The following is a 56,758-nucleotide window of genomic DNA, read 5'->3' as shown; positions in this document are numbered from 1 at the left end:
CATACAAAAAAAAGTGGTCTTGTTACAGGTAACTTGATCTGGCTGACAGAGTAAATCGAGCCATCTGAGAAAACAGATAATAACTATTGTATTAACCAGATTTTAAATTAATTAATTTGAAATATTTTCATTAATAAATAAATACATAATTCTGCTGATTTTATTGGTGTTCATGAACTATTACAACTAATTTGTAATTTACCAGGTATCTAGGATTAAGAAAAAGACATGGAAGTCTTAAATTGAATGAATCTGTCATTCTTTTGTATTTGTTTTTCACTCTCAGTGTAGACTCTCAACTGTATGGTTCGCATAAAAGCAAACTTTTTAGCCTACAAACCTAACATAAACACTAACATATCACTTAATGTTCTGAATATCCATATAATCGCCAATGACATAGAAAACTAACATGTCACATATGTACAGAAAATGCTATTTAAAATGGCAAAACAAAAGTAATGCTTCTACGACTCTGCGTCGTTCACAAGGAAGTAACCAAAAACTAGGTCTACTATCTTATGACCATGGAGCCCCTAGGCCTATCTGTTTTGATTTTGAATTGTCAGTTATTCAGTGTTAGGATGCAATACTTATTTCAATACCAAATATTTGACTTAAAGAGGATGGACCACTGGTTGAACCCTCAAGGCTCTGGCTTATTTTGCCCCACAGCCACCATTTTGGGAAAAGTGCTTAGTCTAGCAACCTATAGCTCATTCACACACATTTCTACACACTGCCAGTTCTTCAACATATCTGATATAACTTTTTATACTGATATAAATAACTTTGGTTATATCAAAACACACTTTGACCAAAAAATAAATAAATATAGGGTCACATGACAAAAATTGATACAGGTGGTGGGTCATTTTACCCCACTCCACCTACTCTTGGAACAATATCAGTGAAAAATCCCACTGTATGTCATTACTGTTGCATCTCAGTATATCTGTTTAAAATATAGTATAGGCTAGGTTAGCCTTACGACACTAAGCCTTAGTATTCGCAAGATTTACGCATATTTGGACAACATTGCACAAAGCATTACTCGGCCGCTCTGTGGCCAACACAGATCAACACACAAAACAAGTTGTAACTTTCGCAGTAAATTAAATCAGTGTCCGTTTATGCGTAACGTAGATGTATCATTCCACTAAACAATAGGCTATGCATATCAATATGTAAACCGTGCCAAACATTAGTGCCCTTCTATTGAGCCTGATGTGAACATTTAAATTAATCCTTTCAATAACAAATCACTTAAATGCATACAGGTGACAGATTAATCACATACTATGTTGTGTTAAGAATAACTGATACGCGGATAAGTCTGATTCAGTCTGTCTCTTCGCCCATTAGTCCCAGCCATTTTCTTTAAAACAATGACTGGCTGATGTGGACGCCACGTCAACACATTTCGAACAGATACGCACTCTCTGCATTCACACATAGGTTAAAAGGCTGGTGCAGTAGTCTAAATTCCGGCTTAGGCTATTGTAGTTTCATCGTAACCACCTTTGTTGACGTGGGCTGATTTTTCAGCTGCAATATTGTATCTCATTAAACACCACACTGTTGGCTACAGTACCACACTACAATACATGTATTAACCCAATCTTGGTAACGGTGTAACCACTCCACTCATGGACTTCGAAAACACCCATGGTATGCTAATGGACTACACACCACGCTTTTAAGGCCTATGGTTTTCAAAATCCTCCATTTTGAGCTCCGTCCGTGACAGAAAGCGCCACAGCACCGCCATGGAGGTTGTGGGGAGTTGCCCAAATCCGGTGTAGTGGAAGGTGTGCTCTTAATCTGTTCAAATGGACCTTTTAAAGTTCCCCCGATCTTGTACACCCCACCCCCTTAACGGACGGTAAACTAACCATGCTGACCCACTGAACCGCAACTGGCCTATAGGCTTTAGCGCAGCGGTAAATATACTTGCTAGAGGGGCCTGTATGTGAACTTCCAGCTTGGGGCTACGCACATCATGGCGACCAAGCCCAGCACCAATTCTGGTCGATGTAGAAGCCCAGCACATATTCTGGTAGATGTAGAAGCCCAGCACATATTCTGGTAGATGTAGAAGCCCAGCACATTCTGGTAGATGTGGTAGATAGACCCTTTGTATAATTCCAAAAATAATCAATGCAATTGGAATTGGTGTGCTACCTTTCTAGGCTACAGACCTCGCCAGTGGCATGTAGAAGTCGAACAATTAATTTACGTCCGTTTAAATAATAAAATAAAACGTTTAGACCTGGGACAATTGGTCTGTGCGTAACCCAATATGGCCCATATCCCCTCGTCGATTATGTCCTCGTTTTAGGTCTACTTTAACAGCACAATCGTGTAGCCTGCACTAGGCCACATTAAGTAGCGAAAGGGACCCCAAGTTGGTAAAAACGCACCTCTAAGTTTTACTTGTGTGTAGGCTACTATAGCCTAGGCTACAGCCTACTAATGCAACACAAGTCAGGTCATACAGGTTTCGAGTACTGCCCTCATTTTCCAGAATGCCTATTCTAACAGATCGCATGCTAATGTAAATAAAACCAGAATCTACTATCCCATGATTTTCGCCTCTCATATCACGCTTGCAGACAAACTGAAAAAGCATAGCTTCTGACAACTGTGCACTACTTATGTTTATTGCTCATCCACAACAGAACGTGAAAACGCATTGCACATAGCAAGCCTCATTTCTCCAGCACACCCATCCGCTGGGCTGCTCAGAGAGGAGGGACGGCCCTTTCGAGCTACTCCGAGACCACGTGGTTTCCTCTTTGCAAACAAAAAATTAGTAAATTCGAGTCGGTTTAGAGGCGGTGCCATCACTAGTCAGAAGGATCTGTGACAGTGCAGGGTACAGCTCGAGGTTGAGGGGCAGAGAGAGGAAAGAATTTCTCCCGATCCCGCCATACTTCTACCACTATTCCACCATAACCACCATCAAATTCATTCAAATTGATACCATTTCTACACTGCGAGAAATTCGCCTGGGTTGGCAACATTCAAGGTTTCTCCAATTCTCTACTGGACTTTATCAGACTAGCATTAGTCCACTATTAGCAGAACTTTTCTCATTTTGTTTTTTGGATATTGTTTTGAATTCTAAAATTGCGTTTCTACGTACAGCTCGATACCGTCTACAAGTGCTTTGTATAGTGCAGTCGCCTTATAGCCTATCGTTTCTTGTGATATAATTTAGAGCGTTTCGGTCAAGTTTTTTTGTTTGTTTGTTTTGATTTCTTAATTTCACTGGAGAGCCTGATACTGTCACCATGAACAAGCTTTATATTGGAAATCTGAATGAAAACGTGACTGCAGAGGACTTGGTCAAAACCTTTGATGAATACAAGATTCCATACTCTGGACAGTTTCTCATGAAAACTGGCTACGCGTTTGTTGATTGCCCGGACGACCAATGGGCTATGAAAGCCATTGAAACATTTTCTGGTAAGTTAATTGGATCTTATGAAACCTTCTGTCAACCTTTGCCTTTTTATAAAATGATTCACTTGTGACTCTACCTACTATGTGAATTATAGGCTATAGAGGACTCTCAATGCCCACTCCCTTGACGTCTCATGTCCCGAATCCAAATTCTACTTCTAAAAGACAGATGGAGAAATACAAGCATATAATCCATATCGATAATTGTAATTAATTGAAACGAGGTCTCTAAGGTAATGTGCTTCCACAAGATATTAAACTTTTGAACGAGAAGGAACTCGACGAGAGGGGCTATGCACCGATGTAGCAACGACTTTCTTCTACCATGATCAGTTTTAAATGTCTTTACAGCCAAACATTCTACACTGGAGCACATTATGAGGAAAATGGCATTGGTGTTCAAATGCATACACTACATTTTGGCCTCTTTTGAACACTGTTTCATTGTAGCTCAAACGCTGAAGCCACTTGGAAGCTTTGCTTGGTTCAACATTCTGTAAGCTCGCTTCAGCTATAGAATCAAATCGCACCCCTCCCCCTTTTGGCTAATAGGACACTATAGTCAAGATAAAATACTACGTTATTCATGTATGTTTAACGAACACACAATACAACCAATAGTTACCCGGCACGAAGAAACAACCACACGCCATTTGTGTGATGGAATAATACATTTGTCGAACATGGGTCACATTTAGGCCCTCTTGGCTAAAATGTATCTTGGCGATTTTCAACATATGTAGCATGTGATGTGCTCTATAGCGCGAAGGTCGCCATGCTTTTGTGTGTAACATATATCATTACAAGAAGTTCCAGGCACTTACCCTCTGTTACTACGAAATGTTAAATCATGTCTCAAAAATGGCAACGTGCTACCATCTGATTGTGAATTAAAATAAGCTTTTTTTGAAAATATGGGGTATGGTATACGTGTACGACGAGTTATGTCAATGTTATCCCCAAGTTATGTGCCGTATAAGTATCTAGAAGTTGATGGAGTAAATGAAATAAAGCAATTGTTGAATAACTATTTACCATTACTGTAGGCCTGTCTGTAACTTTTCACCCATTTGCTCTCTGTTAGCCCTTAATGTAGCCTACCTTGTTTGAACCCCTACGATACAATTTGTTACAATAATAGCAAATAACAATGTATTCGATATTACGCCCTAAACGATCTTTGAGAGGGGCATATGAAGTTTTCGCTGCACACCAGTCTATGAGGTTTGGGGCTATCACAAATCGAATCAAGACGATAGTGGCATACATTTGGTCAAAAACATTTGTTTTTTCTTCAGGTAAAGTGGAACTCCACGGCAAACGCATTGAGGTCGAGCATTCTGTCCCCAAGAAGCAAAGGTATTTAGCTTTTTTTTTTTTAATAAGCCTAACAGTTGGATTGCTGCATCTCTTTACGTGGGCTACTCAGAAGAACCTGGTTGTTTGGTGGGGCGAGTGTTGAAAAGAGCTTGCTGTTTCTTAAAGTGATCCTGATATGTAGGTTGTTGTTGATGTACACAATTTGAAACCTCACACTCGCCATGTAGCCTATAGCCTGTCGTAAAATAAGTAGTCCGTTTAACAGACAAAGATAAGATTCAGGTTATTCATCTACGTAAATAACGTACTAATGCATTGATACAAATAGTCCTTTTTATATTCCTAGATGTCAATCATATTGTATATGGTGATGTGATTTGGAGTATCGGCTATTTGTATGTTCATGAGACATGGGAAGCTGATATGACACAGTTTTCAGAATAATGGTTGCAACGTCATCATTCTACCAGCACATGCTCACTTCTCGCAAGGCCTTGCCACCATGTAGGCCTGGGTGTTGGTTAACGTGTAACTTTATAGTTTCATTGGAATACGTTTACCAACCCTAACGGTATATAGCCTACATGCATTTGTAACGGAAACGTTTTAATCAAGCCAACTCGTTGTTAGGTCGTCTCATCACTAAAATGGCTTTGATTGTTTAGTTTTTTTTTCATCTGCTGGCAAGATTTTTTTTCACTGTCGACTTGGTAGGCCTCACAGGCTATTGTCCATAGTGTAGCCTACATTTCAGATCTAACTTGAAGTATATCTGTAGAATTGACGGTTGTTCTGTTAGTTCTAGTCAGGATCTACCTGTGTAATGGCGAGGTCGTGGTTAAGATTAACAAAGGCTTCCATGTCCATGAAATACCACAGGCATGAAGATGTTAAGAGCGCATGCGATTATTAATTAAATAATTATGTTGATTTGTTAAATGCCGGTTCTTCGTGCAATATGGTTGCAAATTAAAGAATAGTAAAAATGGGAAGCGTTGCGAGACCCATACAGTAGCGGTGTGGCTCTTCGTTCTTAATATTCAAAATATCAGGAGTAAAAATGGTGGTTTCGCCCCCCCGCCCCGAACAACTCTCTTTTACTGTCAGCTTTTGCTGTTGAAAATAATCCCATCATTTCGAGTGCCATTGGCTATAAGGACACAAACAAACTCGTATTGTGGGTATTTTAATGAAAATATAAATGGCGTGTATCGTAACATGGAATGCAAGTGGTGGGACGGTGTAGGTAGGCTTCGAGAATTATTGTATTAAAGTAAACAATATTACATATCAAGTTTTGTTAAGTTTTTAAATAAGACATGCCCCTAGTCATCTATATGATTTTCTAAAAGGATGTTGCACATAAATGTTTGCGAATTAGCGCAACTAGGGCGCAGTCTCAATTCATAGTTTAGCTGTAGTTGTATGGCGCATGCAAGGATTCATAATATTATCACAGATATGGGACACTTGCTGTTCTGAGACATACTAACAAGAAAACTATTAATCTGGTGGTGTCATATAACTAAAATGCAACAGTAGTTGTAGGGCAGGAAATATAATTGTAAATAAACTGTTCCAGGCATTTGAGTTACGTGTTTGTGAATTAAAAACAGCATCACGTATAAATGCTTTACACCATACATAGTAACCTTTGCATGGAAGCTACATTTGTTATAGCTGCCATAGACACGTGGTCGCTCCCATTGCAAGAAGTCGACTAACGTCACTGCTTTGGAAAATGGCGTAGGCCTCCACTGTAACCTACACGGATGTAGAGCACAGGGGCATAACATTGATCACAGAAAACGTTGTTGATTTTAAGAATCTCGGAAAATCGACGTTTGATGTATTTGTATAACATGCTTAGAATGACACGTAGTTTGCAAGATGAGCAGATAATTGGGAATATGAATCCTTAGTAATACGCCCGTCGTCCGTTACATATTATTTTGAAAAATAGCCTACAGCAGATTCTATATATTTTAAACGTCATGGGTATTTCATGTAAGATGTGTGATCGCACAGGTTAATACGCTTCGCATTTTCACTGTCCAGACCAATAGTTCAAATATGTAAAATAGTTAGTTTTCTGTTTAACTCTAGCGTACAATAATTTCAATAAGCCTACTTGCACCAATTCGGTGGTGTGTCTAAATTTGTCGACATACCTTTGCTTTCTTATTCGGTGTCTCACTCGTGCGCTTGATGCACATTTCGGTTTTTTTAAAGGCATGTGCGCACATGCATGCATATGATATGGCTCACATAGGCCTATATGAACAACCCTTGTAATATTTTTCTCTTACGCAGATGAATAGAACATGTCTACCAAGAGTTAAAACGTAGGCCTAGTGGTTATGCACAGGAGTTGAACTGGGTTTTAGTTGATGTAGAACTTATGATTCTTGTTTTATGAGGAACATGGAGGGGGGTGGGGTGGGGTTGTGTATGCTCCATGCAGTTAGGTCAGGTTCTGGTGTGACAGACTTCCTTATCATTCCAGGGAATTTGGGGCAGGGGGAGAAGAGAGTGTGTGTGTGTGTGTGTGTGTGTGTGTGTGTGTGTGTGTGTGTGTGTGTGTGTGTGTGTGTGTGTGTGTGGTTGGTTGGTTGGTGAAGGAGACCTGGGTTTTGTGAGATGGTGGGTGCAGCTAAGTACTGTTTTCCAGTACTTTCTCGTACATAGTGGGGAATGACCTGCACCCCCCCCCCCTCCCCCCCCCTTACTTAAAAAAAGGAAAGAAAAATGGATGAAAAAAAGTTTCACATTACAGTACTGAATGTCTCTGTAACCCAATCACTACATTCTGAAAGCAAACTGTTGCCCAATCATTGTACTTGCTCACCAGAGTCCCACCTTGCATGGGCCTGTTGGAATAAGCTTAATGTGTCCGCAAACAGAATCAATATTAGGATCTTACCACTGATTTTAGCATCAGAGCACAATGAAATCATTAGGTTGATGATGCAATGAAGGTCTGCTTGCTAACTTCCAAGTTTAGCTGAGGATCATCCTGACCGAATCCTAATAGGTTGTTTTAGCTTTCACACGGTTCAGGTCCAGCTTATCCTTGCTGCCACTTTCAAAACAAACATTGGCATGAGACGTTGTCTGGGGAAACTGGTAATTTACTAAACAGACTATATCACGATAGAAAATGAGGGGAAGTTTCGAGTGAGAAAACTGGCAGAAATAGTTGAATTGTTAAGTTATATTGTAGATCATAGTATCATCATAAAAGTACGATGAATTAAAGGAGACTTTTTGTTCCTTCCCCTTCTCACAGCTGTTCAATGTTGATGGCTAAAATGTATAGCCAATGTTCTACCAGTGATTTTTGTAAAGTTTGACTATGATCATATTAATGGATTTGTGGTGATAGTTTCGGTGGTGCATGTTTGTTGTGTTTCTGAGATTATTCTGTATAAAGGACAGTGGTGCACTAAAGAATGTTCCAGAAATTAAGTGGCTAAAATGAATCTGTAATTCATAGACAATGTGACATGTAATTCATATACAACTCAAGATAAGTATGTGTACTAAATACTTAAATTATTACAACAGATTTTTGTCTTGCCAGGTAAAGGAGATTTTTAAACAGTAACACAGTTGTTTAATGCAAAAGTGTAGATGGTACAAGTTTGGTGCTTTTATGTGATGTCATGTAGTGATGCTGATGCCATCTTAACAACAACCCCTTTTCACTGATGGTGATGCAGACATTTGAATTAGACAAACAAAACCTTTTGTTGATCAGAAAAGCTGTCTGCTACCACAATATGTGGTGCTAAATCCAGCCATTTTTACTTGGCAGAACCAACCCCCTCAACCAAAAAGTTTCACCAGCGGCCAATGGTCTTAAGTAGCAAAGTCCTCTCCTATTGTGCACACTCTTGTGTGCTTTCTCCCTGGCCCACCTTATATAACCATGTGTGTGGGGAGTATGAGAAACGTCAACTTGTGCTGGGGAAGAGGGGGAAGTGAAGTCCCCGTCTGTAAAAAAAGAATAACTGCTTTCTGTCATATTTGTGAATAAATGCAAGTTAGTAATGAAAGGTGGTCAGGATATGCATGACAATTCCCTATAAAGTATGTTTCTAATTTTTAAAGAACCTAATTTCAGTAGAAGTGAAGCATTGTTCATAGTTTACTCATTTGCTTGGTGTGTGTGTGTGTGTGTGTGTGTGTGTGTGTGTGTCAAATAGAAAGAGAGCAATTCTTTGATTAAAACAATGGTCTCAACCAACCTCAATCCAACAGATCAGGGTATGAGATGAAGTTTGTCTGTAGGGTTGTAATGGTCCTAGCAACGATGTCAAATGGTTGTATGTCTCAGTGCTTTTTTTTTTACCAAATACCCAGAATAGCCATCTGTGCCCCCAAACCTGATTACATTCATTACTGTAATTGTTTATTTAGTAAAACTCTTCAGTAATTGCAAGCATTTATCCCCTAACCACCCATTACAATTTGCTTTTCCTAAAGATACTGATAGCAAGCTGCGATATTTAAATGAATGAGATGGAAATATCTACTACGTGAATTGTGATTCTGTGATGTATGCATGCAAAATACAGTCACAGGTAAATGTGGCACAGAAAAGCACAGCTTTAGTTTGAAGAGATTGTTGTTTATTCATTAAGGTTAGGAAAAATGAACTCGACTAGTAAACAATAAAAACATGAAGGCTTTGTATGCCCGTGCAGTGTAAACTTGATTGTATGCAGTTAGTACATGCAATGCTAGGATGAACGATTTCAAAACTTCTGCATTTTGAATTCCAGGTCAGTAAAAGGAACTGCTTTATGTTCAAAATGTCCAAACACTAAGAGGTCTGTCAAAGATTGAGGATATTTTTTTATGTAGTGCTTTATCCAGTAAAGGCTTTGACACTGTGGGTTTTAAACACATTTTTAAAAGCATTGGTATTTAGTTGAAGAAGCATGGAGTGGTCGCATGCATTGACTTTGAGCTCTACAGGCACCTTCCCTGCTGCTTCCACTACTTCTCTCCCTTTCTCCCTCCCTATTTCTGTCCTTCTCTCTCGCTCTCCCTCGTTTCCTCCCTCCCTCTCTGTATTCTCAGCTCACGGCCGTAGTACTACGGAAGGCAGGGGGTGGAGTGGGGGGAAGGGCCGGCAAGCACAAGGGGGTGCGACCAATCAGGAAGGGGGAGCACCTGTGAGTCGTTCCGCAAGAAGCCGTTGACGACACAGCGAGAGGCGGTCGCACGCGCTTGCAAACACAATGTGGGGGAGAGAGAAGGAGAGATAGAGGGGGGAAGAGAGAGAGAGAGAGAGAGAGGGAGCGAGATAGAGAGAAGGATTGAGGGAGGGATGGGGGCTCGTCCTTCTCGTGATTACGGCACACATTCACATGTGACTGCCACTCGGCTTAAAAAAAAAAAAAAGATGGCTGGACGTATGTATGCTTCTGATTTTTCTTTTTTCAGTTCCTTTTTTTCCTTTCTCATTCTGCCTACCTCTCACCTTGTCTTTGTCCTACAGTCGTTCTCTTTCTCTCTTCCGTTTGAGGTGTGTGTGTGTGAGTGTGGGGGGGGGGGGGGTGGAGATGAGATGAGATGTAGATGTAGGAGGCTGTTGGATGGATCTACTTTCTTGTGGACTTGTGTCTCTCTTTCTGCCATCATAACACTATAACCAGAACAGGATAAATATTTGAAAGATGAAGGGAGAGAGAGAGCGCTTTGGGAGAGAACTTGGGGATTTCTCTGCATGTGTGGCCGGATCTGTAGAGGGGTGGGGATGGTTGAGGGGAAGGGAGGAGGGGGAGTGGGGGTGAGAAATGTATGCCTTCTCTTGAAGACCACTCCCCCCTCTATAGACTAGTGCTTCACCAGCATGCACCCCTCCCCCCATTTAGAACCATCTGTCCTGTTTTAAAGGAGCTGAGTCTCTCTACCTCAGTTTTCTTCCCCGCTCACGCTCTCTCGAATTTTGGTGAGTTGCCTCTGACTAGCCCTCGTCACCATTTTCCAACCTCCCACCCCATCCAAGCCAAAACACTTTGCTCACTCACGCTCCTGCATGGTCACGGTTACACACACACACACACACACACACACACACACACACACACACACACACACACACACAGTCACTTAGATGTGCCCACCGCAGAGAGCACTTTGATACAAATGTGAAGGCTTTGACCCGGAAGAAGCCATAGAATGAGGGGAAAAAAGGAGAATTGGTTGCAAATGTGACGAGGGGGGTAAAAAAAAAAGGGGAAGGGTTGGTACATGAGAAAGTGTATGTGGAGAGGGATACCAGCCATTACATTTTGAATTCAAACTCTTTTGTTGACTGGTTGGTGTTGAGTTAATGTAGACGAGTAGTGATTCCCATTACGTAGAAAGGTCAAATTGCCACAACCTGGCAGTGACACAGAGAAGTAAACCAACTACCAACCCGCCCCGCCCCCCCTCCTGCCCCTATACACACACATACATACACACACACACCCTGTTAGCCTGTCCAACTCCCATCCCCCACTCACTCCAGTGGGAGCACACCAACTCATGCTATAGTCCATACGCTATTGTAGCATTCGGAAGAGGCGGCGCTTGTGGAATGTGTGCAAGGAATGATTGCAGGCGTTTGGTTGAGGACGAAGGGGCGCGGTTGGAGCCTCCTATGGCGGCCGTGGCGGTGGTGGTGTTTTTAGGCGGAGGTTGGTGTTGAGAGGGAGAGGAGGGTCCATTTTGAGGCACCTCCACAGTACACAGTGAACATTAAATCAGACCGGCGAAGCACCCTGTTAGTGAAGGTGGTTCTAGAAGCAGTTTGGCTCCATACTGATTAAGTCAGTTTGTGAGGAAGAAGGGAGGACCATGCTTCCTCTGGCTGTTTTTTTTCTCCCCTCCTCCTGCAGTGATTCTGAGAATGCATTTGTCATTTAATTAACATGGATATATGAGCTATGTGGGGAAAATGCCTGTTCTTTAAGAACTGTTGATTTACCAAACATCTTTTCTACTGTGCTGGCCAACAGGGAAAACTTTCTTTTCTTTGTTTTCATAATTTTCTTTATATTGATTTAACACATTACACACTGACAAGTGTTTTATTAATGCATTGGTAATTTTAGATTCTGTGGTCCTTGGCATAAGCAGCTTAGACAGCTTGATACCTGTGACTAATAAATGGAAAATGCTTTTTTCAAATCCGGTACTTTGTCATATGATGTACGATTAAATCTTAAATGGAAGGCCATACGTCTGAGAGAGTGTTATCTTTATTTGGCTTTTTTTTTTTTTTTTTTAAGCGAAGGCTGTGGCCCTCTCACCTCTAACCCTTTCATTATGTGCCTCCTGAACCGGCCCCCATCATAGGCTCTGCCCCAGCCGAAGGCCACAGTAAACACTACCAAAGGAACAAGAGAAAAGGAGGGGGGACAGGGAGAGGGGGAGAGATAGAGAAGGAGAGAAAGGGGAAGGATCAGGGAGGTAGGGGAATAACTTGTAGGGGGTGGTGCCTCTTAAACCTAAATTCTTTACATATTTGTATCCGTTTTTCAAATGAGGGGAATTGGCAGCAGAAATGGCCACATGTCCTGTGCTGTCCAATCAGGTTGAGGTGTCGGAAAGGGACAAGAGGTTGAATAAGCACACAGGTGGCAGATAAAGATGTTTTGCTGTTGTTAAGCAGCACCACTAATGAACTATCAAAAAAAAATGTAACCAGGAAATAGCTCTGCGTGAGCTATGCGTCTGGTACATATGGTTTCAGTTCTACTTAATATGTACTCGTTTTTTTGCGCATTAATCAAAACAAGTTTGGTGACTAGAACTTTTGCTTTGACCTATGGCACACTTTCCATATGTCCATGAAGAATCCCAATGGATATATGTTGCTTTTCAGACAGTAATGCATAGACCAAAAAGATGTGTTGTAAAACTGTTTAAGTTAAATGTAAGTAATAGGATTACTAAGAATATGGAAACAAATACGAATATAGTAAGTTTGTACATACTTCAAATTGATTCTTGTATGTAGCTGTATGTTCTAGAAGTCTGGATGTGGGGTGGAGTGTAGATTGAAACTGCTGGTGTTGGTTTCTGTTTTTTTTTTTTTAGAACTTAGAAACCAAGTAGTTAAAAATGATCAATTTGTGACCTATAGTGGCTGTGAAATAATTGCCAAATTAAACATTAAATGCAAACCTCCTAAAATTGCATATTTGAAAGCTTATCCTTGATCGATCGTAATAGTTAATGACTAATTCATGCTAATCATAAAGACAAACAAAACAAACAACATGAAATCAAACAAATGGAAAAATTTGAAATGGAAATCCCATCTCTAAACTGAATGCCTAAATGCACTGTAATCCCACCACTAAACTGAATGTCCACAATTGATAACTGCATCTGTGACTGATGGCATTTAAGCAAAAGGGCAATGGCAGAAGAACTGTGTGGTGGCATAGGTTAATGCAAAATAAAGTAATGGCTTGGGTCTGGTCTCTGGTTAAATAATGATTTGCGTAGCACAGGATTGGTTTCATAAAAGTAATGAAAATGTAAAGCAAGCAAGCTTATATAGTTTTAAATAGTTCTTTTAATTTGGAGCATTTATGCAGCAGAAAACCGTGCTTGTTCTGGACATCTTGCCGCAGGACAACAAATTCAATGCAGGAACATATTCTGTGAACCTTTTTAAAGTATACTATATGAATAGACACAGGTTCATAAGTTCTGCATGTTGCAGTACTCTTGATTTGATTTAACTCTTTTGATTACATTCATAAACACAGTTGGTGCCATTTTAATAAAATGTAATTGTTTATAAATGTACAAACAAGCAGAAATGCTTTGTGGGTTTTGGGCTTTATTTGCTCCTACAGATGAGTCCTATTTCCTGCAATTATGTGTTAAGTTAAGTCAAATGTATGAAGTGATGGGCTTTTGGACACTTTGAGCCATGGTATTACCATCACCCTTGTGCCATTTCCCTGTGTACAATTTGCCTCTGACACTTTCATCTTTCTCTCTCTCTCTGACTCTAAATCAGTTAAAATGGAGTCCCTAGGTCACAAGACTTGCCAAACAGGCATGTGCTGGTATTGCGCGCGCCCCCCCCCCCCCCCCTCTTTCTTTAACTTTGTAACTTGCACACACTTACACTCGCACACACTCATACGTATGTACAGAGCCAAAGTGAATGGAAGGGGTATCCGAGAGTAGAAGAGGTGGGGCCCAGCGCTCTCTCTCACATAAACCCACATGTGGTCATGCGTTCTCCAGGCAGGCATTTCACCTCACCATCACACAGCATGGCAAAGACTGACCCAAGTGCATATGCATGTGAATGTGCTGGTCACATCTTGTGGATATGGCCATTTACTGAATGGGGTTGGCTGACAATTAGACAACATTAGCTCAAGTGGATTCCCTTGACAGTCAGTTCAGCAAAGCACTTCACTACGTTTGGCATTTTGGGCATGGCATTCCACTTTCAGCACTTTCATGATTTCTTCACCAACTCCTTAATACAATGATTACTGTGGTTTTTAATTAAAGAGAAGCATGAACACTTTTGTCTAGAGACACAGGTAACACGGTCTATCTTTAAACATTTAGCGCTTGTTCACACAATTAAATACAATCTTCAGTTATTTCCAATCTATGCACTGTTAAACCGTCTATCAAGGGTATACTACATCCAGTGTTTACAGAACTTGCTGGAACCTAATGGAAACTTCAGGCAAAACAAATTATCTTTTGTTCACAGGGTTAATTTTTTCACAGCAGATTCAACATATTTGTGTTATCCTTTCTATAAATACACCTTGCAAAGAGCTATTGGCTAAATGTTTGATCCCTGATTCATGTCTACTCTGCCACGTAGATCTCTGATGCCAAAATCAAAGTCCATAGTTTGCATTTATTCATTTTAGAACACCTTTGTACAAAGCTTATAACACAGCTGATCAAGGACATAAATGGAGCCATGGAGTTTCAATTGCACCAGATAAAATCGTCATCGAGTTAGAAGGAAACGAATGACATGTAGAGGACATGAACATAAGTGACAGAAGAGGCAAGGAAAGAAGTGCCTATGTGTCATGACGCTTTAATGGAGTTGTTGTTCCAAACATGGAAAGTTTTAACTGTTTTAAGGGAGACAAAAGAGGAGAACCATGCAGCTTTGCTGCTGCTGTGGCGATTCGGCATGTACTGGTGCCCATTTCCACTTTTGGGGGACATTGTTTAGAAGCAGCCAGCCCTGAGAACCCATACAAAGTCAGCCACATGTGTCACACCCATAGAAGGGTGAACACCACCCACCCGCACCTTTTTCCCCCCTGAACGTAGACAACTCAGAGCTTGAATGCAACTCCTTGTGAGAGACTGGAAGATGCTAGTTGCTCCTTTACAGAAGATGTCCTCATGAGTGTCCTTCAGATTTGGCTCACTTTTTAATGTTGTGGAAAGGCAAAATGTGTAGGGGTGTTTTCAGAGTACCTTTTGTTTTGATGATCTTTAAGTGGGATCTTGTAGATTTTGAGGAGCCATTGAGTGCATGTTTGAGGGTGTCTGTAAATCATTGCTAATACTCTTAAAAGAATATTTGATTCAATTGTGCAAATCTATGATTTGAGAAAGCTCTGTAAGGAAACTTTACACATGGGCCATCACTCCTGAGTGAGTCTTCACCTGACTTTTGTCAGCTGTGCTACACCACCCGTATCGACTTCAACGATGTATTTAAAAGTTGCTTATTACGGGTTATTTTGGTTGTTATGGTGTTCAAGTTAAAAAAATTTGATTTGATTATACACTGTAATGTGTAGTTTTCCAAATTATTTAAGGATAAGACAAATAGGACACATTTATAGTCTGTTTGTTTCAATATCTGATTATTATAATTTTTTTCTTCGTAAACATTGGTTTTGCAGTGCGCAAGTGTGTTTTGGTAGGATTTGCCACCGTGATGTACCACAAAACATCAACAAGGTCTCTACATCAGTTTGATTAGCAACTGTAGTGCATAAATATTTTAAAACACTTGGAATATTCCATGATTTTTACAAGACATCTATCAATAAATGTGTTTCCTGATCAACTGATTCAATTTAATTACATACAGTTTTAGCCTGTGAATATTGCACAGTAGCCTACAGTTGTAATAAAATCATTTTGAATAGCTGGACATTTTATAGTTATGAGTGTTAAAATCATGCTTAGATTTTTGTCTAAATGTTTCTTCATTGAACGTGAAGTGAGTTCCTGCAATGTAAAAGTATTTTCCAGTGTCAGATAATAATCATGGGTCACAACATGGCCAGTCTACCACAAATGTGGTGAGACTCTTCAGTCATCTAAGAAAAAGATCGTTACTGTTTAAACGTGGTTTAAAGGCACTTTTACATTATGCTTTACAAAGATATGGTGAAAATGCAACCGTTGAAAGAATTGGTGTTTAGAAATACTTCAGCCAAATCAAAACAGTAATTTTTAGATGTGGAGCTTGCCATCGTATTGTACTGATTCTGCAACATATTGTTATATTGCCATCGTAGCCTACTGATATGATGTTTGCTCAAGAACAGCAACGTGTAAAGTCCATTCTCTCTGTCGTGACGTCTCCCAGCAATGTCTTTCACTCGGGGCTGTGCTGTCTTGTCCACATTTTGTTCACATTAGTTGATGTCTTTAATGTTGGTTTAATTAGTTTTCTTCGTTCGTTTATATTTTTGTCTTTTCAATGCTTTTCATTATTAAGCTCGCAAAACTACAATATAAAAAGCTGTTTTAATGGAAAACGTCGTTGTTGGTTTATTTGGATATCGATGAAAGATAGCTTCGTCAGTCTTGAGAATGATGTTGTTGAACAATTAGGCTAAATGTATTAAACGCTTTAGAGCTGATAAATTGGTTCTGGTTCCTTTACACGAGCAGAGCCATGGTGCATAGTAGGCTACTAACTATTATTGACTAACCCTGAAATGCAGGACTTCTCATGGGTGAAACCGCGATCTAATCGTGCGTTTACTTTAAGGGTTGATGCCTCAGGAGGACATAAAGGAATATTGTATGACGTTTGGGAAAGCTTGAGGAATACTTGCAGCACGGAATGATTAAGTCCATCCACCAATTTGCGCGAAATGTGACTGAATTCCACCTGTCCGCGTCTCAATCCAATTATTATTTTGGTCTAGGGCATGTTGAACACAGGTGTATTAGGCTATTATCATAGTGCACTGACACTTTTCAGCGTGCTCTCATTTTTTCCCCCCGATGTGCTTGTATGGTCGAGCCTCCATCTCTGTTCACTGTATCCACCCCCTCTGTCTCTTTGCGGTGGGCGGTGCTGCAGCTCCGCGCACCGCCTCTTTCACGATGCTGTAGTACTCTCGAGTAGTTTACTGACTTTATGAATGAAGGCAGGCATCCCCCTTGACGCCAGCGAGGGGCTGTAACGAGCGCCGCTCGAGCTGTGGGGGAGGTGTGCGCGAGAAGCCGCTGCATAGTTGGAGCTGCACACGAAAAGATTTCTCATATGCCAATTGGTATTTTAAAAGCATCAGTCAAAAAGACCGATACAAAGCGCTATGCACTCTGTGTTACAATCACAGCATTCTGGCATTTGGAGTGAAGAAATCACTGTAGTTGTCTAGATAACATGTTTATTCTCTGATGTTGGTATTAATGTGCGTTTACGATGGAGATTACGAATAACCTGCTTTATTAATCAATCATCTTACCTTAATTAATCAAGGAAAGCTCGTTGCTTTGAAACATAAGATAATTTCTTTGACTCTCACTCACACCATTATCCTAGTCTGGCATGAAATGGCAGAGGGGCGTGGATAGTAGGATAACTTTTGACCATTCTTTTTATCCACCGAACTGTTATCAAACAATAGTTATTGCACACATCTTATGTAAACTCATATTAATCCACTGTAATACTGGACGTTCCCCTGGGTTTCATCTGACTGTTATATGGTATTTGGGCGTTGTCAAATGAAGATGGCTACCTTTTCGCTTGCTCGCATGGTTGAGGTCGACTCTTGCATAGGCTTCTATGATGTAGCCTGCATGAATATCCGCCTGATTAGGGGAGATCAGATCATTTGAAATGACATGCATTAGGACGAGGACAGGTTTCATTTGCCTCATTCAAATTGGTGACTACGGTAAAAGGAAATAAACGTTGTGTCCGGCAGTTTTCCTATGGATCGCTCTAATAGTGATTTGCAATAACCTTATGTTGGTCAGATGAAAGCCATGACAGAAGCAAGTTGTCAGTCAAAGAATAAGAGTCATAAACGAGAGTGTGTGTCTTAGGCCTTGTCCATCTAAGTACCTATATCGTCTAATCCCTTGCTCTACATCAAACAAATACAAACGTATCCAATTCTTGATATAATTGGGTATGTAATCAATTAACAATTTTAAGATGAAGTCCGCGGTTATAGCAAAAGGTTGTTGCTATTTGAGCTCAACAGCCAGTCAAACTACACCCCTCCCTTGGCCTGCCTGCTTTACAAGCAAAGTGTTGATTGGCTAGAATTGTTTATGGCTCCGGCTGAGCCATTATGTTTCTCATTTACAGAGCCAGGACTGTGTACGAACACCGTTTTTTTTTTAAGCGCAGAGCCAGCTAGAGTACTGTGATGAGCAATTCGTTGAATTCGACTAAAAGTGTATTGATAATCGCGGATCTACCTTAATGGTTGACTGTGGTGTGATTATATGACTGTCTATCTATTTATTGATTACGTTTCATTAGTAATTTAAACGACGTATCATACATGTAAATAATAAAATCAGGCATTGTTTAGGCCTACATAAATACAAATGAAAATGAAAAAAAGCCTGCATGTTACCCCACCTCGGCGCATCCCTGTCAGTTTTCTCCTATTACCTCTAAGTTGAGCATAACGCTACCGATTGCGAGGGACATTTTTAGTAGAATGTAAATGTTCTAGATTGGGAAATATCGTACCATGGGTTGAAGTCGCCTACTTTTATATCTGATCTGTCCTTCCATGCAGAAAGCTGTTCTGATGTAATATAGGGCAGGGGTGCTCTGCACTCTCTTTTAGAACACCACTGCAGGGCCCAGCAGTTAACAAAATGGCGCGCGCCTGTGTGTGTGTGTGTGTGTGTGTGCGATGCTCAAAGCTCTTAGAATTCTGACCCAAGATGTGACTTTAAACACCTAGGCATAAATCAATGAACGATCCATGTTGCAGTCTACATGTAAACATAAATTAATGAAATTCACTCCAGATTTGATGAAAACACTTATTTGTAGTCACACGTTCTGTTAGTCGCCAAAATGTGAAAAATCAATCTCGCACCTTGATTTTTGTATTTTATTTAGTAAAAGTTCAGTTTATACAAGAGTGATTTATTTTTTTACAATAGTTACAATTTCGTTTGTCATGTATTCGCCGTCTACAGGCTTTAATTGCCAATGATTCAGGCTCAAGCTGGCAACGGAGTATTACTCACAAAATGGAGGCTTGCTCGGCTTCCATCTTCTCGTTGCAGTGGAGTGCAGGTCATATTTGAGTGAAGCGCGAACTTTGACCCAGACTGAAGACACATCCCCTTTATATACCACTAAATGGATTCCAGAGTTGTTGTTCTCACCCTGGCCTGCCTACCATTACCACCCACGACACCGACTCCACCCGAGCAGAATACGCCCACAAAAAAAACACACGAAAGGTTAGACTATAGCCTAGTTGGAGCATATGTAATAACGGTAAAACTGTGCGTATACCATCACCCGAGAACACTGTGTGAAACAAATAGTTATAATTTAAAAATGAATAAAAATACACGTCTTTGGTCCGTCATGGCGGAGTATGTCACCTACACTGCACGTTTTAAAAATCGTTCTGGACATGAGTGTTTGCATAATTGAAATTAATTTTTATTTTTTAATTAGAAATTGTTATATCAGCCAGATTTACTCAACACATTTGCTGGGTTTGGCTTAGGAATATTAAACGTCGTCTCAGTGTGTTGTATGGCACATATTTGCAATCACTGCAGTTGCAAGTTGCATGTCTAGGTACATGTTTGGCAGTTATGGATATTTAGTAACATAACGTGTTTCTATATTAACTACATATATTATTACACTGTGCATGATCCAACATGAACTTTACCATGTAACTTCTGTGTCTTACATTGTCTGTTCAGGGTATGTCTATTCTGTTTGTGCACAAGCATGCAACTTTGATCATAAATGGTCTTTTAAATTGAAAGTACGGAGTGGGGGTGGGTTGAAGAGGCCATTTTCCATAAACATGGAGGCCTGGTCCTGAACTAAAACCTCAAAACCTTTGAAATGTCTGATTGTCTTAGTCTGACCTCCAGTGCTGGCCCTATATGGCCTCTGGCTCCTTTTAGACTTTGTTTCCAGATCATTCCCAGTCCTCGCTGAGGTCAAGGGTCGAGTTAAAGGTTGGGAACTGTTCATCGCGGCCTTGAAGAGAACGGAGGGAAAGACTTTGCACCCTAACTTATTTTTTTCGTCTTTAGTGTTGTGGAATTTCGCAGGGGGTAGAGGGAGGGAGAGTGTGTGAGAGAGAGAGAGAGAGATAGAGAGGGAGATGAGGGGGAAGGGGTGCTTTTGAGCTCCAAACATGATGGAACCTTTTTTTTTCTCTCTTTTCTTTCCTTCATCTATTATTTTTCGTTCTTTCTCTCTCTCTCTCTCTCGCCCTCTTTCCTTCTCTCTCTCCATGCTGAACCCCACAGGGTAACCGCTGGGTCAGAAGACTAGCCTTCCTCCATTAAGCAGCCCACTCTCCGGAGTCCTGGGACGTGCATAAGAAATGTGGCCCCTAGAACACACTCAGTTATTAACCACATTACCACCTTCAGGCCAAATGCGGGCAAGCTAGTGTGTGCCAGGGCTAGTTTTTTTTTTGTTGTCGTCACTTCCGGAGCTTGATCATGCCACCCTTGGACCAAATAGGGTTAGCTGGTGTATGAGGCGGTGTCAAGGTGAAAGGCGGGGTTAGCGGTGTCTGGTAAGAGAGGTTCAGCACCAGGATAACAAGTAACTATCAAATAAACCACACGCTACCAGCAATATATATATATAAAAAAATGGAGAATAATTGGAGCTGGTCAGCACATGAAAAATGGGTTCTTTTTTTATATTTGGGCTGATAAAAATGTACCATGGTAACTTGACCAAGTAGGGTGCAACTGCAACAACCAACATGATTTTTGAATATGCCTCTTTAACAGTTAAAAATTTCGACACTACCAGTGTGAGCATCAACTACCAAACCAACTATCATATTTGACATCACATAAATCTCCATATTTCATTACAAAAAACACCTGCACAATACGTATGGGTGTTACATTACTGTTCAGATCGGATGATCATTGAAGCCAATTTATTGCATGGCATGATTAGCATGTTATGCTAGCCGACAGTGTGCTTTAAACATACGCTTTATAACTGAGACTGTAATATTAGGTTGCTATTGTGCTGTTAGATGGCTCATGTTAAAGCCATGTCATGAGTTTATTGTGGTATGGATTGCCAAATTAACTCCTATTCCAGTACATGATGACAGTTTTAAGCAATAGAGAAACCTGTCAAGTCTATTTACGATATGAAGAATAAGCTTTATTAAAGTGTTTACTGTACATTCCACCGATCAAAGATCAACAACATCAAACAAAACAGCCCCTTCGGTTTCCATTATATTCTTTTTCTTAACTTTATTCTGCTGTAGGTCGTAGGTGCCTGGCATCCAGACTTTACAGCATGATTCCTCAACCTGAGCTTCCTGCTGGGCTAGATGGGTGAAGTTTACACCGAGACCGCATGTAATAGGCGGGTGTTTAGGGAAATACTGCGGGGCTAGCGGCCCAACAGTAGAAATGCAATTTTTTGTTTTTTGTTTGTTCTTGTGACTTGAGACCCCTAATCCATTAGCCCTAGCCATAGCTTGCACTGGCCCGATAGTAGAAACACTACTTTGGAGCCTCAAGCCGGCTCTGTGAAGATGAGGGTACTGCTAAATATCTTGCATCCCTGCGATTTTGAATTTGGCATTGCTAGCTTTTGCGAAGGTAAGAGTGGGTTGCTAGACATTCTTCTTTCTTTCTTTAATTACTCTACCCACTTATGGAGAGCCCCATGAAGTGGGGATCGAGGTCACTCACGTGGTGAACAATCATTTGTTTTCTCATAAATCAGTTGAAAAAACCAGCACAGCTTCAGGTTAAACTGGCCTGGGTATTTCTTTTAGTGATATGTGTGTCTGCATTCTTGATCACTATTTTGATAGGAAATGCAAGTTTTCCAACATGGACCACAGGTTATTTTTAGTTTTGCTGGTATTGTTGCACTTATTGCAGTGTTGATGAAAGCATTTTGACACACGAGCTGTCCTTTGATCAGCATTTTTTGGACTAAGGGCTTGGTAGGCCTACAACTCGCTGCGTGTCACATGCCTGTTAGCCAAGACCAGGATAAAAGGACACACACACACACACACTGTATGCACACTCTCTGTTACTCACTCATGCTCTCTCTCCCTCCCTCTCTCTTGTTCGCTTTCTCTCTCTCTCTCTCTCTCTCTCTCTACCTCCCCCTCCTTTCCCTCACACACATACACACTTATATATAAACTAGTATACAGTCAGTCCCCAAATTTCATACATGTGTCCACACGCACGCTGTTTCACTCACACACACAATCGCCACTCTCTTTTGTTCACCCACAAGCCTTCCCATCCCCTTATTCACTATTCTTTCCATCAGCCCCCCCCCCCCCCCTGCATTTGCTGTGTTTCTCAGTGAAGGCTGTCTGGCTATTTTAAGCATCGGGCTCAGTATTACATTCATGGAGAGCTTCATGGTGTCCATTCAGGAAACCCATGGAAAGCCACACTGGCCAGGCTGGGATGGTGCAGCACCACCCTCACCCTCTTCCTTACCCTCTACCACATCCTCACCCTCTACCACACCTCCAGGACAGGGACTCCGCAGGGGCTCGAGGAGAAGTGTTATGATCTACCTTTGCACTTTTGCACCAACAATTAATTTTTCATTCTGATTCTCATGCTTGCTGGTGCTTAGATAGCTTCCATTAAATATTTACCCTCACTTCTCTCCAGTACTTACAGCCCATACAGTTGCACTGCACAACACAGTTTGTCACTGATTTCGCTCACTCTCACGCTCTCCCTCGATCTCCCTCACGCTTTCTCGCTCTCATGTGACCGTTCAAAGTCTTCTCCGGTACCTCTCTCTTAGTAACTATTAAGATCATTTTTAGAATGCACACAAATAAGGGGTGTCTAAGGTTTAGGCTGCTTTCTACTTTATGTGCTAAGTATTTATTTTAAATTTAGATTATAGATGTTCTTGTTGCAGTGAAGCATTGAAGTGGTTTATTCATGTTGCTATAACATGTTGATAAGCAAATTGTAGCCTTGAGGAGTTTTTTTGATGTTGCACATGTTGCATTGATGTGTATTGTCATTGAACTAATCCAAAGTGATTAAAAATGGAGACGATAGCTATTTTATCTCTACCATTTTGATTCTGCGAGGCCCTTCTGCACTGCTCATTACTTAATAACGGCTGGATGGTGTTGGCACTGTGCAGCAATACCTGGGCAGCTAAAGTTTGACTGCGATCGCGGAGAAGCTCTAGGCAGAACAGCAGGTTCTGTGTTTGCACGCCTCAGCACAGTCGCAGAAGTGTATAGTTTTGATCATCTGTGTGTGTTGTAACAGTGGGATTCCTCTCCATTTAGTATTAGTGATGATTAGGATCAGGGTTGGTTTTCCTGTAAACATAAAAAATCAAATAAAAACTTTCATACTATTCTATGGTCTGGCAGTACAGTAATGGCCAGCTTCAGGATTAATGTTGCCCCTCTGTTTCAAGGTTGTCAGCTTTAGGGAAACATAGAATGACTTAACCTTGGCTGTGTGTGTGTGTATCAGTGGATATCAGGAGAGGGGTGACTGGGTGAGCTTGGTTGTTACCTTCATTTCTGTAAAAGTCAGCAGACATTGCATTTTGCAGCAGTGATGTGTTTGGTTATAAGTTTGCACAGGTTACTGACATTTACCTAACTATGTAACAGGGAGAGTTTTTAAAACATTTAAAAAAAATCTTCTGTGGCATTAAGTCACAGTTGGTAGTTTGATTAGATGCTATTAAATGTCTAAAATTGATCTTAAATAAAGAATGGTTGACATGGCAGGACCTTAGAAAAATATGCCCAAAAGCTTGTGTGTGGTGTCAGAGTAGCCCGTGTTCAGTGGCATGTCTGAAGAGTCTGGTCAGTTCCTTCCCCTTCCCTCACTCCTCAGTCCTCTGATTTTACTCCACTCATCACTACTGGGTGTGTCTGTCTGGATGCCTTGAGTTACGGCCAGAGCTGAGCAAAGTGGGTCCTCCATGTGTCTGTATCTTATCTAAGTCTGTCTGTCTGTGTCTGTCTGTCTGTCTGTCTGTCGTTACTCTGGACTCATGAGCTGGACAGTGAACCATTGCATTAAAACAAACTGCTTTCTGTCACTTCCACTGCACTGGCCATGAGGCTGGTTCGGTGGAACCTTCACGTAAGCTTTAAGCAGCTGAGAACTTACAACCACTGCCCCCATAACAGAGAGAGAGCGAGACTGCCAGAGAGGGAGAGAAGGAATGAGCATGGCGGGGTTGGGAGGGGGTGGGCGTGGGGTGGTGTTGGTAAAGGGAATGTCCCCCTCCACCCACACCCACCCCCCCAAGCCCTGCGCTGGGCGGGCAGCTGACCTGCAGGCTGCCACTGCTGCAGACGCTCCCTCACTCTCTGTGGGCCTTTTTTTTTTAGCCCTGGAATGGTTTTACCAAGAGGGAGACCAGCTTCCTTTTGTTAGCCCTGCCCGACAGCCGAAGGAGTTCAGGATTCTCGGTTAGGCTGGAAGAGAATTGTTTTTGCACAGCAAATGCCCTGTTGGAGTGCCCCACGTTTATTAGGTCTAAAAATAGAACTGAAAAACTCACGAGCATTCTTGTTAATTGAGCCCCTTTTAGCTGTTCTTGACACGCAGAACTTGTTTTTAGCTTGCATGAAATAAACAATAAAAAGAGCGATTGTGTGAAGAATCCCTCAGATCTAATTAATGTCAGCTAATAAGATCAGCTAAATAACTCATCAGTTAAAATGTTAAATACTCAGTTTCAATGAAGCAAGCAGGCCAAATATTGACTAATATACTGTGTTATTGGCCAATTAAAGCATCAGTGAGTTTCATAACTAGTCATGAAATTGGTCTTGACTTCCATAAACCTGACCTTGAAGAAGTCATCACATGGTTTTAATTTGTGACCTAGCCTTCAGAGTGGGTTGTACGTCTGCCCCCCTGAAAGGCTGTGAGTGTTCGAAGATGGCATGGTCACACCTAAAAAATACATCTTAATATTAATCCATTTGGATTTGTCTTCATTTCCATATTTCAAAATGAACATGTAGATTTCTCCTTTCTAAAGGTACATTGCACATTCTCGAATGCATGGGGCTTTCAATGTTGCGGTCATTATGGTGGTTTTCCTATTGTTGCTGTTTGCTAGTGTTAGAAAATATTCAAAAGTCATTTACTACAAGATGCGAGGAGCTATTGTTCTTTATGATGACCCTACTTTGGTATGAAGTGACAAAAAGGGCCACATCACAGTATCTAATTTAATAACTTCTCAAAATCATTTTGCTAATTAACAAAATCCTAAGCACAAACATGGGTGAGTCAGCGCAATGCTCCCACGCCAAGCGATTGCTTTATTGACAAACTTTGCTTGTTGCTCTTCAATGAAATAGGGGCCCACTGTGTTCTAAGGTGCCATCATAATGATAATAATTGATTATTACTTAATTACTGTTGATGAATTATGTATGTGTTACATGACTGATTGCAAAGCCATTGGCTTATCATATTCAGTAGAAAGAACAGTATTGTGTACAGCAGTGATATCAGCAGTCATATGTCTCTCATATGTCATATGTCTGTACAGGTTGTTTTGTCACTTGACACTTCATTTTAAAAACAGAGCATAGTTCAGCCTTTTATTTTTTATCTGCTTGCATGCTCGTAGAACCTGTTTAGGTGGAAATATAATCCAAATCTTAGTGTGTGTCAAATTAATTGTAGATCACACAACTGGTTGTGAGCTCTGAAGTTTTTTTTTAGGTGTGTGTGTGTGTGTGTTTGTGTGTGTGTGTGTGTGTGTGTGTGTGTGTGTGCGTGTGACTAAATCAATAACCTTTTAATGAAGGTTCACCTACAAGTGCTGCTGTATTTTACCCAACTGTTTTCATTACTTGTGTTCTATGTTCATTTAACTTATTGACTGATGTTGGATCCTTAATTTCCTTACATTTAACCCAGTATTGTTTAAAATAGATTTTCCCTTGAGTGCCTTGAAAGCCACTATTTCAGATATGTACTGTTGCATTCTGGGCAGCGGGGTGATTTGTCTCTGAAGTTCCCTGTGAAGTGGGTTTGTTTCTGGAGTCACGTGTCAGCCTTGGGTACGTTATGGGAGGAGATCTCGGCCGCCCAACCCATGTGCACTTTACCGGCCAAGGCAGTTGGCAGTGCAAACTGTGTGTCTGTGCATGTGGGTAAGGGTTGCAACTAACGACTTTTATGCTAACCAATTAATCTGATGTTTATTTCTCTCTTTTTTTTTTCAATGAATTGATTTAGTTGATTTATTTCAAAATAAAATACTGTATAATTTATATATTTCAAGATGTGCTGTTAATGCATTAACATGATGTTTTTTTTATTAAACTTAACTTACTAAACTTAACAAAATCATACCACATTATATTCAGTGTATTAATACCATAACTGATGCATTTATTCAAAGGAATTTAAAAATGATGATTTCTAAACAGCTGTTTGGTTTAGTTCAACATTTGATCGACTTCTCTGCATCTCATTCACATAATTTTACTTTTGTCCCAGTGTGACCACATCAATGGCTCCAGTGCCCTGGGCTCATGGACGTGCACACAACCACACCACTGCTGCAAAAAAATAATCCTAGGGGAAACATTGGGGATACTTGCTGAAACATACAGTTTAATTAAACAAACTGCCCAACCAAATTTCACATCATTGCACATGTTGTTTTGAAGTGAGGAATAGCCTAATCTCATGGGTTCGTTATCACAAGAGTTACATTCAGGGTCTGTGATGAGATGGAAGTTGTGTGTGCTTGCTTTCCAATAACTAATTATCTTCATATGCACATAGCATTGCTGGAGACTTGGCATCATCAGCAGAGTAAGCAACTTTCTAGTTTTCCAATTTATAGCTTCATAGTTTTTAGTTCATATAAATAAAAATTGAATAATAAGACCAACGTAATGAATCGGTGACAAACAAAATCTTGATATGGAAATATGATATGGCATGTATATATGATAAATATATACATGTGTATATATAAATATGATATGATATGATATGGCCTTTTGAAGTTGAATCATCATTTCGGTGGACGTTCCCATACTTTGCAATGCCATGCAAGCAGCCAACGCTCATTGTTAGTCATACTTAAGTTGGTTTTGCACGACAGTTAGGGAAGTCACCTTCTGCAGAGTCAGCATGTTTTTTTCAAAATACCTGTCTATATAGAAGATGTGAGCCTGTACTGCTAAATCCTGCGGTAATGCAAAGCAATTGACCAACCTCCTAGTAGAGGACATGGTTTGGTGAAATGCTCCTAGATTAAAATATTTTCAATCATGCTGAGGTTACTCCTTGTGATTTTTAAGTGATGAGCTGTAGCTACTCCATATATCTAGAAAAGAGCATTTTTCTATGGCTATTGAGCTAGTTAATGCTTGGAACAACATGCTTAATGACTTAACCAACTAATTGACTATTCCATTAGCTGGCAACTACTTTATTAGTCAGTTTTAGTCACAAAGTTGCTGCAGACCTTATGTGTGTGTGTGTGTGTGTGTGTGTGTGTGGGTGGGTGGGTGGATGTGTGTATGGGTGGGTGTGTTGAAGCGACGCCATCTTGGAGGGGCCAGTCTACGGTTAACCTCCTCTCGTATGGCAGTGTATAGGGGATCCTAATCAGCAGGATCTGTTGTATCCAGTCTAATACCCGCCCCCACACCAAGTTCTTTCTTTCTTTTCCCCCCATCCTTCTATCTCCTCAGGCAAGTGAGCGGAAACAGGGAGTGAGTGAATATGTGTGTGTTGGAGGGGAGGAATCGGGGAGGGGCGCATTGCAGAGAGAGAGAGAGAGAGAGGAGAGAATGCTCCTCTTGGAAGCCCTATTGTTTTCTTTCTCTTCCTCTTCTCTCTCCATGTTAACCCCCCTCCCCCCCCTTACTGCCATATGATTGGCTGAGCGGCAGGGGGATGTAAATGAGACAGGAAGTTCCTCAGGATAGAGAGCGAGGGGAAAGTGGACGAAACACCACTGCCACTTCCTGCAATTCCATTTCCTGTTTGACCTTTCACCCCAGCTATGGGCCTCACATGGTTAAGTGTGTGTGTGTGTGTGTGTGTTGACTGATTGAGCTTATTGGGTGCTAGCTCCTTCTGTCCAAGCAATTATGCCCAGAAACCACATCCTGCTTTTTGCATTAAGGAGTTGGTCACAAACTTGCATACCTCTCAACCATATCCAAGAAAACAATTATCTTTTAAAAAGATTTTGTACATGCCGTGTGTGTGTGTGTGTGTGTGTGTGTGTGTGTGTGTGTGTGTGTCAGTATTGCGTGGGTTTATATACCTCTGCCTGTGTGAGGTTGTTGTTTCTTTCAGAGTATGTTTTGTAAATATACTCCCCCCTTTAAGAGTCAGTTGTCGTAGTTTCGTCTGTGTATGTGTCCGATGGGTGCCATCGTATGTCCTCCATGTCCCTTAATCTTTATGTGTGAGTGTGTGTGTGTGTGTGTGTGTGTGTGTGTGTGTGTTTGACTGGAATGCCTCTCATTGCATGTCTATCTATAAGGGGGAGCTCAGTGGAGTCCTCCGGCCCTGCTGAGATTGCCCCGTCATGCAACAGGGCCCCCCAAATGTGAAGACCCAGTTTACCCCCCCCCCCTTCCTTGACCGATCCACCTGCTTGTGTGATTTTCTGTGTTTGTGTGTGACTGTGTTTCCAAGCTGCTTTATTTAACTTTGCTGAGGCAGGAATGTGGGGTTATCTCAGTCTGACCGTAGGTCTGAGCTACTCAAAGCACCCCCCCACCCCCTTCCCACCCCACTTTTTACGCTCATTCCTTTTTTCTTTTTTTTCCTTTACCACTTTTCCTCTCCCTCTGTGTCTTGCTCTCTGATCTAACTGCTCAGTCCGTTATAGAGAGACCCTCTCCAGTGTATGAGCTCTGTAGCACATCAGGCTGCCTATGTAAGTTAATGCACCATTCAGATGAAGGTAACCTTTTGAAGTGTTGATACCAGTGCTGCCCCTCCCCCTTAGCTCTTTACATGGTAGTATAACCTGACCCCTTCTACACACACACACACACACACACACAACTACAGGGAGAGAGACCCCCTCCCATCCTGGTTTTGCTGAAAGAATCCTAACCTTTGACCTGTGGCTAAAGCCTCTCCACCTTTCTTGTTTTTTCTCTCTTTACTTCCTTCAACTCTCTCTCTCTCCTTGCTCTTCTTTCTTCTGCTCCTCGTTCAGTTCTTTCCATCCTGGGGGCATTTTTCCTTGTTCCTCCCCTCTTCTGCTTCAGCTGGTTCGATGTTTTGTGGTGTGTGTTGAGTTGTGTTGAGGTTCTCCTCCATCAGTCTCACAGGATACCTACATTTGAGACGATTTTGGGGATGCAGATAGTTGCCTCTGGAATCTCCATCATCACAGGGCTTGAGCGCCCCCCTCCCCCAAGCTCCCATCAATCAAACATCCCTCCAACCCACTAACAAAATACAACAGACAAAAAAGCCCCAAACAAAAGGGGTTGCAACTGTGTCATCCCCACGAGAGCCCTCTGTCTTCGTCCCCTCCAGACCCATGAGGCCTTTCCTCGCCCTAGCCAATCATAGGTCAGCATGGCGGGGCTAGTGGGCTGTGACGCGCAATGCTCATACATGTTCAAAGATAGAGCGTTGGGGGTTGGGGTTGATGCTTGAAGATCCTGGGGGTTAAAGTGTGTGTGACGCCAGGAGTAAAAGGGTGGGGGCAATTGATTAGTTGTGTAGAAGATACTGATCTGTGAATGTGGAATGGAAAGAAGATATAAGTACATGTGTGTGTAATAGGATGGAATGCATTTATATGTATGTGTCTGGGGACTTGAAGGGCAAAACTACATACTGTTGTGTGATGACATCTCAGAAAAAAAAACATGTGTTGGTTGGCAACTTCTGACTGAAACACTTTTGGGATGATGACTAACCACTCCGTAACATTTCACTGGGATCAGTCATGTCTCCCCGACCACCACCTTTTCACCCCACTGGCATTCCTGCCCCCAGCTGTGGGTGTTGGTGTTTAGTTTAATCCAACCACCATTTTAGGGAGAGCCGACATACGTGGAGCTGCAGAGCGGGGAGCTCAAAATGTCCGCCATTTTGTGTCACGTAAATTGTGGCGGAGGTGATGCTCTTGTGACCTTAGGCATTTTTGTTCGTCAAGGCCGCACTTTTGGACTTAATCTCTTCACCGTGAGACACTCTGGTGGTGGTCTGTGACATTGTTAAATCTGATTGGCTCCCGCTTTTTCTTTGACATGCTGAAAAATGAAGAGAGAAGGGGGTGGGGATGGGGAGAGGAGAGAGGGGGAAAAAAGAGCGGTGGCTGTGGCCACTTGGGGGTCAGAGGTTGCCGTGGTTATTGGGTTGGGTGGCTGGTGGGTAAAGGGGATGACCTTTGACCCATTTCCCAGCCGGCGGAGCAGAGCAGAATGGAGGCGGGCCTCTGGTGCCCCTCCCACGAGCACCCAGCAGCCACATACTTCCTGGGTTGAGCTCTGTGCGCGCCCCTCTCTCAATCTCAGCTCACACGCGCCCTCTTTCCCTCCCTTTCGCCCTCTCTCTCGCTCTCTCTCGCTCTTTTTCTCACGAGCTCCCTCTAAAGGCACTAGAGAGTTGCGCAGGCAAGCCCATCGGCCTGTTCTCTTACTCAGTCAGTCTTCAACTTCTCTCTTGAGTCCCTGTCATTTTTCGTCCTGTTAGCCATGTAAAATTAGTTTTATATGCGGAAGGCCTCTTTAGATATGGGTTGGATCAATGAAATTGAACATCCCAGTGTTTCAGGTGAAGCTCATACTGCAATAAAAAAAACATTGAGTCAGTCCAAGGGGAACATGTATATTATTTGTTACTACCTGTACTATAAACTGTTTTGGATAAAAAAATGTGAATGGGTAAATGTGAATGGATCAGCTATTTCCGCCAGTAAAATTATTGCCGGTAATTTGTAATTCCTTTTTGCACTTTTGAAAAAGAAAAGTGGACTTGCTCTACCTTCACCACCTGTTTTGGACACCCTTTATAGTCTTTTTTTTTTTTTCTCTCACGCTCGCTCTCGTTCTCCCTCTCTCTCTTTCTCGCTCTCTCTCTCTCTCTCTCTCTCTCTCTCGCTCTCTCTCTCTCTCTACCCCCCTCTCCCCCATGTGTTGGGATGGGATCCAGGACAGCTGGCACTGTGCTACAGCAGTCGTCAGTGTACGGTTTCAATATACCCATTCAATATACCCTCCTCTGCCCACACACACACACACACACACACACACACACACACACACACACACACACACACACACACAGTCTCTCACTTGGGTTTGCATTAGCAACAGGCAGCAGGACGTGCTGGCTGGCAGTGGGACACACTACCTCCTTAATGCATTCCACTGTGCTGTTTGTATATCGGGTCCCACCTTTTCTATGTCACTGTTTGCCAAGAATCATCAGTGAAGGGGGCTGATGTCCGTTTTCAAACATCTTTGTGTGGTCTCGGAGAAAGATTGAACAATGTTTCGTACAGATATCTGACTTGACTTGGCTTGGTGATGGATGCGGTGGTTGGAAACAGACAGTGGCGCTGGTCACTCGTTCAGTGTCCTTTTTGTTTTGGAATGGTCTTTTTTGATATGAATAGTCTTTAGTCTTTCAGAATTCAAATATGGAAGTGTGTGTGTCGTGAAGACAAACGTGTGGAACAGACATGTGTTATAAGCTGTACTCGTCTAAAACATTTAAACATTCACATATGAACATGAAATATATCAATTTCTCAAATTTAAATATGAACATGAAGTATGTCTAAAGGTCTCTGAAATACTGCTGTAAAGCTACAATGGTGGACAAGGTCGTTGTGTTATTTCCATAGGCTTTGACTTTTTGAAAGTTATTATCTAATTAATACTATTGTTAGTCACAAAATCCTCCCTACCTCATCCTCATTATATTTATGTTTGTATCCCAAGATGTGCTTCATACTTCATATGCTGGCCAAACCCAGAAAGGCTTTGACGATTGTGGAGTAAAGGTGTATGTAAAGATGCTTCTCTAACTCCTCCACCTTTCTCTCTCTCTCTTTGTCTTTGCAGGACCAGAAAACTCCAAATCCGCAACATTCCACCACACTTACAGTGGGAGGTAAGCAGTCTCTCTCAGTCCCCTCTCATCATGTGTTTCAGCACAGCTCTCTTATCTTTACACCATCTCTAACCCAAACCCTGAAGAGTCAAGCCACAGTGACCTTGACACAACTGCAATCTGATTTCCTTTTTGCTAAGTACTGCCCTGGAGATGGTGGCTAGGTCTGCAATTGATATGGTGTAGATCTTGATTTGATCCGGATTGGGGAGCTGATCCAGAATCGGCAGCAGTGGTATTTAGTCACTGTCCTGTTAAAGTGTGATTCATTTGTGATCATGGGCAACTTGTGTTTTAATTGGGAATAAGAACAGGTAAAAAAAAAGAAGATTTTTGGAAAATCATTTAGATGGTTTAATCACCCGAGTAATCAGTTTTAAAGAAATGGCTCTAATAGGTTTCTTCAAAAACCATGCGATGCCGAACCATTTTTCTGATCTCTCAGTAAGGTTGGCATTTCTGCGTTGTGGGGGTGTGTGTGTGTGTGTGTGTGTGAGAGTGCAAGTGTGCGGTGCATGTGTCTGAGCGGGGCGTGGCACCAACCACATTGCCAGTGACAGCCAGGCCGGCTACAGGCTCTGGCAGCTCCAGTGGGCGGGACTGTCCTGTCCAATCCAGCCAGACAGGCCTCCCTGATCTACCGCTCGCCCTTTTACTGCCGGCCACACGGGGGCGACGGCACCCCCGCACTGCACCCTCACGCACACTGGCCCAGTACAGTAGAAGGTGCAGCTGTTAAATGCCGGTTTTTAATTCTACCCGCCCAGTCGGCTAACACTGGGGCTCCGGAGCTGACCGGTGAGGGATGATTTACGTACAAGTCAGTCAATCCAGTGGAAAACCTACTCAAGCACAAATGTATTTGTTTGACATGGGGGATTCTAACCATGGTAAACCAGGTTTGCCACACGGAGATTATTTGCACTGAAATATAGTCAAGGCAGTAGTTGAAATGAATGATCTTTTTTTTTCTGAGGGAATCTGGCCATTCAAAAAGAATACAAAACCTAGCTCAGAAGTACCAAAGCACACTCACAAGCATACTGCACAAATGTGACCTTCAGAATGTATGTTGACATTGAATTCTTCAAAGGCTCATCAAACAGTACATATACATAGATCTGAGGCGATGAAGAGAAGCTCTGGACACACACTGACGTTGTGAGACTAAAGAGTGAATTACACGTTGTCCAGTGTGACATGTGTTGTGCACAGTCCTGTTGCACACCTAGCAGACTGCTGTAGCTGTGTTGTCCCAGGTGGGAAATACGTCTCCCAATGTCATCTCTTTCTGTTAAACACCCTGTCAGGTCTCTAGCAGCTGCAGTATATTTGGTTGGGATAAATCATTGTAGAACCTAGTAAGATAAGATAAACTTTTATTAATTCCGTTAGGGAAATTCAGGTGTCTGTAGTCACCTCTCCCTAGTCTGTAATGTGTATATATATATATGATCTGATCCTGGATCGGTTCTGTCGTTTCTTTCTACAGGGCAGTAGACACTGCCTCAGGTGGTGATCCCACAAATTTGTACTGGTAGATGTGTGTGTTCATACACTGGTCGCTGGAATGAATAAGAACTCCTGCGACCCAGGTTACGCCACGTCACACGAGTGACGGCCACAGAGGGGGACACTGGGGAGAAAATCTGAACTGAGACTGAAAACATAAGCACCGTTCAACATGGGAGAAGCCTTCTCCTCCTCTTTCCCTGTCGAAGCCAAGTCAACACACCTGACAAAGCATACAGACAGATCTTGACCCCATGCTCAGGTGTGGACTGGAGCTGTTGTCTGCGGGGGTGTCTAGTTTGCCTGCTGTCCCAGTGCTCAGTGGCAGTGCTCTGCCAGCCTCATCCCAGATGTTTCCAGTGGTGCGGGGGAACCCTGGTCGCTTTGGCGCTGCTTTGATATTGTGCTTTATTGAGAACACCATGCCATTAATTAAGCTGTGTGTTGATATCACAGGCTATACAAATAACAGGCGTGATGCCATTAAGTCTAATCAAGGTCCATTCCTTCACTGATAATATTTCAGCCAAAGCACTAATTTATTATGGGCTATAATTAATTAATGAATTCATCCATTTGTGGTGTGATGTCCGGTTGGCCTTTAGGGTTTGGCCCTACACTCATTTTGGAAATCAATTTGTTGTGGATTTGGTTGTGGTTGCGCAGGTTTACCAAGTGGAGGAGCTTTGGTCGTGCCTGCATTTGTATTGATCTTCAAAGCCTCGGTTTGAAGAAAATTAAGGAACCTTATTTGCTTGATTCAAATATTTCCTCTTTGTCCTCTTAAGTGTAGTAGAAGGCAACTGGACAAGCTCATTGACTAAGGCTTGGAGTGGAGAGATTTTTAGATGAGGGATGGTGACGATGAGTCAGGAGTCAGTTTTGGAGTTTTGCTCAGGTTCATCAGGTTTGAAGTGGTGCTTCTGAGATTGGGCTCTGGCCTTCATGGGCTGTTTCAAAACTCATACTGAACCTCGGTGTTCAGATGCGAGTTCAGAATAGTATTCCATATCTGTGAAGAGCCGAATGAACTATACCGTGAGATTCATGTCTAACTCTACAGGTAGTCTCTGGAGGACCAGTGACTTTCAGTGCTGTGTGTTTTATTTATTTTGAACTGACTTCCTACTGCTGCTAGGAGGATTTTTAAACTTCCCCTGAAATACGATTGGCGCCCTTTTCGTTTAATTCACAATTTTGAATTTAAACACAGTTGCCGGATTTGTACCGTCCACAAAGTTCTGTTCCATTATTAAGCCCAGTGTCAGGAAGGAAGAAAAGGAGAATGCACAGAAAATACTCTTAAAGCTTTGTAGGTGCTTATAAATCTTGAACTATTTTTAAGGTTAAAAAAAAAAAAAAAAAAAAACTCACTCTCTTTTCTCTCTCCTTCCCTCACTCCTCCTCCTTCTACTCCCATCTCTCTCTCTCTGTCTGTCTGTCTGTCTCTCTCTCTCTCTCTCTCTCTCGCTCTCTCTCTCGCTCTCTCTGTCTGTCTCTCTCTCTCTCTCTCTCTCTCACAGGTGTTGGATGGTCTGCTGGCTCAGTATGGAACCGTGGAGAACTGTGAACAAGGTATGACCTCACAACGTGAATGCCAACTCTCCTCCGCTCACACGCTTGCAGTCGCATAAAGATGGCCCACTTAGATAGCCTTGGCTCAGACCTACACCACCAGCAATGATGTAGCAAGGCACTCACCGCTTGAGAAGAACGATCAGGGCTATCTTTTGATCTGTTAGCTGTCAAGTTCAGTAGTGGCTCGAAAAGCATGCCAGAGTACAGTGGTCAAGCCACTGGCTGTATCTCCGCCACTTACAATGAGTGAACATCAGAGCAACAAAAAATGGCCAGCGGCCCAATATGTAGCTGAGCAAAACAGTTTGGTTTCCCAATTTCTAACAAGAACGACTGTAAACATATCATATCTGTCAGGTTTATGTGGAAGTGTGTGTGTGTGGTTGCAAAATGGATATTTTCAATAAGCTCGCTTTTTTTCTCTGCACATTTTTGGTCAGAAGTTTCGGAGCCAAAAGGCGGGGTGGTGCACCGCAGTTGTCTGTCCAGAGGGGGAAAAATGACCATTGGCTTTTTTAGTTTTTCAGCCTCAAAAGTTATCTAGATGTATCTATACACTCTCTCAAAAAAAACAAAATGAAACTTTGACTTCATATGATTTTTGGACAGTCACAGCACAGATTTCTGTTTGTGCTTTTCAGGCAGATGATTATCACTAGGGCTTCTGCTGTGCCTGAGGGTTGGGGTGGGGAAGGGGGCTGTACTCCGCTCTGGGGATTTCCATCTCATTTTGTCCACCTGTCCTTGCGGATTGGTCCTGCCTTCGGACTGCGGGTCAATCTGGAGGGCTATAAGCTCATTACTGAGGGTCAGAGCTGCAGGGTCGCCTCGCCTCCCTTCCCCTCCACGTCAGGACAAGATGACTATGAATCTTTTCTACCGGTGGCTCACATTTAGTTTCCAGGACATGAACCACGTTACACTAGCAGACGTTAGAGACGAGAGTCTTCTGTGGAACCGGTCGTCTTTTCTGTTCTGACTTTATGCACAATATTTTTTTGAGACTTGATAAATCAAATGGGTATTCCTAGGAGTCATAGCTGAAATGAATAGATAGACATGCAGGAGGTCGCCGTTCTTGCAATGGCCTTACAGCGCTACAGATTTGGTGCCTCTGCAACAAAGCATGATATGCCCCAACATAGTCCATGTGCACAGAGTGGGTCATTTCTGTGTTTTAATCAACATAATGAACATTCAGGATGTGAGATTGTGTTGCAGTCTCAAGCCTGTTATGCATCATCACACCTGTTCATAGGCTCCTTGCAGAGTACTTTGTGGTGTCGTTTTTATTTCCTTTTTTTTTTTTTTTTTCGGGCCGAGTGGCATCATTGCTTTGACCCAGTATAAAGGATGGAGCCTGTGCAAATAGGGTGACCCTTAACCGTACTTGCGTGAGAAGTTTGAACAGCAGAGCAGGTGGCATCTAAGAATGCCCGATACCTGCGTGTCTGTGTTACACCAACCTGTGACCTGCCTAGGACAATTTAGAGGGGATCTATTGACTGTTAGCCATTAGTCCCCTCCTCTAGACTGTTATAGGTAGCCCTCCGGTCAGTGGCTCCGGTCTTTTAGGATTGTGTGCCATATTGAAAATGGGGGAAAATGTTTAGATTTACGAACTCTCAGAAACATGTTCGTTCTCTCTACCTCTTTCTCTCTCTCAGTGAACACAGAAAGTGAGACAGCCGTGGTGAACGTCACATATGCAACCCGGGAACAGGCCAGACAGTATGTATCCCTCTTCTCTTCCAGGCTTCCGTGCTCTAAAATTGTGTTTCCTCTCCCTCTCCCTCTTCTTGACTTCGGAGCGCACTTTTCTAAAAGCGCGTGTAATGTTTTCATTTCAATTTGTGGCTCAGCTCTGACATCTAGTGTAAATGTGCCAGTACTGCACTATTGAAATGTCCGGTTCAGATGGGTGCTACTCTGTAGATAGGGTCTCCCTGAAAACCTACAGAACTGTCTCCTGATGTCTTTTGTGTTTTTAAGGCATCAGCACTACTCAAAAGAGCATTTCCTGCTTAAAGCACCTATACTGTGTGTGTGATAATGTATATCTAAACACTCCATTGGAGACCATAGCCTATTGCCTTCCATAATATCCTGTAGGTCTGCTCTAAAGTAAAACTAACACTTGGCTCTTTTAAATGTTGTTTACTTCATCTGCTCAGATAACATGTGCTTAATGAGTTTGATAAACCCCCCCCCACCCCCTCCAGAGCCATCCAGAAGCTGAATGGATACCAGTTTGAGAACAATGCCCTTCGCGTCTCCTACATCCCAGACGAGAACTCTGAAGTTGATGGACAGCGAGGCCCTGACAACGGCCGCCGTGGATACGGCCCCCGGGGTGGCCCCCGGGGTGGCTCCCCAGGGTCGGGGATGCCCCCCAAGCACCAGCACACGGACATCCCCCTGCGCCTGCTGGTGCCCACCCAGTATGTGGGCGCCATCATCGGGAAAGAGGGCGCCACCATCCGTAACATCACCAAGCAGACGCAGAGCAAGTGAGTGCCCAGAATATTCAAATGCAGACTTTGCGCTGTAGTTTCTTACCTTTTGTTTATGATTTGTTTAATGTGATGTTTTTCTTCTCTTATGCTTTCTTCTTCTTCTTCTTCTTTTGTTATTTCTTCTTTTCCCATTTGTCTCTATACCCCATCTCCATCTCTCTTTTTTTCACTCTGCCTTTCTGTTAACCTTTTTTTCTCTCTTTCTCTCTCCCCCACCTCTTTCCTCCTCCCATACTCTCAGGATTGATGTCCACCGCAAGGAGAACGCCGGTGCAGCCGAAAAGCCAATCAGCATCCACTCCACCCCAGAGGGCTGCTCGTCCGCCTGCCGCATGATCCTGGATATCATGCAGAAGGAGGCCCAGGACACCAAGACGTGAGTGTTCAACCGCCAGACCAACACCGCCCGGCGCAACCAAGCCCACCTGTCTGTCCTTCACCGTTTTGGTGACCACTCCCACACAACTACACAAGATCGCTTTGAAGCCATGCTGAACTGAAGTACACCTTTGATCCTCTTTAGCTAGAGGACACTTCAGGGATTCCTCAGGATGGTGTATTTTCAAACTGTGCTTTTCTTGAAGCTTGTTAAGAGTAGAAACCCCAGTATTTTCACAGGTTTGCTTTTTTTTAGCAACGTGCAGTCCGAGATGATGTTGCATTGTAACATAACCTAGACTCCTACCCCGATCTCCAATGTGGACACTTGAGGTTGTCTAATAGAATAGAGATAAAGTTTTTCTCTACCTCATTTCCCCTCAGTTGTAATCTTTTAATATATCAGTGTTGTCCAACATGAACACCTCCAAGGTGGTACTGGACTGAACTGGCCCGACAGACCCCCTTTATTTGTGCCCATTGAATGTCGATTCAGGTGATTTGTTGCACATGTCATCAACACACGAGTGGGGGTGGGTATTGCCAAAGAAGTCACGATTCGATTCGTATCACGATTCACATGCCACGATGCGATTCTATCACGATGCATCGCGATACTTGAATTATTGCGATGCATTGCGAATTTTCACTGAACACTGTTAGAAAAAAATTAAGCCATTACCAGTGGCTGACTGGCTGTGTATGATCTGGATAGTGTGTTCAATTGATAACTCAAAGCAACTCAATTCATACATAGCTGTATTTATTGAAACGACTTTTGGAGGTTACTTAACACAAATATTATTATTACTGGATACACTGCATGTTTTGTTTATGAATGACTTGTCGCAGTATCTCGCGGCCGGAAATGCTTGATGTTCGCCAACCATTCATGCAATTAAAAAAAAATAATTAATAATCGATACTTGGCGTCAACAATCGATGCAGTAGATCGTGAAAATTAGAATCGCGATGCATCGCCATGACTATTATTTGGCACACCCCTACACACGAGTAGCCAGCAGAGCCTTCCAGGCTAACACCCTGTGGGTGCGTGTGCGTGCGCGTGGCGTGCGCGTGTGTGTGTGCGTCTAGCACAACTCTCAGGTCCCCACTGGTGTCCTCCAGCTCAGGGGCAGAACGAATGAGAGATGGCAGAACCGTCAGCTGCAGATAGGTCAGCCTTGACAGCTCTGTAACAAATGCTGGTTGCTGAACAAACTAGACAGATAGTATACATTTGTGTGTGTGTGTGTGTGTGTGTGTGTGTGTGTGTGTGTGTGTGTGCGCACATGCTTTTAGCAGCCTGTTTACACACTATATTTATGGGCTCACACATCATTTGGCAAAGGGTCTCTTTATTAGTAGCTGAGGATAGTGTTTGTGTGTGTTAATCTCTCTTAATTGCTGTCAGAACCCCTTTCCCTGAACAACTACCTAAATGCCATTACATTTTTATAGATCCGTTTCCTAGTTTACAATGCAGGTCACACTCCTCCCTTGCCCCCACCCCACACACACACACACACACACACACACACACACACACACACACAATGAAGCAGTGAGGAGAAACGACAAAAGGCTTACTATCAGCCATACAATCATAGTGCTCCTCAAAGAGGCTCTGCGCGTGATCGTGTTTGTTTGGTTGAGTGTGAGCTCTGTTTTCATGATGATTGAGTGGAAATGATGTCTGGTAAACGTGTTGAGGTGGCACATGATGGCACTCATATTAGTACAGTTCTATTGAAATTGTGGAATGAATTAGAATGAAGAGAGCTGGAAGGTGAAGCAGTGGATGACGTTGGAAGAGATGAAAGCTTGGTGTTGAACTTGGATTTGAATGGTGTGTGTGTGTGTGTGTGTGTGACTGGACCTGATGTATAGAATGGATGTTTGTTTTTTTTAACTGGAGTGCTAATGTTTGTGTGTGTGTGTGTGTGTGTGTGTGTGTGTGTGTGTGTGTACAGTGCCGATGAGGTGCCTTTGAAGATTCTGGCCCATAATAACTTTGTGGGTCGTCTGATCGGTAAGGAGGGCCGCAATCTGAAGAAGGTGGAGCAGGACACAGACACTAAGATCACCATCTCCCCGTAAGTGTGTTGACTTTTACACACACACACACACACATATGCATGCTATTTTATGTGGTCAAAAGTCAGGTTTTACACAACAATCATAGTAAAATAAAAGCAATAAACAATTATCGTATGAACTAGACAGATTTTAGATGTCCAGACACATTGCGATTCTCACAGAGATGTAACATAATTATTTCAACTCAAATAAACTTTGAAGTGTTTCAAACCACAACACACTGTCAAAGTATATTTATCCTTCCGCAATATTTCCGCTTGGCCTTCTCAGATCAACTGTATTTTTCTAAAGCTTTTTGTTCTTTGAGCATCCAAGGCGGTCACCAACTGATAGCCAAGGCAGACACACAGGACACCAAACTCGTTAGAACTGAAGACCCGTGTAGAAAATGTAATCATAATGTTTGTAGTCCTACTCCTTTAGGGCATCAGTGTAATCCTCAGGCAGCTGCATTGGATCTGGACCATGAAATTACTCAGATCTGGTGTAGTGTTCTATCCCGTGTTTGCCAAAACCTGGAAGTACTTCCTGTTTTCATGCCAGTTCTCTTCTCCTCAGGCTGCAGGACCTGACTCTGTATAACCCAGAGAGGACCATCACAGTGAAGGGCGCCATTGAGGCATGCTGCTTGGCCGAGCAGGAGGTCATGAAGAAAGTGCGCGAAGCCTACGACAACGACATCGCCGCAATGAACGTGAGTGGTGCCCATGTGTGTTACGTTGTGGTGTTGTGTGTGTGTGGAATTGTATTTGTGTGGGTGTGTTTTTGTTTTTTTATGGGGAGTGTTCTATCTGTTTGTGTGTTTTAAGACTTGAAAGCTTTGTTTGGTTAAGTCATTTCTGACACCATCTTATTGTTTTATTATCTGTCTTTATTTCCATGACAGATCATTATTTCCAGTGTTGCAAAGCATTTGGCAAACAATAAGGAACAACTCTATTACAGAGTCTCTCCCTGCCTCACTCCTTGTTTTGTATCCCCCGTAGCAACAGACTCATCTGATTCCAGGGCTGAACCTCGGAGCCCTTGGTCTCTTCCCTCCCTCCTCCGCCATGGCCCCTCCTCCTCCAGGAAACCCAGGCGCAGGCGCCCCCTATGGCTCGTTTGGGGTAAGAGCTCTCTTCGGATTGGTCGACGGCCTATACATACCCCCAGATCCTGTGCATCTGACTGCATGCTGTGTCCGAGACGTGATTGGCTGTTAAATAAAGCTGGTCTTATGCAGGAGCCATGTGATTTCTCTGAGCTTCTGACAGAGGCGAACTGCTATCACAGGCTCACATCACATTGGGCTGTAAGAGAAATCAGTTAAATTAATAAATCACCTTTAATTAATTAATACATTGCAATTCTCATGTTGCATGTTGTACTTAGGGTTAGGATTATAGACAGATTAACTTATTACCTAGGAATGCACGCTGACAAACACTTAATGTGTGTGTAATTGATACATGTACATTTAACACATTATTATGGTCATTTTTAACCAATATACAGACAATACATTTAAGATGTTATATGATGTAGAATTATGTTACAACAACAATTGACATCTCACATGACATATGACAGACATACCTAAGGGTGTGTTTACATACTTCATATATTTATATATATACTTAATATAAAGTGAAACTTATAAAAAAAACTTCATCACAAAGGTGTGGTTGAATCTTTTTACAGAAAAGATTTGAATAAACTCTGATTGGAAGATATACATATGCTATACCTTAAGCATTACAGAGAATGTACAGCACAGCAGCACAAAGGTGGATGTGCTCAGGTGTGTGTAATTCCTTGTGCTGCACAAAACGGTACAAACAGCTAGAGTTGGAGGTGGTTTTAGCATACAGTTCTTTTACACAGGTGTGTGTGTGTGTGTGTGATGCTATGATTTTATTCTGGAAGCATTTCACTAAATGCAGCAGGCTGACCTGTGTGATTTAAGATGCCAGTGCTGAAAGGCTTTGACTTGATGCGCTCAAGGCCTCCTCAGTGGCGCTCTCTAAGGGCAGCCATGGCTATAATTTAGCCAGTCGTTAGCAGACCGCAGATGGACCGCAGACACAAGCGTCAGCCACCATATTCAATCCAGAATGCCACTCACTCTCATTACTAATTAGCTTGTCTCGGGCCAGGGTGACTTATACCTCGGTCATGGTCCTTGTAATGCCATACACTCTTACGGGTTTTCCGTACATTTTGACAGATTCTCCCCATCGAGCATACTGACTTGAAAACTGCCCACTCACAGGGGCTTATTGGCATCCACAGATTTTGCATGAAGTGCACGCTACATTTTATGGAATGAAGTATGAAGTCCAGACCCCCGCTGCAAGTGAACCACCATAGACGCTTCTATATTACACTGCTGCCTTTAATATGTGCCTAATCATCACTGACTCAGCTTCTGGCTATAATGTAATACTCAGGCTAATACACCAGTGGTTATAGTGTAATACTTTGTTTGCCTAAGTGAGCTATATGTAAAATGCATTGATATGTTGTTTACTACTTGTTGGATCTGGGGTGTGGCAATTCACATTTTGGCTGGTTATGGTGATAATGCAGTGTATAACCATGTTGTAATGCTGACGTAAATCGCCCCTTGTGGTCGTTAAACACACCTAACTGTGTGGCTCCCACAGACACCGGAGCAGGAGACTGTCCACGTCTACATCCCGGCCCAGGCGGTGGGAGCCATCATTGGGAAGAAGGGCCAGCATATCAAGCAGCTCAGCCGCTTCGCTGGAGCCTCCATCAAGGTACGAGACCAACACCTTCCTCCATCTCACACACACACACACACACACACACACACACACACACACAGAGAGAGAGACAAAAACTCACCTATGGTTTCACACATCATGCTTTTGTATTCAAGCTACACATGCTAAGGATAATATTCATAGGCCTTGCATTCAATCTATCAAATGGGTTCTTTGTGTATTATCTATCTATTCAATTCGTGGCTTTGTCATCTATCTTTCTCTCTCTCTATTGTTTGTTGCTTGTTTGTCTGTGTGTACCTCTATACTCATCTGTCTTATCTGATTATGTGTCTTACTTTATATATCTCTTTTTCTCCTTCTCTCTCTATTAGTCATGTCCACTGCCATATGCATCAGTGGTACAGTGGTGTTGACGTGTTTTGACCGATTACATGGATTCTCTCTCTCTCTCTCTCTCTCTCTCTCTCTCTCTTCTTTGCAGATCGCACCAGCAGAGACACCTGACTCCAAAATGCGCATGGTCATCGTGACTGGACCACCCGAGGCCCAGTTCAAGGTACTGTGCATTCTTCACGATCACACTGTCCTCGTGGCCATGTGGCAGTGTACATGTACAATGTTCCCTTTGAAGTCTTTAGGACTTTTGTGATGCTGTACTACCACAGGTGTGTCACAAAACAAAAAAAAGTATAGGTAAAGTCCTTTTTTTCGGGGTTACATTGCCCGTCTAGTACTATAAATAAATCCTCTGTGTAAAATGATGACTATTGCTGGACATAAACAGTTTGTCTAAGAACCGTTTTTTACTCTGATCGTGTCGATTGTGAACTCCCTGGTTTTGGCTGAATTTATTGTTGTGGCATGGTATTTAAAAAAAAATATATATATCTTTTTTTACATCTTTATTTGATCTGACTCAAGTTGGTTCCTAATAATCAACTCCATCCTCTCTCGGCCATATCAGGCTCAGGGCAGGATCTATGGCAAGCTGAAGGAGGAGAACTTCTTCGGCCCCAAAGAGGAGGTCAAGTTGGAGACGCACATCAAGGTCGCCGCCGCAGCAGCAGGCAGGGTCATTGGAAAGGGTGGAAAGACGGTAAGGAGTTTGTAACTGTGGTCTAGTGTCTCCATGACAACAAGTTGTTACTGTGTTCTAGTGGGTCCTCAGAAAGAGGGTTAGGAAGAAGACTAACAGGGTACATACTAAACCAATCTTGTTAAAGCTAATACAGACAAATGTAGTTAAAAAAAGTATGTTCCTAAGTAGGACAAATTCGGTATTTTTTGTATACTGTGAAGGCTGACACAGTTAGGGTGATGTGGTCTTAGGGCAATGCCATGTCTCCATAACACCAATACTATATTACGCCACGTATCCATAATTTTCCTGAAAACTGAACGGTGTTGCCATAACACTTCCGCTCTGCCAGTTTTGTATTTCAGTCACCGTTCTGTGTAAACAAGTTAACCACAACCAAGAATGCCCTAGGGTGTAACTGGACTTTGATTTTTCTGTGACTAGACACTGTAGTATGCTTTTCACATGAGCACAAAGGTGGCTGCTGAAGTGCTTACCCCCCCCCCCCTCCTTCCTCCCCTGGGCAGGTTAATGAGCTCCAAAACCTGACCGCTGCTGAGGTGGTGGTCCCCCGCGAGCAGACCCCGGACGAGTCGGACCAGGTTATCGTCAAGATCATTGGCCACTTCTACGCAAGCCAGGTAGGGCCATTAGGTTTCCACTAAGTACTCAATCCTTTTGTCCTTTGACAGTGCCTGTTTGTATTTAACTACAACTTGTTTCTTCTGCTTACATGCCCCATGCCTCTCTCTCTCTCTCTCTCTCTCTCTCTCTCTCTCTCTCTCTCTCTCTCTCTCTCTCTCTCTCTCTCTCTCTCTCCCCCCTCAGCTGGCACAGAGAAAGATCAGGGACATTTTGACACAGGTCAAACAGCAGCAGAAGCCGCACCCACAGCAGGGGCAGCAGCGAGACGGGCAGCAGCGAGACGGGCAGCAGCGAGACGGGCAGCAGCGAGAGGGGCAGCAGCGAGAAGGGCAGCAGCGAGAGCAGCGAGAGCAGCTGCAGACGCCCGAGGGGGGCCTGGCACAGGAGTCCACCCGGAGGAAGTGAGCGCCCAGCCGCTACACTTCGCCTCGCCCCTCCTCGCCCCATCCCTGGGAGCCGTGCCGAGGAGCAGAGGATTGGACCGATGGACAGATACTGACGGATGAACGGACAGACACACGGACTAGACAAAGACCAGACGAACGAGGAGCGAGCGAACGGACGAATTGTTGGACGGACCGAGATAGCGACACAGACCCAGCGGCAGACAGGGAGAGGAGCATCAAACGGATAGAGGGACGAAGCCTGAGAGAGAAGACAAAGTTTAGAAGACAGTTAAATAAAAGAGAATAGAGAATACAAAGTGAGAGAGAGAGAAAAAATGAAAACTAGATGCCAGACCAGATGCCAGACCAGAATTAGTGACCGGTGATGGCAGGGCCTTGTGGTAAAAGGGGGAAAGGTCGCCCTCTGGTGTATGCTCACAGAATTGCAGCTCACAAAGCCAGGGAGTTGATGCAAAGTAAAGCTGCCCCTTTATACAGCAGACCTGAAGTCAGATTGGCCTTAATATGTAATACTAAAAACTAGGAGTGGGGCTGAAGATGCTGCACCAGGATCTGCTGGTAGAGGCAACATCCGCCTGCACTGAGGCTCAGCCAAGAGGTCTTTCTTCTAACTAACCTCCCCTTTTTGGGGTCCTTGCCATCTCTGGTCATTTTGATATTTTAAGGGTGTTTTTTTTTAAGAAAAATAGAGCTATATGTATAGAAATGTTTATTCAGAGGTATTATAAAAGAAAATGCAGAGCAGCCAAATCTGGAGAAAAGGGGGCAAGGAGGAAGCCATCGCAAAAAGCGGGAGCGGGGCCACCAATCAGGTGACCCTGCACTCGACCAATAAAAGAAGGGGCTGCAGTTGTTGACACTGCTCTTTAAATCCCCCACATAAGAGAGGATGTGGGGGTTGAAGATTTTGGAAAAAAAATGCAAAGAGAAGAAAATAAAGAGGTTGTAAATATAATCTTCATAAATGTTTATTATTACGCTGTGAGTGACTGCCGGCAGCGCCCTGGGTGCAAGGACCCAGCAGAGGTGCGGCGGGAGATACCACCCCTTGCCCACCCGCAGGCGTGTGCCGACAGTCTTTGTGGCGAGAGAACAGTTAGTGCGCGGGTCGAAGCTGACTCTGCAGTTCTATTGCAGAGCAACAGCTCTAAGATCTGGAATGAAACACCACGTGGAAGAAAAAAACAAAACGACGTCAGTCCAAAAAGCAGCCAGCGATGCTCGTTGGCAGACGACCCGCGCCAAATTGGCATATTTTATATATATTATATATATATGATATGTGAGTTAACCCAGCCCCTCAGAAGAAGGTTAGAAAGGGAGCGGGCAGAGGAGGAATGTTGGATTGAATTCCGTACCAGGACATGGTCATCCTACAGCTATTCTTGATTCAAGTGTGGCTTTCCTTGGTTCTTTTTTTGTGAGGAATCGTTTTAAACTCGGTCCTTACCCTCAAAGACCTCCATATGCAACTTTGTATCTGAGAGAGGAATTAAACAGCAGCCTGAAATCAGAATAGTCTTGAGTCATCTTTCTGACCAGCAGCATATGCAGAGGTCTGTGTGTGACAGGAGGAACCCAAAAAGTGGCTGTAGGATGGTCATGGTGTCTGAATCTGACATTCCTTCCCCTAGCCCACGCTCCATCCTTTAAGGACAAAGGTCACGACCAAGCGAGGTAATTGGCTTCACCCCTGCTCCTCTTTTCCCCAGCTTGGCTCCAAATCTGCCGGAGAGGGCACCAGAAGTCTGGGCGCCCCCTCCCTTACTAGAACAGATTAGAGAAAAGATGAAATTAAGAAAACGAAAAAACCTACCTCAGGGTATTGTTACCTCAGTATTCCTAATTTTCTTTTCATTTTTTTTTAGCTTGCTGGTGTTTTATATAAAAGCTGATGGTCCTGAATATTTTATTTTTTTAAGGAAGAAGTAATTTGTTTAGGTTTTTTGTCTTGTTGCTTTGGTATTTTTTCTGTGTTTTTTTTTTTTTTTTTTTTTTTTTTGTGTGTGCATGTATCTATTTGTGTGAGCAATTTTTTTTCTTTGATTTGGATTTCAGATTGAACCAGAGGTGACCCTGAAAGTTTGTAGTGGGTGGATTTTGAGTGGTTTGTTTCTTCCATTGTGGTGGCAGTTGTATACCACCCTAGGGTCAACCTCTGGGACTTGCTGAAGCAAGCTTTGAGCTAATCTTGAAATCACACTTTCGGCCAATGAGAAGTGGCTTTTCCATGAAATGGAGAACACTTGTGCACAACCGATAATGTCACCTCCAATGGGGGTCTTGGCAGTGTAGACCCAGGCAAAATATGTGTATTTATGACTTGTTGTGTTCTTGTTTAAACATTTGGTCATTCAAGTGGTTCCTTCCCTGCACTACAGGGGAACGTAAACTTGATAATCTCGGTGGAATACTGAAAAACACAACAGGTGGCCTTGTATGATGCCTGTTTCCACAGCAGTGTTCCTATGAGGTGATGTTTTCGGTTGTACACCGAGGGCTGAGGTGGACTGGACCAATCCAGCGCTGTCCTCTGCACTGTGCTGCGCAACGTAATGACATGGCGGGCGCCTTAAAGTGCCACGGTTCACAAATAATACACATGTAAATTGTAGACACACACACACACACACACACGCACACATATACAGTATATATACACACACACAAAAACACACACACACACACACACACACACACACACACACACACACACACACACACACAAAGAATGTGAATAATTATTACCTTACAGCGCTGGTCTAACTGCAGCCCCCCTCATTGCCCCTGCTGTCTGAGTGTATTTGAGAGTGTGTGAGAGAGTGACTGACTGAGAGTATGTGTCTTTAACTTGGGTCTAAGAACGTTTTTTGCGTTCGGGGTAGTGGTGGGGTGTTAAGAAAAGGCAGACAAAACCTCAAAGGGGATTCTTTGGCCTCTTTGTTTTTGTTTGTTTTGTTTTTTTCCTTTGGACCGGGGATGCTATAAATCTCTGAGAAACGGGAGCAAACTAAAAGAGCAAGAAGGTGAAGGATCATTAGAGATCTAACCTGTAAATAAGATCTACAAGAAAGCATTTGTGAAGATTTTTTGTATTTTTACATAACTTTAGAGAAAAAAATCAGTGGACAAAATGGAGGATGATAAACGTAATGATTCTGAGAGCAAAACTGAGTAAATGTCTCATACATTGATGGACCACTGCCACATCATATTCTTGGAATCGCAAACGATGTACCACACAGTACATGTCCCTTTGGGCCAATGGCTTAGCTTAGGCGTTTGCTTCTCGTCGTTAGAGAGATCAAAAGTCTTTTCTTTTGTTTCTACTTCCATTTCGCTTTCTGCTAGGGGCAGCAACTTCTGCTGCCTACGCATTTGCAGGCCTGGTTAGTACCTCTTGACTTGGCTGTCTCCTTAGAGACAACCCCTCCCTGCTCCTGCCTCAAGTGGGGAAAAACAGAAGAGAAATGTTCCGTCTTTTAATAGCCCACAGAGCTGTAACCACAGATACCAAGACGCACACTTTTAGGTTCATTCAGACTGCAGCCTTTATTTCTTTTTTTGAGGGGTGGGGGATTTGTTTTGGTTTTTGTTTTCTTACTTCAGCAAGCTTTATTTGGACATGACATCTGGTTGAAAAAATTACAAAATTTATGAATAATGACCGAAAAAGAAAATCTCCAGGATCCTTTGAACTTGATGCAAAGTTGGGAAAGATAGAGAGGGTTTTTTTTTTTTTTTTTTTAAAGAGGGAGGAATAAAAGAGAGGAAAGGAAGATAGGCCAATCTCTGTTTTTATGGAGAAGAGGAGAGGTAGAGATTATGTTTTTATAAAGTATGAGGAGATGATTTGCTACCAGTTATCAACCTAAAGCTTCTTTTTGTTGCTTAATACCAACACTTTAACAGCAGCAGGTCGACAGTAGTAGTCACATACGACTACACTCCTCCCCATCCTTCTTCCTCTTCTTTGTCCTCCATTTTCCTTCCCTTCCCATTCTATGCCCTCTGTCTCTTCCCTTTTTTTTTTTTTTTTTTTTTATTAGTTCATTTGAAATATTTCCTGTACTCCACACATTCATAAGGACCTGTTTAACACTTTGACTTTTCTGGAGTACACCCTCTCTTACGCTGGCCTTGTTTGTGTCCGTTTTATCACTTCTGTTCAGTTGTTTCTATTTTTTATTTTTATTATTTGTTTCTGTGACTAGTTTGGAATATAGATTTGTTTTCCAAACATATTTTAATGCACAGATCTCTCCAGCAGTTACTAAATCAGTTTAAATACTAACGAGAAACTTATGACGTTAATTGAAACCTGTGCCAAACATAGGTCTTTGGGGTAGTCGGAGAGATACCACGACTGTAATGCTCTTTAATAGTCTATGGATGCGTGAAGAGCATCCATATAAACCTGGTTTGATCACTAAGTGGCACAAGCTTTAGCCCCAGTGTTTCGATCCGTTGAATCGCTCTGTCGATCTAGATCTTCAACACACCTTTCATTTGTTCTTTCTTATGCAATTTTGTGACTGAAGCCAAGTGAACTGTTGGCATATGTCACAACGACTGTTCATAGCCCTCAAAGTCTTCTCATTCATAGGGGGAGGGGTGGAGGGGCGTGATTATTGGATTTAGTGCTCCACTTCCTACAGCATATAGTTTCGCACATAGACAACTGTCAACCTCAACCATGTAGGGTGTATTTTTTTTTTTTTTAGTTTGTTTTTGTTTTTTTTAGAATTAAACACATCACCATTCACACCTCACACTAGACTCTGGCCGAAATTCAAAGAAGACATTGGGTGCTACCAAGACGTAAACAACCTCACATAACTAGGAACGCTACCTCAAGACTTAGCCATAAGATTGTTTATATCAACCAGACAAGAGCGACAGTGCATGTTACATTTAGATTTGTTTTCTTTTAATTTATTTTCATTTATTCATTTGTTTATCACACTTTTGGGTTGAATTTACCTCTCCGGCTTAGAGTTGGGAACTTTAATGTAACAAAATAAGGGTGGGGGTTAGAGTGTTGGAGGGAGGTGTTTTTGTTTGTTTGTTTGTTTGTTTGTTCAGAGCAGAGATTAGTTGACTATTTGGAGTGCTCTTTGCGACTCCAGGTTAGCACAATAGACAAGGAGGGCGGCTTCTGAAGGGGCATTGAGGATGGGAACAACATGCGCTTATAGAAGCCTCTGGTGGTTTCAGGTGGAGGGTCCCAAGATGAACATGGAGAATGAGAATTATTATGGGGTGGTGGGGGTAGAGCAGTGACCGCGATATGTGAAAATGACTTGCTTTGCATCGCATTGTTTTCCATTAGGAGAGCCTCTGTTTGCGACCCTCCACCCCTGCACTCACGTTCTTACTGAAGATTTTAGTACTGTATAGAAGCCTGTAGCGCTCTTGTGCAGGAGGATGAGCTATGGGTGGGCCTCAAGTAACCTATGTATACCTCAGTCGATGAAACACACTCTTGTGCCTGTTCTCCATCCTCAGTGAACCTTATCTGACCCCGCCCTTCAGGACTCTCTGTACCTCCCCAACCTGACCCTTGACCCTCTCGCTCCGCGGACTTCCTTTTACCGAGAATAACACGAGAATACTCCCCCCCCCCCTATCCCCCCATCCCCCCCACCCCCCCAAGTCCCCCTCTGTACTCACTTCATGAATCAAGGGGCATGAAAAAACATGTAACCATGTAATATTTTTTGTTGATCTACCTCTTAGGAAAAATAAAAAAATAGGACAACGGTAAAATGACTTAAAAAAAAAGGACACAAAAAAAAATTGAAAATTGAAAATGTTCAAACGAAAAACAAAGTTAATAAATTTCATAAGCAAGTGGGTAGCAGCATCTCTCCATATACTGTAGTGGATAGTCTATTAAAGGAAAAAACTTTACTTCTTCCAAAGATATTTTTTTTTGTTCTCTCCGCTGTTAGAAATTGTTCTGAAAGGATTTTGAAATGGGGAAAAAAATATGCTATGACAAGGGTTAGGGAGGGATAAAAGGAAAATGTCAGTTTCATTATCCAATCACAGTTCTTTATCTTTTCATTATTTTCATTAGACTTTCGTTTAACCTCAAAAACTCTGTTTTCTTTTTCTTTTTTTCCTGATTGCTTTTTTAAAAGAAATGACATAGGATTGTATCACTTGTGTTTGGATGCATTAGATCTCTATCTCTCTCTCTATTTCTCTGTGAAGTGCAAACATAACACTCTGTGAGATCTCTCAGAGTTGCATGATGTGGAAAAACGAACTCATTCTTACTTTATCTTTAATGATTCATCCGAAATGAAAGGACATTTATTTGCAGGTTGTAGTCTGGAGGAACAGGGGGGGGGGCGAGGGGGTTGCAGGGGAGAGGAAACTTTATCATAGCCGTGTTTCTTCTCCCCCCTAACCCTCGCCTCTCTCCTGTTCACCCCCACCCCCCTCCAGTGCCTGGACTTTCCACGCGGACTTTCTGCCTGCCTGATTTATTTTCTTTAGTTCATCAACACTTGTTTTAAACTTGTAAACAGTACAGAGCATAGATATGAATGTGATATTAAAAGAGGAGAAAACCAGAATGATTTTGTTTGTGTTTTGTCCAGACTTCATGGAGAAATGAATTGGATATGCATGTTGAAGAGATCAAGGTTAACTTGATTACTTTAGTCTTTTATGATTTCTATATATTTATAACATGTCTAGGAAATCAGGAAAACTGAGTTTCAAAAATGTGTGTATCTACGTAAATGAGAACGGGTGAAATTCAATAGTTGTAGACAGATATAGAAGTATTAGAATGATTTAATAAAATAAGAGATTATAAAGGGTTATTTCAAAATGTTGTCAAGGGTTAATGAATCTCGGCTAATGAAAATATCATTAGAAATTGGTGTACTCAAAGAATCAATTAAAGTAAAATGTAAGTTTTGATACAATTTAATGTAATGACTGCTTAATAATTGTAATTATGATTAAGAGGACATGATACAATGAATATGCAAGTTTTAAACCGGGCATTGAACAAATAATGGAAAACATTTTGGTAGCCTGTTTTACAATCTTAAGATAATTTCTATGTATGACAATTTTTTAATTAAAGTACACAAACTTAACGAAAAAAATCTAACCATTTTGAAAAACAGAAATGGTGTTCATTTCATTTTAACCACACTATAGCCAGTGTGAATGATATTGGTCATAAGTGTATTATGAAGCTTGTGGAATTACAACTTCAGTTACTGTCTGTAAATACATTAACATTGTAGTAGGCTAGTTGCCTTGATTTATTTTATCAACTTCAGTTTATCTGAGCGATCTTGACCAGCGGAAGTCAAATGTAACAATATAAAAATGATAATAAATCGTTCAGCCAAAAAGTAGTTACGTCACGCCTACAGCATATTCAATAAAGCCTTTAGTAGACATGTTTTAGACAATATAACTTATTACAATTACATTTTTATTGCTGATTATTGTAATCTAGAATGTTTGCATTTCTAGTATAAATCCGTAAATGAACTATCCAAATGTGTCCAATCCATACATAAATGTAAAATAAGTTGCCAACGCAATGAAGAAAGGATGAAGACAGAGTCGCTATTGATCATGTGACTTGCAAGGCTCCATGCTGATTGGCCAAAATCTGACCAATCGGTGTTTAGCGCGTTGGGTTCAAAAACAGAAATGGCGTCGGATGTTGTTCCACTGTAAGTACAAAATTGCTTAATACTGATTATTTATTGACTGGGTAGTTTTTAACAACGGATTGACAAAAATATTCAACGTCCTATACGATGCTTTAGACTGACAGGAAATAGTGGAGAAGTGGCTCAGCTAGCACAACTCAAATAGAGTTTGTTAACTTGCTAAGCCATGCTAGTTAACGTTAGCTACATTAGCTGTCAGTGTTCTAATCTAAATAGTTGTAAGCAAGTACACATGTACAAGCAGCATGTAGCCAGCCTCTTCATTCATGTCTATACAAACCGATTTAACCGTTGTGAATCAGGCTAATAAGGAAGTGATTAACTCGCTTTGTGTTAATCCTAGTAGCGTTATGTGACGTCTGATCGAGGTCTGATTAAGCTAACGCTACGCCTGTTGACGTTGCACAGCTGGCATAGGCCTACTGAGTTTCAGCTGGCCTATGAACGAACCTGGCTCGCCATGATATAAAGATGGTATGATGGATTGTTCTTATCTTGATATCACGCGTTGTTATCAGGTTGCTGGAGAGGTCTGACCCCTCCAAGCTTTTCTGCGAGATAGCGGACCCACAGGAGGGAGGCGAGGCGGAGACTATGGTGTCTTACCTTATGGTAAGACAACGCTATGCCGTATACAGAGACTCACATGAATGTATGGCAATTGATGTGCAAAACCTTGTAAAAACAAAACCTCTATAATATCACCCTTTGTGTTTAGGACTGCCGTCAGAAACAGAAGCTCATGTTTCAGCAGCTATGTGTGCTGGATAACATGATGGAGTTCTTGGGAGAGCTGAAATCTCCACTTGGTTTCCTCAATGACCAGTGTCCTAAAACCTCAGGTATGACCACAACTTTTCTGCCATCACGTCTGACTTCTTGTGCCAAAGAAATAAGTCACAGGTTTGTTTATGCTTCCTACATGCATCACCATAAGACCTGTGTGTAATTCTTTATCTTAGTTCCTGACAGTTTTGTTTAGTCAAAATTGAAACTTTGCAATTCAACACGTATTCACTTTATTTCTCTGCTTTATTAATTGTACAGTCTGTAATTCTAATTCAAATTCACCTAATTGCTCCTCACGGTCCTTTAGCTGTCCATTCAGTGTGTGCGCTCAAAAAAACTGTTCATACACAGTCCTGGCTCTGTTAATTGGAAAATAAACATAGGAAAACATCGACCAAGCCATAAACAATTGCACACAAACGGCCCAATACTTCATGAGCAGGAAAAGGAGGGGTGTGATTTGACTGGCTGTTGAACTCAAATGTGAATTCAAACTTTTGCCAGTATTGCAAACTCTGCCTCCTGGAATAACTCCTCCTCTCACATCCAGACACAAAAGCATTCTCCATCAACACTCACTGAGGTAGTATATTAGTTGATCTAAAGCCTTGGCACATCCACTTCTGCTGGAAACCAATACAACAGTACATTCCACATGCCCTGCCTCTAGTACACATGCAAAAGAGGCAGTGCATTTTTGAAATTGTTATTGTGGCTGTCAAAGCTAAAATAATGGCTTAAAGAACATTTACAGTCTCACCTAAATTTCCCTTTGCTTTCTCTGTATGTGTGTGTTTGTTTGTACCTGTGTGTGTGTATGCAGAGAGCGGGGCCCGTAGGGGGTGGAAGGCCTTGAAAAAAGAGTACCAGGACGGCCTGGTGGAGGTGGAGGCTCTGATCAGCAAATTACAGAAACAAAGTGAACAGTTGCAGGAAAGGAGGGACAGACTGAAGACACTGGCACTCATGCTCGAACAAAGGGTACACACACACAGTCTTACTGACACACATAATCAGAAGCATTTGTGTTCATATTAGAACAGAATATACACACACATATGCTGGCTCACACCCATATTTATGCAAAAACAGACAAAACTGTTGCACAGACTGGACATTTAAGCCAAAGCTGCATCCATTGTCTCAGTAATGAGTAATAGTAATGAGTAATAATAATAATCAATGTCAATCTTCTCTTCTCAGAAGGAGGAATGCCAAACAGTAGAACGTATGAGGAAGAAGAAAAATCAAATAGTCAAGGTAGGCATCCTGTCATTTTCAGCCGGTGTTTTTTCTTCTTCCTTCCCAGACGTCACGTGATTTCCGCCTGGTTTCATCACTCTCCTTTCCTCTTTTTCCCAATCTTCCTGCGGCTCAGAAACAGGACGTCCTGCAGCTTGATGACTCTCTTCAGTCGGCCCAGCTTGCCCTGCGCTCGTGCGACAGGCAGCTAGGCCTGCTCAAGATGGAGAACGACACCCTCCAGTCACGCCTGGACAAGTGCACAGAGCTCAGAGACCAGTAAGGCCCACTAAGCTTCACACTCACTCACACACACACAAACAAATCGGCATCAGTGTGTGCTGTCATAATTGTGTTTGTTTGTGTGTAGGTTATGGAGCTCCCTGGAGTCGACACAGGGCTTGACGCAGTACAGGGTGATGTGTCTGAGTCCGTCTGAGATGAGTGTTGAATTACGACCTGCCTGCGAGAAACTGGAACCTCTCAAGCTCAGCATCACTCTCACCCCCCGACGGCACTTCCTGCTGCAGGTGACCCTTCACCTTAGACCTGCTCTACACAGGTTAAGGCTGTGTCTCCATTTCATAAAGCCACTGTTTAGTCACATTTATGCATTTACCTGACACTTTTATCCCAAGTGAAACAGGACTGATATATTTTCAATTTTTCAATTCAAAGGCTTTATTGGCATGACTGCATACAATACAAAGCATGTTAACATAAAATGTACAATGTCAATTAACATAAATACATAAAAAAAAACAATACGTTATAGATGGTAACAATGTGGTATATAAACATATAACCGGTTAATTGTCAATTATTATATATTATGATATATCCGAGTATAGTACAAAACCAGCCTAACTGTTATTTCTGTAAGTATGTTTTGCTCTGGGTATTGAACGTTAATGTTGTTTGAACCAGCTCTGTACAGAGAGTAGACCGTGGTGTTTTTAGTACTTTGCTCTTCCAGTTCAACCATAGATTGATGCCAACAGTAGTGTCATTAAGTAAGTATGTTTGTGACGCATAGTTAATAGTTGGGTCGCAAAACATGTTCACAAATGCTTAGAAGTAGCCTGGTGACACCAGCCTACGTATTTCCGCCTGAATTGATTTCAAGCTCATACTCAGTCTGGCCCAGCCCCATTGACAATCGTTTCCAGAACTCAAAATTTTGCCAGACCAATCAGCGAACAGTTCAGAGCTGTGACGCAAAACTCCTTGCCGAGTTGCATGTAGTCCAGCCGAGTTTGTAGTTTAACAGTATAGCAAAAATTGCTACGGAGGAAGAGACACGAAAAGCTATCGGAGAAGTTGTCTCAACTCTCGAGAACATCAGAAAATTAAAAGGAGAACAAGAGTATGTTCTTGTAAGTTTTATGATTGGAAAGGACGTCGTAGCTCGGAAGAGTTTAATCTACCGAATGCTTACTAAACGTTGCTGATTGGTTAAGGGAACTCCAATGATTTTAAACCTCAAGATAAGCACCCGCCCATCTCGGAAACCAAAATGCATTGGGTTGGCCCAGACTGACTGACGGAATTAAATGGAGTCACAGTCTGGTAACGGCCAGGCTAGCTTAGAAGGCCCTGAAGCAAAGAAAGACACATAGAATGTCCAGTTCATTGGAGATTGATGCTTCAGAGTGGCCCTCTGGTG

At 42.3% G+C, this 56,758-nt stretch overlaps 1 protein-coding gene across 1 annotated transcript; it reads left to right on the top strand.

Moving 5' to 3' along the window:
- Window positions 1-3,296: 3,296 nt before the first annotated feature.
- On the top strand, window positions 3,297-45,344 carry igf2bp1 (insulin-like growth factor 2 mRNA binding protein 1; the record flags this gene model as incomplete). Its single annotated transcript, XM_080856193.1, has 16 exons — window positions 3,297-3,471; window positions 4,767-4,827; window positions 32,349-32,397; window positions 33,374-33,415; window positions 35,433-35,484; window positions 37,155-37,218; window positions 37,710-37,997; window positions 38,245-38,379; window positions 40,355-40,477; window positions 41,040-41,175; window positions 41,468-41,590; window positions 43,130-43,246; window positions 43,698-43,772; window positions 44,181-44,312; window positions 44,822-44,935; window positions 45,123-45,344. The coding sequence occupies 16 exons, from the start codon at window positions 3,297-3,299 to the stop codon at window positions 45,342-45,344; spliced, it is 1,908 nt and encodes a 635-aa protein (XP_080712319.1).
- Between the last annotated feature and the right edge of the window lie 11,414 nt (window positions 45,345-56,758).

The sequence above is a fragment of the Sprattus sprattus genome, assembly GCF_963457725.1.
Source record: "Sprattus sprattus genome assembly, chromosome: 18".
Lineage (NCBI taxonomy): Eukaryota > Metazoa > Chordata > Actinopteri > Clupeiformes > Clupeidae > Sprattus > Sprattus sprattus.
The sequence above is the reverse complement of the archived record's forward strand: the minus strand, read 5'-3'. Positions and strand labels throughout refer to the sequence as shown.